At 48.3% G+C, this 72,089-nt stretch overlaps 1 protein-coding gene across 1 annotated transcript; it reads right to left on the bottom strand.

Moving 5' to 3' along the window:
* Positions 1-29,545: 29,545 nt before the first annotated feature.
* LOC138492837 (SRRM2 protein homolog rsr-2-like) lies at positions 29,546-69,222 on the bottom strand. The gene is made up of 3 exons (XM_069620179.1): positions 69,184-69,222; positions 68,160-68,297; positions 29,546-30,793 (listed from the first exon to the last, which is right to left on the bottom strand). Exons 1-3 carry the CDS (start codon positions 69,220-69,222, stop codon positions 29,546-29,548), a joined length of 1,425 nt encoding a protein of 474 aa, XP_069476280.1.
* Between the last annotated feature and the right edge of the window lie 2,867 nt (positions 69,223-72,089).

Raw genomic sequence — 72,089 nt, 5'->3', positions numbered from 1 at the left:
TACAGGGGTGCGTGGGAATTATCACACGCCATTTTGCTGGGTACGTGTATTACAGGGGTGCGTGGGAATTATCACACGCGATTAGGCTGGGTGGGTCCTCACAGGTGTTCCCTGTACACCCTCCACGGCCCCTGCAGGCAACCCACAAAACAGGGGACTACCCTGCACACCTGCTCATGTCCCCCTGCACCCCCAGCCCCCAGCCACCAGGGGCACCCACCACCAGGCCCCAACCCATGTCTCCTACCACCCCCACCCCCCAGCAGTGCAGGGGCAGCCTCCACCAGGCCCCCACTCATGTCTCCCACCACCCCCACCCCCCAGCAGTGCAGGGGCATCCTCCACCAGGCCCCCACCCATGTCTCCCACCACCCCCACCCCCCAGCAGTGCAGGGGCAGCCTCCACCAGGCCCACACTCATGTCTCCCACCACCCCCACCCCCCAGCCACCAGGGGCAGCCTCCACCAGGCCCCCACCCATGTCTCCCACCACCCCCACCCCCCAGCACTGTGGGGCACCTGCCAGCAGGCCCCCACCCATGTCACCCACCACCCCCACCCCTCAGCAGTGCAGGGGCAGCCTCCACCAGGCCCCCACTCATGTCTCCCACCACCCCCACCCCCCAGCACTGTGGGGCACCTGCCAGCAGGCCCCCACCCATGTCACCCACCACCCCCACCCCCCAGCAGTACAGGGGCAGCCTCCACCAGGCCCACACTCATGCCCGACTCAGGTCTCCCACCACCCCCACCACCCAGCCACCAGGGGCACCCACCACCAGGCCCCCACCCATGTCTCCCACCACCCCCATCCCCCAGCCACCAGGGGCATCCTCCACCAGGCCCCCACCCATGTCTCCCACCACCCCCACCCCCCAGGGGCACCCTCCACCAGGCCCCCACCCATGTCTCCCACCACCCCCACCCCGTAGCCACCAGGGGCAGCCTCCACCAGGCCCCCACCCATGTCTCCCACCACCCCCACCCCCCAGCAGTGCAGGGGCATCCTCCACCAGGCCCCCACCCATGTCTCCCACCACCCCCACCCCCCAGCAGTGCAGGGGCACCCTCCACCAGGCCCCCACCCATGTCTCCCACCACCCCCACCCCCCAGCACTGTGGGGCACCTGCCAGCAGGCCCCCACCCATGTCACCCACCACCCCCACCCCCCAGCAGTGCAGGGGCATCCTCCACCAGGGACCCACCCATGTCTCCCACCACCCCCACCCCCCAGCAGTGCAGGGGCAGCCTCCACCAGGCCCCCACTCATGTCTCCCACCACCCCCACCCCCCAGCCACCAGGGGCAGCCTCCACCAGGCCCCCACCCATGTCTCCCACCACCCCCACCCCCCAGCACTGTGGGGCACCTGCCAGCAGGCCCCCACCCATGTCACCCACCACCCCCACCCCCCAGCAGTGCAGGGGCAGCCTCCACCAGGCCCCCACTCATGTCTCCCACCACCCCCACCCCCCAGCCACCAGGGGCACCCTCCACCAGGCCCCCACTCATGCCCGACTCATGTCTCCCACCACCCCCACCCCCCAGCACTGTGGGGCACCTGCCAGCAGGGCCCCACCCATGTCACCCACCACCCCACCCCCACCCCCCAGCAGTGCAGGGGCATCCTCCACCAGGCCCCCACCCATGTCTCCCACCACCCCCACCCCCCAGCACTGTGGGGCACCTGCCAGCAGGCCCCCACCCATGTCACCCACCACCCCCACCCCCCAGCAGTGCAGGGGCAGCCTCCACCAGGCCCACACTCATGTCCCCTATCACCCCCACCCCCCGCCACCAGGGGCACCCTCCACCAGGCCCCCACTCATGCCCGACTCATGTCTCCCACCACCCCCACCCCCCAGCCACCAGGGGCACCCTCCACCAGGCCCCCACCCATGTCTCCCACCACCCCCATCCCCCAGCCACCAGGGGCATCCTCCACCAGGCCCCCACCCATGTCTCCCACCACCCCCACCCCCCAGCCACCAGGGGCACCCTCCACCAGGCCCCCACCCATGTCTCCCACCACCCCCACCCCCCAGCCACCAGGGGTAGCCTCCACCAGGCCCCCACCCATGTCTCCCACCACCCCCACCCCCCAGCAGTGCAGGGGCATCCTCCACCAGGCCCCCACCCATGTCTCCCACCACCCCCACCCCCCAGCAGTGCAGGGGCACCCTCCACCAGGCCCCCACCCATGTCTCCCACCACCCCCACCCCCCAGCACTGTGGGGCACCTGCCAGCAGGCCCCCACCCATGTCACCCACCACCCCCACTCCCCAGCAGTGCAGGGGCATCCTCCACCAGGCCCCCACCCATGTCTCCCACCACCCCCACCCCCCAGCAGTGCAGGGGCAGCCTCCACCAGGCCCCCACTCATGTCTCCCACCACCCCCACCCCCCAGCCACCAGGGGCAGCCTCCACCAGGCCCCCACCCATGTCTCCCACCACCCCCACCCCCCAGCACTGTGGGGCACCTGCCAGCAGGCCCCCACCCATGTCACCCACCACCCCCACCCCCCAGCAGTGCAGGGGCAGCCTCCACCAGGCCCCCACTCATGTCTCCCACCACCCCCACCCCCCAGCCACCAGGGGCACCCTCCACCAGGCCCCCACTCATGCCCGACTCATGTCTCCCACCACCCCCACCCCCCAGCACTGTGGGGCACCTGCCAGCAGGCCCCCACCCATGTCACCCTCCACCACCCCCCCCACCCCCCAGCAGTGCAGGGGCATCCTCCACCAGGCCCCCACCCATGTCTCCCACCACCCCCACCCCCCAGCCACCAGGGGCACCCTCCACCAGGCCCCCACCCATGTCTCCCACCACCCCCACCCCCCAGCCACCAGGGGCAGCCTCCACCAGGCCCCCACCCATGTCTCCCACCAGCCCCACCCCCCAGCAGTGCAGGGGCATCCTCCACCAGGCCCCCACTCATGTCTCCCAGCGTGCTACGTGTATTTCAGGGGTGCGTGGGAATTTCCACACGCGAATAGCCTGGGCGAGTGTATTTCAGGGGTGCGCGGGAAGTTCCACACGCGAATAGCCTGGGCGCATGCATTTCAGGGGTGCGCGGGAAGTTTTACAAGCGATTTCAGCAGGGTACGTGTATTTCAGGGGTGCGCGGGAATTCTCACACGCGATTTGGCTTGGTACGTGTATTACAGGGGTGCGTGGGAAGTTACACACGCGATTAGGCTGGGTGGGTCCTCACAGGTGTTCCCTGTACACCCTCCACGACCCCTGCAGGCAGCCCACAAAACAGGGGACTACCCTGCACACCTGCTCATGTCCCCCCGCACCCCCACCCCCCAGCAGTGCAGGGGCAGCCTCCACCAGGCCCCCACCCATGTCTCCCACCACCCCCACCCCCCAGCAGTGCAGGGGCAGCCTCCACCAGGCCCCCACCCATGTCTCCCACCACCCCCACCCCCCAGCAGTGCAGGGGCAGCCTCCACCAGGCCCCCACCCATGTCTCCCACCACCCCCAACCCCCAGCAGTGCAGGGGCATCCTCCACCAGGCCCCCACCCATGTCTCCCACCACCCCCACCCCCCAGAAGTGCAGGGGCAGCCTCCACCAGGCCCACACTCATGCCCGACTCATGTCTCCCACCACCCCCACCCCCCAGCACTGTGGGGCACCTGCCAGCAGGCCCCCACCCATGTCACCCACCACCCCCACCCCCCAGCAGTGCAGGGGCATCCTCCACCAGGCCCCCACCCATGTCTCCCACCACCCCCACCCCCCAGCACTGTGGGGCACCTGTCAGCAGGCCCCCACCCATGTCTCCCACCACCCCCACCCCCCAGCAGTGCAGGGGCAGCAGGCAGTCAGGCAGCAGCAGGTGGGAGTGTGCTCGGGGCTCTGGGGGGCAGTAGTTCGGCCTTCCGGGCAGGAGCGTGGTATTCCGTGTGCGTACGCGTGGCCAGCTTGGTACGGAGTGATTTGGCACGTGAAAATCCTGCACGTCAGCGTGAAAACCGAGGAAAGGCCCTCAGCGCGTAAGCGCATCTGTGACGTGACCCGCACAGGTGTTTCCCACACAGCACGTGATGACAGAGCACACGTGGAAAGACTGCACGTCAGAGTGTAATCGCGTGTGATTGGTGGAAATGGCCCTACACGCAGAAGTGACAAAGCGTGTGATTGGTGGAAATGGCCCTACACGCAGAAGTGACAAAGCGTGTAATTGGTGGAAATGGCCCTACACGCAGAAGTGACAAAGCATGTAATTGGTGGAAATGGCCCTAGCGCGTACACGCCGCGTAAGTGACGCTGGACGTGTGGGCCTGTATAAAAGGTACGTGTAGAACACGTTTTCCTTGTATGTGCTTTTCGTGGAGAGCGAGTGGGTGAATTCTGTACTTCTTGTCGTTTCACACGCGATTTACTTCACGGCGTTTCAAGTTCGTATTCCCTGTTACCTCTGACAGCTTTTTCTCTTTTTTCTCTTTTACTGGTTTACCTGGGCCTGTTCCCTCAAACAGTGTTCCCTTCTACTGTTGTCCTGTCTCCTCAGACAGCGTACAAATCTTCTTTTGGCGGGGGTGTTGCCAACCAAACGTGCTCCTTTTACACGCTCGTTTACCAGGCAGACGGTGAGTCACGCACGTATCTAACATATGTGCTTGCCCCGTGTGTAGCCTACCCCTTCAGAGGTCATTCTAGGCTGCGTGTGACACGCATACGTTCATTCTTGTGTTACTGGGTGCCACAGCGTAGTGCAGGTTTTTCTTTCTGCACACGTGGTCTAGGAGGGGTTGCGTGCACGTCATCTCCCTTTTTTGGGCCTCCTGAGCGTTGCGTGACCCGTCATCTTTCCCCAGGGGTTACATTCAGCCTTGCTAGAGCACTAGGGTACAATTACCATCTGGTACCCAACCCCTTTGACCCCCAATTGCCCAGGACAATAGTCTACATCCACTCCCATACGCACATTAACATCAGTGCCATGGCTGGGAGGCGAGGATTCCGTAAGGGTGGCAAAGGTGGAAGAGCCACAAGTGGTGGCCGTGGTGGATCCGGTAGGGGACGTGGTCGTAACTTGCAGGGTGAGCCTGTCCCCCCATGTGTGGAGGACCAGTCACGGGCACCCATAATCCCCCCCCTCCCCCCTCCCGTTGAGGCTGATGTGGCTGACACCATCCATGCTCAGCCCTTGTTGGACCAGCCCATTGTGGCACCAGACCTGGCTGACTCCATGGCTGACTTCCAGGTCAGCAGGGCTACGACACGTGCGCTGGTGCACGTTGATGCCATCATGCCACGTGGATCTGGGGCAGCAAGGTCATCTGCTGCACCAAGGAGGCAGGGCGGAGAGGCTGCAGGGGCAGCTGCGGCTCCATCCACCCCAGCCCTCAAACACCCAGCCAGGACAGTGTCGGTCCTAGTCCATGCTGCTGACATTCCCCCTGACACCATCACACTAGAGCCAATGCCTGCACCAACTCCCATGCTGAGTGTGCAATCCCACACTCCTGATACAGAGTCCACCAGGGCTCCTGCCCCTAGTGTCCAGAGCGGCGCAGGACACTCAGGATCACCACCACCTTCCAAGCGGAAGAGGAAGAGTGCTTGTCCGGCACAGGCTGATGCCCCAGACACGGCTACACAGTCCGGCCCGTCCAGGAAGCCCAGCTTCACGGATGACGAACTGAATGCACTTGTCGAGTATGTGTCCGGACATGACAACGAGATGGTCATTGTTGCAGGATCCAAGACCACACCTGCACAACGCCAGGCACACTGGCAGACCGTTGCGGACATCGTAAGTGCCCTTGGAATCGTGAGGCGCACAGACAATGATTGCTATAAGCGCTGGAATGACCTAAAGCGCAGGGCAAAGAGTAAGCTGGCCTCAAGTCATGCCGCAACTCTAGTGACTGGAGGTGGGTCTCCAGTAGTAGACATGGAACTCACTCCACATGAGTCAGTCGCTGGGACCTACGTCACGGAGGAACAGATCCAAGGCGTGGGAGATCTGGCTGATTACGAGGCATTGTCCGGTGAGTGCACATGCATGTGTGTGTCATCCATGTGCATGGTGTGTGTGGGAAGGCTTCTGTTTGTGTGCCAGGTGAGAGTGTGTGCGCCTGAGTCGTATGGGTCAGCCATGTGCTTCATGCAATACTTCCTGCGCAGCTGCATTTGGCCATAGCAGTATCCCTTCTGCCAACAGTAGACATCTAGCCCAACTGCACGCCAGTTGCCCTTGAAGTGTCACCTTGCCACAACATAGTTGCTTATTTTTCACTGTTCATTCAGTCAGATTGTTTGCATTCCCCCACTTTTACTAGCCATGTCGCTGTCCACTAGTCACATGTCTGACATGGCTATGGTAAAGTGGAGTGACTTTGTTACCTGGATATCATTTGTACACACATGTCCCTGTGCAATTGGACCATTTCAGACTGGCAGCTCCAGGTGAAAAATCTGACCTGTTAGAATTAGAAAAGCAATTACATGCGGGAACTGGACTGAATGAATAGGTGCTGCCCTCCTCTCCATCTTCACTCAATAGCAATGGTACATGCCATCTGTGTGATGGCATGTGTGTTTCACCTGGCAATCACAGGCCAATGTGTGATGCCACTGCCAGGCAGCATGCAGAAAATGTGTTCATTTTCCATCTTGGTGTCATCAGTGTGTGCCATTTGCCTGCACTTCATACGCAGTGAGGGTGCATGCATGGGAGGGTTTTAGTCATGTGGGACATGTGTCAATCAAGTACTGGTTCTCTTGCTTCTCAGCCCTCATTGTGTGCCATGGTGCTAATGCCTGTTTCCATTTCTTTGTTTTTATGTCTTTGCAGGGGAAGAGCACCTGATACTGCTGGGGTTGTGGAGATGGTGCAGACCCAGGAGGGGTCCGAGGGCCGACCAACCACCAGTGAGGGACGTGGTGTGGTGGTGGGGGAGAACCCACAAGTGCTGCAGGTCGTGCTCTCAAGGGGTGTCTCTGGCTGCACCTCCCCCGAGCTGTACTCAGGTGTTGATTCGGATGAGACCTACGTGCCGTCGCAGGTGAGTGTTCCAGGGAGGGATTCTGTTCTGTCTCACCCACCTGCACCAGGGTCAGAACCCTCCATGGGGATGTCAGTGTTGGCAGCTACGCCTTTGGTGGTTACGGATGCAGGGTCACACTCCGCGACATCTGATCCTGTTCCTGGGCCAGCAGATCAGAGGGGGAATGCAGTCCTGCAGCCTCAGGCAGTGCCGGCACAGCAAGGCGCAGTTCGCCTTGCCCCAGACAGGTGTGGTGCCCGCCGACATGGTGGCCGTACGCCACCTGGCAATACCGCATGGGAGCAATCCATTTACGGTATGGCAACCCAACAGGCTGCATCATCCGAGATGATGGCTCAGGCCATGGATAGGGTGGCCACTTCCATTGTCCCCCCAGAAAGGCTGATGGAGCGACTAGAGCAGGCAACCGACTCCATCTGCCAGTCACACAGGGAGGACATGTTGGGGTCCAACAGGGACAGGCGGGTGGCACTGGCGACTCTGCAGGAGGCCATCTCCATTGAATCCCAGGGCCACAGGGAAGCCCTGAGGCAGGAGCTCCTTCACCTCAGGACGACTCTTGTTGAGCTTGAGGCTTCAACACACCAAAGGACAGAACAGCAGCTGGAGCGTCTCACCCGTACGCTCTCAGCTGAGATGCAGACAACGAGGGCGGAGGTCCGGGCATCCCGTGAGTTGTTGCATGGGGACCTCCGCACACTCATCCTCCAGAACCAGACCTACCACACCCGCATGCTTGCAGCCATGGAGGAGCAGACTAGGGCCTTGCGTGGGCTGCCTCCCATAGTGCAACCACCTCCGGATGCAGCTGCACAGGGTGATAATAGCGACAGCAGTGATACTCCCACAACAGGGTAGCCGTGTGGGCCATGAGCCCATGGAGGTGTTTTATTTTCCCAGGATCCACGCAGGTGGGTTCTGGTGTGCATCCTGTCCTCGGACCTCCTAGGTGGCCTCCCCAACCCCCCGGGCCCATCAATGGCCATTTTTGATTGTTTCTTATTTTTATTTTTATTTATTTTATTCCCTATTTTTTTGGGACGATTTGTCGGCTTCCGTGGTTCCTGTGGGCATACGCTGCATTGTGGCTGGGCACATGCAGGCTTGTAATGTATTTGGTTCAGATGCTTGGGTTTGAGTCACACACACCCCTCCTGCTTCCCGTTTCCATGGGCTTGCAAAGGGTGTGCCCAAGTGACAGTGAATTACACAGTGACGTTGGACTCCCATGAGCTGTGTGGGCAGTCTGTAGTCAATACTGTGTATACATTCCTAGTGCATATTGCTGTTGTGTTGTACACTGCATGTTGCATTGATGTGTAACTCATCTTCTGTGTCTACCTCCCAATTTGCAGGTCCCTTCCTCATGTCTACACAAGGACCTCTAGTCTGGCGATGGGGTCCATGTTGGCAGCAGTGCACCTACAACTCTACATGGCGCCAACACTGCACAGTTGGTGGTGGTGGGAGTGCAGGCATTTCCAGGAGGTGAGACTACTAATATGTAAAATTTGTGATGTCATGTTAATGGTAGTACGTGCTCAAGTATGTTGTTGGTCCGGCATTGCTGTGAGCATTTCAGGTGTTGCAGGTTTCTAATAGGGACACTGTACATAGTGACACTAGTGTCATGTTGTGGGGATTACTTTGTTTACCTGCAAATAGCATGACATGGCACGGTGTGTCGTGTGGCGGTGCTGGGGTTGGGTTGGCTGACATGGCACTGTCCTCTTGTTGCATTTTGCAAGTGGGTATTCTTTTTAGCTGCTTGAATGTGTAACTCCACAAAACTGCATTGGTGGTGTCTGTGTGGGTAGGGATGCACACATTGTGACACTTCCAGGTGAACAATCTCAGGCTGATATGGTATTCACGGTTCATTCTCCAGACATTCAGGATCAGTGTCAGGTTGAGTCATCATTGATTGTCAGATGGAATGTGCCAGGGCAGTGTGCACTCCACAGGGGTGTGATTTCTATGTGAAGTAATAAGCCACTAGCTGTGTACGGGCTGCCTCCCCACATGCCCTTTCCCCTCCCATGCACAGCGGCTGTGCATGTGGTTGGGGATGTGGGGCCACCACCATGTCCACGGCCAGGCCCCGGCGTGTTGCAACGTTGTGCAGGACACATGCTGACACTATGATCCTGCACACTACTGGGGGAGCGTATAACAGCTGGCCGCCAGAACGGTCAAGGGAGCGAAAGCGTGACTTTAGCACTCCGAATGTGCGCTCCACTATGCCCCGGGTCGTAATGTGGGCTGTGTTATATCTTACCTCGGGTGGCGTGGTGGGGTTCCGAATTGGCGTCATCATGTGGGGGCTGAGAGGGTAGGCACTGTCCCCTGTGGAGGTGGTGATTGGTATCATTGGTGGGGTTGTGACCTTGCTCAGTATCCAACATGCATGCATGTGCAGTGGCATACATACTCACCAAGCAGCCATGTATCGCCATGCCGCCCAGCTTCTAGGTCCCGGCTTAGGGTGGACATTCGGTAAATGAAGCTGTCGTGGGTGGAGCCGGGATAGTTGGCATATACTGAGGTGATGATTCCCTTGGCATTACATGCTACCTGCACGTTGATGGAATGCCAGTGCTTGCGGTTCCTATAGATGTGCTCAGATGCCCTGGGGGGACGTAGAGCCACATGGGTGCAGTCGATGGCACCTAGCACTTTGGGGAATCGTGCCACACCGTAAAAATCCAGGGCGGCAGCATGCCTTTCTGCAGGGGTTCTGGGCAGGTATATGTGCCTGCGGACTGATGGGCGTGCAGTGATGATGTTCAAGACCTGGTGTAGGCAGCGTGACTGGGTGGCCTGTGACACCCCACCCACTATGGCACTTGTCCGCTGAAATGATCCAGTGGCTAAGAAGTGCAGTACATTGAGGACCTTCTCCAGGGGGCTGAGTGCTTGGGAGCACAGGGTGGGTGATGTGAGGTCATCCTCCCACTCACTCACCAGGTCCAGTATTATGTGTGGTGGAAACCTGTACCTCCCATACACCTGGTCATCAGGCATCCCGAAAAGGCTGGTTCTGGGTGTGAATATTCTGGCCCTGACTATCCTCCTCCTCCTCCTTTGGTAGCCCACTGCCACTGCTGCTAGGAACGGTATGTTCATCCTGGCGTCTGAGCTTGTTATTGTCAAAGTGCGCAAATTTATGCTTTGCGCGTGTTCTAGGCGAGCGTGTGACCCGCGCACCCCTGGAATCCAGTTCCCAGTCCAATAGCGTGTGGGAATTCCCACGCACCACGGGATACAGGTGCGCTGACGTACTTGCGTGTGTAAGTGCCCGCGCACCCATGAAATACACGTACATAGGCCAATCGCGTGTACGCGCACTTTTGTCCAATTACACGCTGACGTGCAGTATTTCCACGTGTGCTCCGTCATCACGTGCTGAGTGGGGAACACCCGTGCGAGTCACGTCACAGACGCGCTTACACGCTGAGGGACTCTGGTCCAATAGAATCGCGTATGCGTGCTGACGCGCTTACGCGCTAAGGGCCTTTCCTCGGATTTCACGCTGACGTGCAGGATTTTCACGTGCCAAATCACTCCGTATCAAGCTGGCCATGCGAAAACACACGGAAGACCACGCTCCTGCCCAGAAGGCCGAGTTACTGCCCCCCCAGTGCCCCAAGCAGCCTCCCACGTGCCATCTGCTGCTGCCTGCCTGCCTGCCTGCTGCCACTGTGCCCTGCCATTTGGTGCCTGCACATCAGCCATCTGCAGGGGTCCAGTTGCTGTGTCCACCCCTGCTGGAACTGAAGACTCCCGACTGGGATAACATCGCTCCACAGCCCAGCCCCAGGACCCAGTTGCCCACCCACACCTGCCTCTGGGGTTGCCATGTCGGGCACTTCCACATCTGGCACCAGTGGCAACCCCAGGCCAGAGGGGCAGAGGGACACCAGCTTCACTGCCACCGAAGTTGGTGTCCTGGTGGAGCATGTCCTGGGGCAGTATGATGCCCTCTTTGGATCGTCCCGCGCCAGCAAGGAAGGACGGGAGAGGATCTGGGCCGACTGTGTGGTTGCCATCAACGCGGAGGGGGTGGCAACCCGCAACGTCCTGAAGATCAAGAAGCGCTGGGAGGACTTGAGGTCCAGGACCCTTGTGAAGGCCCGGCGCCTCGTGGAGGGGGGCCGGGGCCGCATGAGTTCCATCCAGATGAGGGTCCTGGAACGCGTACGCCCAGCGCTCCACGCCCAGATCCTTGAGAGGGAGGCCCGTCTGGAGTTGAGCGGTAAGTGTCCAAGCATTACTGTGTGAGACAGGGCATGTTGCGGTGTGCTGGTTCTATGATACTTGCCTGTATGTGTGCCATAGGCCATGTATGCATGTATGTGTGCAGGGACATCATAGTAATGCATGTGCGACCAGTGATGTGTGACCCACATGGTTGTTGCATGTGTTCAAATGCCGCATGGGGAGCCCTATGCAGATTTTGAACATGAGAGCATGCTAGTCTCTGTACCTGGACATGGGTGGGGGTGAGGGATGGGTGCTGATGCCAGGTACATATATGGTAGCCATGTCTGTCGTGCGCCGCGCTATGTGCGAATTTCGCTGTGGCCTGTGCGATTTTCGCTGTGACCTGGCGCACGCTGTTAGATGGCCTGTGCGCCAACGTGCGCGGCGCACTTTTTATCGCACATCCGCTGGTTTTCTCGCGCACGGACTTCCATGAATCGTCGTGCGCTGCTTTTCGTGCGATTTTCGCACTTGCACTGCGATTTTCGCTATTCCACTGCGATTCGCACGTTTTTGCCCACTTGCGCCGCGCTAATTATTCCATGAATCGGCCAGTAAATATGGTGGGAAATAAAAAGGGAAAACACCCGTTTGGAAATAAGCAGTCCACTCATATCTCGCCAGCAATATTTATTTTTTGGAAAGGATAATCAGGATAAGATGCCGTGTACTTTCGATTCTACCCAGTTTGGGAACACTAAGCCTGCTGGTTGGGGAGAACATTTTAAAGGGACCCCTATTCGTTCCAAGCATAATCTTAATCAACCCATTGGGGAGAGTGATTTGGATGACTCTTTTTTTTCTTATGGCAGATGCTACGGGTGATTTGCTAAAAGAAATTATGGATTTAGAGATACCAGATTTAGATTATCATCTAAAGATAAAGGGGTGAGGAGCTTATCAGAGGGTGCGCCGAGTGGTACACTCTCACAATTTAGAAATACTTCTATGATGGGGAAACAACAATGGGTGTAGGGAGAATTCTCTCTTTAGGCTGAATTTCCTAACCTAGTGAGTCCCCCAGCAGCTTTGCTGGATTTCTGGAGTTTGTTTTTCCCTCCTGCCAAGAGTGAGACTCTTTTTCTCCCACTCTTGGACATGATTTATGGTATTCCTTTGACTGGTAATCTGTTTTATGGTCTATGGGGTCCTTTACTCCATAGGGTCTCATGTGCTTTTCCTATGTGTGTTACAGAGCACCCTCTGTGCAGTAACACAGGGGTGTCATAGTGACACCCCACTATAGACTCCATACCCTGGGACTGACTACTGTCTCCCAGGGCATGTAAAGTCACCATTGGCTTTACTAGTCCCAAATTATTAACAGAAACCAGTACAAACCATCATATTGTGAAACTTCAGAAGTCGCCACAGGACCTGAGAATCCGAAGAGGGAGAAGTTGAGCCGACCTACCACGACGACACCACCGGTGGAGCCCTGCAGAACCGACTCACCACTTCCCGACGACAGAGAAGATCTCCCGGCTGGAGAGGCTTCTTCCCCCGACTGGTGGGCACAACCAGTTTTCCTTTCTTTCTTCGCACCCCAGCCCGGTTTGTGGTTGAACTGCCCGTGCCAAGCACCCCGGCAGCCGGATAGCCACTCACTACTGAACCGCGAATCACCGGACCGCTCCTTGTACCCGAGAAACTCCGGGGCTGGTTTCTTCCCTGGCAGTGCAACGGACTCCTGTCTTCCTCCACGACGAGATCCACTCTTCCCCCGGACGAAGCACCGACTTGCACCCGCTGCCAGGAACAACTGCCCCAGCTGGAGCGTTCTCACCACTTTAAGGTACCATGTCCGCCAGGCCTCCCTTTATAAAGATTGCTACAAGGTAATAATAACTCCTTAACCTTCTGGAATGGGCTGGCCGCCTTGACCCTCTAACTGGTCCCTTTCTGTGGTCCAACTCCTTTTTGATCCTTTAGAAGACTTTTGTGCACTGCAACCGTGTGACCTTGGACGCATTTCGTTTGGATCCTCCGAAAGTGGATCCGGCCTCTTGAACTCTAACTTCGCGGTTTTACCTTGCCTTCCTCTCTTGTGTTCTTGAAAAAGTGTTGGGATCTGTTTCAATTTGTTCTCTGCTTTTTTCTCCCTTTTTTAAACAAACTATTAGAGTGCCATCTACGTTAAGCGCTCACCGATGTCTGAAAATAAGTGGGGCTTTACTTAGGACTTGTCTAAAAATTTTTTAAGGGAGTGTATATCTTTTAGTAACTGTGTTTTTGAATTGCTTATTATTAGTGCCTGTGTGTTTTTCTAGATGTGGTTTTAAATAAATAAGTATATCTCTTTTACACCAAGCCCTGGTCAGTGTTTACTTGTTCTACTGTGTTCTCTTGACCTATTGTGAATACTCTGTATACTGCCTAACTCTTCTTAAGGGAAGTCTAACTGCTCAGCCACAGCTACCAAGTGAATCTGTGTGGTACAGACTGCTACCAGGTGGGTTTACTGCCAAACACCTGTAGTCCTATATCTTTTGCAGTGGTCCCAGAGGGAACTGCACATGTTTCTGCCTAACAGAGGGTAGGCTCAACCGCCTATCAGACCAGTTTTAGAGATACCCAAAACACTCACACATAGGAAGATAGCTTATACTCTGTAATATCCCTATGACTGGAAAGGATAGCACGAGAAGAACGAGAAGCACGAGAAGAACGAGAAGCACGAGAAGCCAGCATGAGAGGCCGGGAGCGTGCCAGTGATATTACGTAGGGTAATGGAATGTGAAGGACTGGTTGAAGATCAACTGCTGCCAGCCTGGACTGAAGGATGTACGTTCTCCCTCCTCCCTAATGTTCACATATACTTGTTATTATAATTAAACAACACGTTAACTTACTCCGTAGTCTTTTACTGTTTATCCACCGGACACTCCAAATGGCGACGAGGATGCTGTTTTACATGATCCAGCTGACATCATAGGCCGCTCCGCTCAGGCCCGAGCGTTGCAGCGGCCCGAATTGTCTAACGGTAACGTTGTTAATAGTGTACATATACGGAGTTCTTGGTGTGTGTTGGGTTGCCGTGACTCCATATTAGCTCCGTGAATTACAGTTCCATTAAGTTCATTTACTTCCTTGATTCCCACACGCATGCGTGTGAATGACTTACTCTTAAAGGGACATACACATCATTTTTGTCTACATAAACCAAACAACGTTGAGAAGGAAATTGCTGCTTGTTGGTAGTGTGCCTCCTCCAGCATTGTTTATGCCTGATACAGATGAACCCATCATTCCGTGGAAAAGATGGATATGATCCTTTGAACACTATGCAGGTGTAGTGTGTGGACCAAATTGCAGTGCTGACAAGAGAAAATCATTATTATTGCACTGTTTAGGATCTGCTGGTCAGGAAAAATATGAATCTTTACCAGAACTTACTGCTGACGAAGATGTAAATATTAATGAGTATGAACACACAGTAAAGAAAATAAACAAACACTATGAAAACAAAGTGAGTATTATTCTGGAGAGGTACCAGTTTGGCAAAAGAACACAGGAGGAGGGAGAAAGTGTTGAAAAATATGTGACTGCTTTGCGTAAACTTGCCAAAACCTGTAACTTCAATGAACAATTAGATGAAAGGATAAGAGACCAATTCATGTTGGAATGCAGAAGTACTAAAGTAAGAGAGAAGCTATGGTCAGAAAATGATCCTTCATTAGATATTGTGATTAGGGTAGCAAAAGAAGTGGAGCACACTGAGGAATGTGTGAAAGAACTAGAGAACAAGATGAAATCTGTCAAATTAGAAGCAAACAGTCTGAAAAGTGCTAAATTAACATGTGAGAATGTTGATGAAAAGGAATCCATAGCTATGGTGACCAACTCCAGAATAAAGAAGAAAGACTACAATAAGTCACATCAATCATCACTGGACAAAGGGAAGCACAAACTTAATCAGAAAAACATTCCAAGCAACTATGGCAGGAAAGAAAATTCCTATATCAACTCAAGAAAGAAACGTCACGGCAGATGTTACAGATGCGATAGTGCAAATCATTGGGCAGATGATCCCGAATGCCCAGCATTGAAGATCATATGTAGTAGTTGCAAAGGAAAGGGACATTATTCCAAGTGTTGCAGATTTCGTAGCAGTCTACCAACTGGATTGGTGGGAATTCTAGTAGTGACCGCAGTGATCAAGATGAAGGAGAAGAATGTGTCTTTGTGGTCATGGATGATGAAGATGAAAAAGTATTAGATAGTCCCAAGGCTAAAGTTCATATTGATGGTGTTGAAATTGACATGATGATTGATACAGGAGCGAAGTATACATTAGTACCACAACAACTATGGGATAAAAAAAAGACATGAATATCTACATGAGACAGATATTAAACCCAAGGCATATGGTGGAGTAAAAATAAATACCATAGGATGGTTGTAGGGAAATTTGAAATTTAAAGGAAGAAGAGCTAATGGGAAGATTTACATCACTGACTCAAGTCAAACTCCCCTATTAAGCTGGACACATCAAAGTAAATTAAAAGTGAAAATTGATTCCATTGCTGAAGAATCTGTGTTTGTTGTACAGGATGACATGAACAAACGGACAAATAGTAATGAAGTGAAGAATTACACTTCTCAAGATGTCATGACAAAAGTGTTTCGTGAAGGGATCGGATTCTTCAGGGATATGTGCATGAGATAAAACTTAAATCCAATCATACGCCTGTTGTACAGAAATTAAGGAACATTCCGATATCCATGAGAGATGAAGTCAGGAGAGAGATTAAACTCATGGAAAGTCAAGGCATAATTGAAAGCATAAACGCTAGTGAATGGGTGTCACCATTGGTAGTTCTCAGGAAGAAATCAGGAAAATTACAAATTTGCATTGATTTGAGAGAACTCAATAAATGTATTATACCAGATAGGCATCCCCTGCCTAATATTCAAGAGCCTATATCTACCATTGGACCTTCAAGTCATTTCTCCACTCTTGATCTTACGTCAGCATATCATCAAGTCAAGTTACATGAGAAGTCAAAACATCTTACAGCATTTATTACACCAGATGGTTTATACCAATTTAGGAGGATGCCGTTCGGTCTTGTGTCAGCAGCATCTGTTTTTCAGAAGATTATGCATAAGCTATTTGAAAGAGTGCCAGGAGTGATATGTTTCCAAGATGATATTTTGATTTATGCTAATAATAAAAAACTTCATGATGAAAGATTGAAATATGGGTATGGTAAACTGTGTGCAGCAGTAATGACATTAAGTAAAGAAAAATGCGAAATTGACCGTGCTGAAATTGAATATTTAGGGCATAAGATATCAGCCGAAGGAATATCTCCAAAAGAACAATTGGTCAATGCAATAAAGAATATGCCCAGACCAAGTAATAAAGAAGTACGTACATTTTTGGGTATGGCAGAATGCTACTCTAAGTTTGTTCGTGATTTTGCTGTACATACTGTTCCTTTACGTGAAGCCAATAAGAAGAAGAATTTTGATTGGAACAACGAATGCGAGGAAGAATTTGAATTTATCAAAAATGCAATTGATAAGGCTCCAGCGTTAAAAAAGTTCATTAGTGATAAGAAAGTCATAATTACCACAGATGCCAGCAACGTTGGATTAGGAGCTGTCGTCACTCAGGAACATGAAGGACGAGAGATGGTAATCGCATTCGCTTCAAGAATTCTTAAGGGTGCTGAAAAATCGTATGCAGCAATAGAAAAAGAAGCTTTAGCAATTAAGTGGTCAGCAGAAAAGTTCAGAAGCTTTATTTGGGGTTGTGAAGTGGAATTCCGGACTGACCACAAACCGTTGGTTCATGTTATTATGTCCAAGGGATTGGACAAGGTATCCAACAGGATTAGAAGATGGGTGATACTTCTTCAGGAATATAATTGTAATGTAAGATATGTACCAGGTACAAAAAACATTACAGCTGATTGTTTGTCACGGTTGACTAATATATCAGAAACTACAGATGAGGATGACGATACTGAAAATGTTCTGAATATTGAGTCCACTTCTATTTCAAGGATGGAATGGAGTGATGCCATAAAAGGTGACAGTGATATGGACAATCTTAAAGGATTGATATGCAGTCAAACTCCATGGAACAAAGCGTTGTTTGAGAAAGCCAATCTTTCAGAATATTGGCCTATTGCTGAAGAATTACATATGCATAGATACATAGTTATGAGAGGAGACAAGATAATTCCGCCTACCAGCCTGAGAAGGAGAGTCATGGAATTAGGTCATGAGGGCCACCAAGGAATGGTGAAAACCAAACAACGCATATGAAATGACTACTGGTGGCCAGGATGTGACCTGCAAATTGAGAGACATATTAGGGATTGTATCCTTTGCAACAATAATGATAAAAGTTGTGTGGGAGTAAAATAAACGATGGTTGTAACTGAAATACCGGATAAGACATGGAAGGATGTGGGAATGGATGTGTTAGGTCCAGTGTGCAGTGCTGGTGTACAAAAATATTGTCTAGTACTAATCGACCTTCTCACTAGGTGGGTTGAAGTACTTATTGCACCAAAGATCACAAGTAATACAGTGATCAAATTTTTATGTGAAATATGTGAAAGGGAAGGTTACCCGAGTAGCATTTTGACAGATAATGGTACTCAATTTAGGTCTAAAGATATGAAAGAATTTTGCAAAAAATATTCCATAGTACATAAAAGGAGTGCCATTTACCATCCTCAAACAAATGGTACTGTGGAGCGCTTTAACAAAGTGCTGAAACAAACCATTAGATTGGCATGGTCTAACGGCATGGATTGGGAAAGAGCAGTTAAGGAGAGAATTGTTGCACATAGATTCACACCCCATTCGACTACAGGTCTTTCCCCGTTTGAGTTAAGTAGGGGTAGAAAGGCGCACACAAAATTAGCGCCTATGTGGTTAAGCAGTGAGAACAATAGAGTCAACAAGGACTTTGGGTTGGTGTGTGAAAATATAAGAAATACGCAAATGAGAAACAAAAATGTTTACGATGAGAAAAGACCCATGGGCAAGTATGATGAAAGTACTGTGGTAGGAAAAATGGTAAGAATTAATTTACCCCCGGTGCTCAGAGAGGGTCCCTGTAAATGGTCTAAGCCCATTAGAGTGTTGGAAGCAGGCAAACACTCTGTCAGAACTGAGGATGGCAGAATCTGGAATGTGGAAAGAGTATGGATATGTGGTGACAACAAACGTTCTGATGGGGGCAGAAGTAGTACAATGATGAAGCAAAAGGAGAGAAGGATGGTGGATCAAAGAGAAGTAGGGAGTAAGAAAGATCAGAATGTTGTATGTGAGATGAAGAATGTGCGAGTGATGAGATCCAACAAATCTGAAGTAATTTCCTTGCCCAGTCGCATCAGCGAGATGTCCTGCAAATCCAGAAGTGGGAGAACAATTCGCAAGCCCAGAAGGATGGAGGATTTTGTGTGAAGTTTTATATAAGTTAGTGTCAACACTTTAGGTGTTTCATATTATTGTATATAAAGGAAGGGAGATGTGTAATATCCCTATGACTGGAAAGGATAGCACGAGAAGAACGAGAAGCACGAGAAGAACGAGAAGCACGAGAAGCCAGCATGAGAGGCCGGGAGCGTGCCAGTGATATTATGTAGGGTAATGGAATGTTGAGGACTGGTTGAAGATCAACTGCTGCCAGCCTGGACTGAAGGATGTACGTTCTCCCTCCTCCCTAATGTTCACATATACTTGTTATTATAATTAAACAACACGTTAACTTACTCCGTAGTCTTTTACTGTTTATCCACCGGACACTTCATACTCAAACAGATAAGGAAAGGCACGTTCGACCTAAAAAAGTGGATAGAGCAACTGATCCTCATCAAATTATATCAGAAAGTCGCACTGCAGCTAAGGATAAACAGTAAATGCCTGATTTAGGTAGGGCGGATAGAGGAGACTATCTCCTACCACTCCTATCTAACTTACATATTAGCTTGAATTTGGCTTTGAAAACCATGAGTGAGTCACAAGAGATTCTCTGTGGCTCCATCGTAGGGCAACAAGCTGCTTTTAACCAACTGGTGACTCGTTTGGCGTTTTTGGAGGGCATAGTGTAGGGTAAAACCATTAATGAACAGAATATTAAAGAACAGAGTCTATTGGATAAATATAGAAAGGAACAAGATACTAGGTTAACAACCACGGATGCTAAGATCACCACTTTGTTGGAAGTTATGCTTACAGGGGATCGCCCTACCTCTTCAAATAAAGGGATAGGGGACCTAGATTTCCCTGGCCAAGGAGGTAATAAATCTAGTAATTTATTTATTTATTTGTGGGGTTTTTGTGTTTAATTGTATTAACAATTTTTACAAATTCTGTCCAGATTTTCTTGCGTTTTTCACTGTTTCCCATTGTGGATATCGTGCAGTTTTCTGTTTGCTTGGACTACCAATGAAATTTTCTTTTATAGATTAATTTCCTCCAGCTTCAGTTTTTCCAAAAGATTCGCTGTAGCCACTGTCAAAGATGTGGAATTGCCACACATTAGCATATTCCATCAAGTTTCTTCATTTGTGGTTAGTTGCCGAGCTCTGTGTGGATTGAGATAGGTGGTTCGCAGGTTTTCCGTTCCTGAGCAATGAAGGAGGAGATGGCTTTCCATCTTCTTACAATAGCGACAGTTTTTGGTAGTTGACTGTTTTCTACGAAAGAGAATCTCATTGGTTTTCAATAAGCTTAACCTTGCTCTTAAAAACGTTGTTCTCAGTCGTTTATCTGGAAACATTTTTAGATAGTTTTTGACTTTGTCTATTTTTTGCGTGTTCGTTGTATGGTGTGTGGAGACTGTGAGATCTTCTGCTTTGTCTAGAGTCTCAATCCAATCTTGTATTTTAAGTTTTTTCTTTATTTTTCCCGGGATCCGTTCTATGTCCCATTCTGAACATCCGATTTTGTCCGCTTGTTCCAGTAGTCTACTGTACCAGCTTGTTATCGTTGGGTTTTTTCACTCTTCAACTCTTGAAGTATGATGTCCAGGATTTTTGGTCGTGGGTTCCTTATGATTTTACCCAGGAATAATAGGCTGTTTCTCGTGACCACAGATTCCAATGATTGTAGACTCAGTTTGCGTCGAATGATTGCAATGGGAGTGGAGTTGGGAGTGGAGTTTGGAAGTCGTAGTACTCTGCACCAAAATATACCTTCAAGTTTAGCCCACAGTGTCTTCGGCAGATGTGGCATGGCTTCGGCTCCGTAGGTCAGAGTTGGACAGACCTTTGCTCTATAAAAGTTTATGAGTGGAAGAATTGAGAATTTCCCGAATTTCCTATCCAAAGACACTGCCTATGCTTTGTTTTGGAAAACAGATGTACTTGCATCGTTTTATCAATTTTACTGGACGAGAGTTTCACCCCTAGATAAGTACAGCTTTTGACTATTTCTAGTTTCTTTGAATTTGCGAACCATTGCGATCTTGTGTTCAGTCTCGTCGGTTTTTCTAAGACCAAAATGTTCGTTTTTGATGTATTAAGCTCCAGGTCATTTTTCTTCAGATAGGCTGTGAGACTGTCTATTTGTCTCTGGAGTCCAATTGCTGTTTGATCTATTAGTAGAATGTCATTTGCTTACAGCAATCTTGTCACTTTTGAATCGCCTATTTGCGGAGCAAATGATCGAGTGTCGTTTTCGGAATCTGCTATGTCGGCCAGCGCCGGCGTCAGAGGGCAGCCTTGTTTCACACCTCTGGCCGTTTTTATGCTTTCAGACATCAAGCCTGCTTCGTTGATCCGGATTTTGATGGACATTTCACTATATAGGGCTTTCACTGGATCAAGAATGGATGGTGGACATTTTTGTTTCTCCAGTTTTCTCCACAGTTTTTCCCTATTCACGCGGTCAAAAGCTTGCACCAGATCAATTGAGACAATGAATATTGATGGTTGCCCCTCCAACACTTTTGATTTTAGGATGCTAATCAGCATAATGTTGACTTGATGTTCTTCTCGAACCCTGATTGGAAGGGGGTCCATTGTTTTTGCCTCTTTCTGCCATATCTGGAGTTCGTCCAACAGCAGTGATCCAAAAGGTTTGCCGAGAACATCTAATAGTGCGATCGGCCTATAATTTCTCGGGTCGTCCCTCGGGCCCTTCTTATAAATTGGGACGATGGAACAAGTTACTTACTTGTAACTGTTGTTCTCCAGCATGGGTCTGGCATGGATTCACATGCTCATGAATATTCCCCGTCGTCAGGCTGGGAATCCTCGGTAAAGAAAAAACCAGTATCAGTTTCGTTTCTGATCTGTCTTTCGTAGTAATAACCAATCACTGGTCTCTGCGTCATACTGACCACAGCCAATGACTGCCCTCTACCTAAGCACCGCCTCTGGCAGCCATCTTCAGATTTGGAAGCACGTGAAGTGGCAGTATGACCAAGTGAAGAGCCGCAGAGGGGTAGGCGGGAGGGTTCGCATGTGAATCCATGCCAGACCCATGCTGGAGAACAACAGTTACAGGTAAGTAACTTGTTCCTTCTCCAGCATGGGGTCTGGCATGGATTCACATGCTCATGAATAAAGAATACATAGCAGTACACACATGCACAACCACGGGAGGTGGCAAAGGCTCAACATTAAGCATCACATCAACTCAACATTAAGCATCTTACCTCCTCACCAGGCTCACCTCAGGCGAACAGGTTGCGCAGCACTGCTTGGCCGACCCTGGACTCCTCCCTGGAATCCCGGTCGACGCAGTAGAATTTCGTGAAGGTGTGCGTCGACCTCCACGTAGCAGCCCTGCATATGTCCAGCAGGGGCACACCAGATAGGAACGCCGTGGTAGCTGCGATCGCTCTGGTGGAATGGGCTCTCGGACGGCCAGGCAGCGGTCGGTTTGCCAACCGGTGACAGTACATGATACAGCCGGAGAGCCATCTGGAGATGGAAGCCTTCGAGAGAGCCTTCCCCTGATTGACAGGTCCAAAGTTCACAAAGAGTTGTGACGTCTTCCGAAAACCTTTCGTGCGGTCCACGTAGAACTTCAGCGCTCTAGCTACATCCAGCGAGTGCAAAGTCCTCTCAGCCGGCGACGAAGGCGACGGGAAGAACACAGGTAACACCAAGGGTTCGTTGAGATGAAAGTCCGACGGTACCTTGGGCATGAAGGAGGGGTGCGTCCTGAGCACTACCCTCGTGTCGTGGAAAGTCAAGTACGGGGCCTTGCAGGAAAGGGCCTGGATCTCTCCCACTCGTCGTGCGGAGGTGATGGCCACGAGAAAAGCTGTTTTCCACGATAGAAACTTCAACGGGGCCGAGTGCAGAGGCTCGAACGGAGGTCCCATGAGCTTGGTCAGCACCACGTTGAGCTCCCACGCCGGGGCCGGAGCCTTCACCGGCAGGAACGATCTGAACAGTCCCTTCATGAACTCTTTCACCAGACGATGAGACCACAAGGACGTCCGGCCCGTGGTTCTGGTGTATCGGGAGATCGCAGCAAGATGAATCTTGATGGACGCGTGTGCCAGACCAGCTTTGGCCAGCGTCAGCAGGTACGGCAGCACTTGGGGAGCCGTAATCCGTAGAGGGTTAATCTTCTGTGCGTGGCACCAGACAGAGAACCTCTTCCATTTGTGTCCGTAGCATTTAAGAGTCGAGGACGCCCTGGCCTTTGCAAGAACCTCTCTGCAATCGGCCGGTATGTCGTATCCTCCAAACTCTAGCGCTGCAGGAGCCAGGCCTGCAAGTTCAGCGACTTCGGGTCGTGGTGGAGGATGGCGCCTCCTTCCCTGGAGAGTAGATCCGCGTCCGCCGGCAGCTTGATTGGCGGGGACGCCGACAAGTCCAGAAGGTCCGGGAACCATATCTGCCTCGGCCACGCAGGTGCGACGAGGATCATCCTGCACCGTGACCTCTTGAGCTGGTTGACGAGCCGGATTAGCAGAGGCAAGGGAGGGAACGCGTAGAGGAACAGGCCCTCCCAGGGGAACGAGAAAGCATCGCCCATGCTCCTCGTCTGGGGAAACCTGCTGGCGAACCTCCGGCACTTGGTGTTCGTCGCCGTCGCGAACAGGTCGATCTGGGGTGTGCCCCACCGTCGGAAGAGGCGATCCACCAGATCCTGCCGTAGTTCCCACTCGTGGCACGAGCGCAGCTCCCTGCTGAGTGAGTCGGCGATGGTGTTTTTTATCCCTGCCAGATGAAACGGCACCAGAAGAATCCCTTGGGCGACGGCCCAATGCCACAGGTCCTGCGCCTCCTTGGACAGCGCTGGGGACCTGGTTCCGCCCTGTTTCCTGATGTAAAACATGGTGGTGGTGTTGTCGGTGAAGATCCTCACCACCTTGCCCTTGAGGGACGGAAGGAAGGACCTGAGGGCCCAAAACACTGCACGGAGCTCCAGGACGTTGATATGCAGGGACTTCTCCGTCGGGAGCCAGAGTCCCCTTGCGTGCAGATTTTCGGTGTGCGCTCCCCACCCTTCTAGGGAGGCATCCGTGGTCACAGTCACCTGGTGGGCTGGGGTCTGGAAGTCCATGCCCGCCGTCAGATGCGCGCGGGTGCCCCACCACCGTATCGCTCGTCGGAAACTCTCGTCGAGCTTGATCCTTTCCTCGAAGCTGCCCGTCGTCTGGATCCAGCGCGCATCCAGGAACTCTTGCAACGGGCGCATCCGGAGCCTGCACATGGGAATGAGGTAGATGCAGGAAGACATCATCCCGAGGAGGGACTTGATGGACCTCACCTTGGCCGCGTCGGCCACCAACATCCGTTGCACCTTGCCCAAGATGGTCCTGGTCCTCTCCTCCGACGGGGAGGCCAGAAGGGACACTGTGTCGAGCCTCGCTCCCAGAAACAGTGCGACTTGCGCGGGCACCAGGTGGGATTTGGCGTAGTTCACGGAGAATCCCAGGTCCGTGAGGAGTTGGACGGTCCTTGCCGTGTGGACCACGGCGAGCTCCCTCGTCTTGGCGCGGATGAGCCAGTCGTCCAGGTAGGGGTAGACGTGAATCCCCTCGCGGCGCAGCTGCGCCGCCACCGGTGCGAGGCACTTGGTGAAAACCCTGGGTGCCGACCGTAGTCCGAAGGGAAGGGCTTTGAACTGGTAATGACGCCCTTGGACCACGAATCTGAGGAATTTTCGGTGCCCCTTTAAGATGGGAATGTGGAAGTAGGCATCCTCCAAATCCAACGACGATAGGAAGTCTCCTTCCTCCAGCTGACCCAGGACGTGCTGGAGGGTGACCATCCGGAACTTCTGCGCCTTGATGAACTTGTTCAGGCGTCGCAGGTCCAGGATGGGGCGCCATCCTCCCGTCTTCTTCTTCACGAGGAAGTAACGCGAGTAGACTCCGGAGCCCCGAAGCCTCTTTGGGACGAGTTCGATGGCGCCCTTTCTGAGCATCGCCTTTACCTCCAGGAGAAGTTGAGGGACGTGAAGTTCTTTCCTGGCCACGGGGGGGATGCGCGGGCACCTTCTTTGAAACTCGAGCGCGTGGCCCCGGGCCAGGGCGTCCAGCACCCAACGGTCGGTGGAGATGGACTCCCACACGCTGACGAAGCCCGCCAGCCGGCCTCCCACCGGGGTGCTTCGGTGGGGGCCCGACCCCACGGCCGGTTCAATCCTGCTTGGACGCGGCCTTGCCGCCTTGGCCTCCTTGGCGACGACGGCGGGGTCCGCCAGACTTGCCTCGTCCTCTGTAGGCCTCTTGCGACGACGAGCGGGCCGCTTGACGGTAGGAAGCGAAACCGCCGCCGGAACCCTTGGAGGCGCCCTTGCCTCCGCCGCTCCGAAAGGGCGTCCGCCGTTGCTGCAGTACTCCAAGGGCCCGGGCCGTCTCAGTATCCGCCTTGATGGCCTGAAGGGAATCGTCCACTGTCTTCCCAAACAGGTTGTTCCCGTCGAAGGGCATGTCCAGGACCCTGGTCTGGACGTCCTGCCGAAAGTCCGTAGCCTTGAGCCATCCACGACGTCGAAGGCAAACGCCGTTGCCCATCTGGCGGAACCCAGTGTCGGCGATGTCCGTCGCCACGGTGATGGCGTGGTCCGAGGCCACCTCACCTTCCTGCAGGATCTCAAGGGCCTCCGCCCTCTTGTCGTCCGGCAGAAAATCCAGCAGGGGAGCTATCTTGTACCAGAGTTCCCTGTCGTAGCGGGCCACGATAGCCAAGGCGTTGGCCGCCTTAATCGTCGTCGCCGCCGACGAGATGACTCTACGTCCCATGGCATCCAATTTCTTTCCCTCGCCGTCCGGCGGGGAAGTCGACGTGGAGGCCGCACCCCCCCCCGCTTTCTTCCTGGCTGCCGCGGAGACGACGGAGTCCGGGGTAGGCTGCGCCCGGAGGCATAGGGGGGCCGAGTCCGGGACCCGGTACTTTTTCTCGTACCGGTCTCTTTTCGCTGGCGTCGTGGAAGGGTTCTTGAGGAGGGAAAGGCCCTCATCCCAAATGTCGTCCAACAGAGGCACTGCGAGGACCGTCTTCCCCTTGGCCTCGCGCCGTTGGTAAAGGAAGCCTTCCTTTTTCTTCTCCTCAGGGCAGAGTTGGAAAAGCTCGGATGCCCTGGCGATCATTGAGTGGAACGATCCAATCTCGTCGGGCGGAGAAGCCCTGGTGGGAGGCGACGACGGAAAATCCTCGTCGTATGCCTCGTCGTCCGTACCCGTCGCTGCCGTGTCAGTCCCCGTATCATCCCCTCGGGTGGACGGGGAGGAGGGCTGGACGGGGCGCGACGGTTGAAAAGGAGGCGGTGGATGGATCCTTCTTTTCTTGGTAGGGGGAACACCAGAAGGTCCCGGTTCTGGATCCCCCGACGGGAGAGGTTCCTCCGTCGGTAACGGTAGTCTCGTCCTTATCTCGGAGCATAAGGACTGTATAGCCAACAAAATGGCCGCTGAGTTGTCTTGCGGCGCTGGCAGAGGGGAATCCGACGGGCGAGCAGGGGCCCCGTCGGTATCCTCGACGATGTTGTCGTCGTCACCTGCGTCGGGGCCCATTCCGACGGGCTGGTCTTGTTCCACGCCTAGGCCGTGGCTTAAGACCTCGATCAGCTCCTCTTCTGAGGTTGAGGCCGAATCTACGACGACGCCCTGCCCCCCCTTCTTCTTCCCCACGGAGGGTTTCACGGGGGTCCTATCGATGGGCACGAAAGAAGACTCCCTCCGAGGAGGCAGGGAGATTCTGGGCCCCGAAGCCGCCACCACTGGTGCAGCCTCCACAGGCTGGGCCAGGGCCGCCGCGACCGTTTCGATAGAGGGCTTGGTCGAATGGATCAAGGCCTTCACCACCTTAGGTGCGCTCACCGCCTTATCCTTGAGGGAGGGGGCACTGCCACGCTCCTCCTCTGCCTTAGAGCTCGACCGGGGCCTCTCCAGGAGCTTCGCCGGGTGCTCGGCCTTCCTCTTACCCGACCCAGAGCGTTGGCTCGTGGTTGATGGTGCCGGGGAGGGTGCGCCCTGCCTGGCGCCCGTAGAGCCCGACCGTTCGGCGCTCCCGGTGCCAGCGGACTCGCGGTGCTTGGCCTTATGTTGGGCCCCCGTCGCCGGGGCGCCCTCAAAGGTCTTAGAAGACCGCTCAGATTTCTTCTTCTTCTCGCCAGACGGGCTCTTACCCTCCAGCCAGCTGGCGAGACGTTGATGGCGGTCCTTCATGGTCCGTTCCGACATGTTGCCGCAAAACGCACAGTCCTTCTCCACGTGCGTCTTGTCCCCATGAAGGCAGTAAAGGCAGAAAGAGTGTTCGTCCTCCTTGAAGACGTTCTGCAGCTGGCATCCAGGGCAGGCCCTGAACAGCTTTCCGGGCGTCGAGCTTCCCTTCTCCTGGGCCATCTCCGAGACCGGGCCTGAGAAGCTTCTGGAGTCCTCCGAAGTGTAGCTCGACGAAATCTTCACCCTTGAGGGGCACAGATGAATCCGACACGGGTCCCCGTTGATCGGATGTAGGATCGGTGGAGCTTGAGGCTCTTTTGACCGAAAGAATCGAAGTTTTTGTGAAAAAGCGCGAAAAAATAGCACTAACGCTCGAGAGCAATAGCACGAGGATCCCAACACATGAACGTGCGGTAAAAATCTGAAGATGGCTGCCAGAGGCGGTGCTTAGGTAGAGGGCAGTCATTGGCTGTGGTCAGTATGACGCAGAGACCAGTGATTGGTTATTACTACGAAAGACAGATCAGAAACGAAACTGATACTGGTTTTTTCTTTACCGAGGATTCCCAGCCTGACGACGGGGAATATTCATGAGCATGTGAATCCATGCCAGACCCCATGCTGGAGAAGTTTGCTGTCTTCCACGTATCAGGGATGGATCTCGAAATCCTCGATCTTCTGAAGATTTCTGATATTAGTGGAGCCCAAATTTCTGCATCCTGTTTCAAGTGGGCGTTGGAGATGCCATCTGGACCTGGGGCACGGGAGTTGTTCAGATTCTTGATCTTTATCAGAATATTCTCCTCTGAGCATACTATCCATTTGGAGTGGTCTTGAGTGGATGATGTTGTTTTCCCTGGGGTAGGATCTTTATATAAGTCAGTGTAGTGCTCACTCCATTTTTCTTCTGGGACACTGTTTATGGTTCTTATGTCCGTGGGTGCGATTTTGTGCTTTATGATTGTCCAGAACTCTTGTGAGGTTTTTTTGCACACTGCTCTTAGCATGTTCTCTGCATCCACTTGATATAGTTTCCATCGTATCGATTGTATCCACGATTTATACAGTCTTTTGTTTTTGGTTGCCGAATCTATATTTGTTTGTGTTGGATTTGTTCGTGCAAGCCAAGTAGCCTTTCTTAGGTTTGATTTCTTCATCCTCAGTTCTTCGTTATGAGTATGTAAATGAGTTTTGTCATGAGTTCTATTGCGTCGTGGATGTAGGTAAGGGATCAAAAGAGGACGGTAATCCAGTTTTTCTTTCGAAGTGTTTCGTTTTTTTTTGTTCGTTGTAAGCTGCCGTGATACAGACTATGCCTTCTGTCGTAATTTTCAATCAGTTTCCTGGTTGGTTTATTTCCAGATTTTTCAGCATTATCACTGGCGTCTTTTTTTTTGCTGGCCACTTTGCAGTTAGTAAATTGTGATCGCTGGCTGTGGTCTTCACTACCATGAAACTTTTGGTTTGGAGATATAGCTCTTTTGAGGCAAAGATGTAATCAATTGTGCTTTTTCTGCCAGCACTTTCCCATGTTGGAATTCTGGATTTGGCTGATTCGAGGGAATTTAAGTTGTACAGATCCCGGGATTCCATCAGTTTTGCATTACTGTACCTCTCGCTATTGATTGTGCACTACCCATGTAATGAGGAGTCGTTTCCATCTCGAGTGCAGGACAGGTGGCATTTAAGTCACTGCATATCAAGAGGTGATCCATGTCATACATTTCTGTTGCGTCTGTTAGAATTTTTTCCACATTATTTAGGAATCCCTTGGTCTTTGTTATCAGTGGATTCCAGTAGATGTTTAATAATAGGATAAGATCCTGCCCGGATTATTTTTTTTGCCTAGATTCCTCTTTCTTCCATTCTAGCAATGTTGCCTGAATTGCCAGAGATGATATCAGATTGTGGACTATAATGAGAGCTCCGCCAGTTCCTACGGCTGTCAGCAGGCCTGAAGTAGGACGTCCTCTATCTCCTTTTTGGGCCGGTGCGAGTACTACTTCAAAGCCGTCCAGGCTCGGCGGAAATAGCAACCAGGTCTCTTGCAAACTTATTAGGTCGAATAGGCCAAGATTCACCTCTCCTGGTTCCATCAGGTGAATGTGGCCTCTTGTGTTCCAAGAGCCAAGGATGATGTTTCGCTCTGGTTCTTGGGCTGCGTGTTGCTCCTTTAACGTCTCTCCTTCTAGGTTGTCAGAGGGACGATTTGGTTGCTATTTCCTAACATATCTTGTCAACGCCGAAGGAATCCATGCCCATTTGTTAGGGTTCTTTTCTGTCTCTTTCGTCTGATTCTGCGTCGAGGTGTTTTCACGAATGGTACGTTTTTCTTTTTCTCTGGTGATCTGGGAAAGAAAAGGACCTTTAGGCTTTCTCGGAGATGTTCTTTGTGATTTCTTGTTGTTGTGTGTTCAGCTATCTTGGGAAAAGAGCTTTTCTCTGGTCTTTACTCTTTCCTTGTCACTTTTCATCTTTGAATCACTTTGATCCAATAATTCTCGTGATTTTCAACGTTTATCTTCTTCTTCGGTCATCTATCTCCGATATTGAATTGAATTTCCTCTTTGTTCTAGTTAGTCTTTCAGTTACAGGTGTTATCTGTGTGGTTTTCCTTATTTCTTTTTCGTTTGTTTCATAATTACGTTTCCTCTGCTGTAGTTTCTCTTAAGGTATATCCTCTTTTGGCTATGTCTCCTGCCACTGATAACAGGAGTTTTTTCACTGTTTGAGATGTAATATGCAGGAAGATACTATCCGTCCAAGCTTTGTGTGCGAACTCTACTATGTTTAAGTCCATACTTCTAATTTGGTCTTCTTTATGAACTTTTTGTAGAAGTCTCATGGTTGCTATTCTGTTTAGTAAGATCTTTTCTCCCTTTTTGTCACTTTTTTCTAATTTCAAGGTGCGTGATGAGTTACTCTTGTGAGTAAAAATTGCTGATGTCCGAGTGGGGTTTGGCTGTATGGAATAGTCCGAGTGTCTTCTGTTTGATCTAGTTCTTCTTTCTGAGTGTCTGTCACTTGGACTAGTTTTTTCTCTTCTTTGGTTATTATTTCGCTTATCAGCTATGTCTGACTTTTTTCTATATGGAGATGTTTCTGGTTTGTTGTGTTGCACTCTTTGGTCATGTTGATGATATTGTGTGTGACGGGTTCCACTATTCGGTGTGTTATCAAGCCTTTCACCCTCATGTTTTTCCTTTGAACTCTGTGCGGGGCGGTCTTTGGGGCTTTCATGTTTGGTTTTATTTATCTTTATGTTAGCCAATCGAAATAACGTTTTCCTTTCTGGAGTTTTCAGACTTTTTCTGTAGTTTAAATCGTCTATTTTATTTTTCTCTTTTTCTGGCGCCTTTGTTTGTTTCTGCTTGTATTTGTCCCCGTGCTCTGTTCTTGAGGAGTTATCTTCCGCAAAGGACACCTTTATTTTCTTTCCACTCGGTCGAGGTATTTCTGACTCTGAGTTTTCAATCGAATATGTACTTAGGTCCGATAAGTCAAGCAAGCTCTCCTCCACAATTTTATGTGTTGCTTTCGTCTTTGCCTCTTGTAATTCACTTTCTACTACTTTTATTTTTTGGTCCATCCCAGATATCCACAAGTTTGCATTTTTTTCCATACGTTGTTTATCCTGTGCAGTGGATCCCTTTGTGCTCAATTGTTCTTTCTGAGTTGAGCTATTTTTTGCAATCTTTTTTCTCTGAAGTTGGTGATTATTCTCGGGTTGGACCCTCGTCAACTGGTTTTCTTTTTGATCCTCTTTCAAGCCTTTTTTAGTTTCACCTAGGTTCGTATCTATTTTATCTTTAATTGATGACGGTCTCCAGTTAATATTTGCTGTGGTTGCTATTTGTTCATCTTCATGTCTGGTTTCCTTGTACTCAATCTGTTTGGTTTGAGAACTGTTGGATACTGATTTTTTTTAAAACTGGAACACCTCCATTTTATCCGTCATAGTACCTTGTTCCTTTGTGGATGCCTTACATGCCTCTAAAGCTGTTATATACCCTTCCAAGTGGGTTAGTTTCATGTTGCAAGCTGCTAATAGTGAAGTATGGTCTTTTAATGTTTCGTTTATTGTTTCATATAATTTCCCGAAAGGTGCCAGTGCGATGGTCACAGCTGACATGGCGGGTAGTATGTCCACGTTTTTCACAGGTGAGTTTTTTTCTTTTTTCTTTGGGGATTCACTTTCTATTTTTGCTTTGTGTGGCGTGGAGAACAATAGTCGTAAGGCATCCATCGAGACATCTGGCTTTTTATGTTGCGGCGACTGTTTCCAACCCGGGGTGTTCTCTCTGTGTTTTAGCATTTTTTTATAGTTCAATATTGCCTCTGCCAGTTTTATTTCTTCTTGGTTCCACTGGTAGCTTGCTTTAGGTTGTGCCAAGCTGTCTCTTTTTTTTCCCTCCTTCTCGGCTTTACTTTCGTTGAGTGAAGTCTCGCTATTATTTTTCCCTAATATATCTGGTTGTATAAGCAATGGTTTTTGATTTGCGTTGTCTATTGCCTTTGTTGTTTCTTTGTTTTTGTTTTTTCCCCCCATCTGGTCAGAGTTTAGTTTACTTTTCTTGTTGTTTTCCTTTGTTCTCTCCTGATATTACTGTTTTCAATATTGAATTATTCTTACCATCCTCATAGCACTGAGATCTGTTTTCTGTGATTTCGTTGTCTGTACCAGTTTTGGTTATTTCTGACTTTTGGCGTGAGGAAGGTTGGCTTGGGTGCCAGCGTATTTGCGGTTGTAGGCCTCCCCCTCAAAAGTCTTTTCTGGCTTTGGTGAAATTTTTAGGTTTCTTTGAGGGGATGGTGGGATTCCTGCCAGAATTTCTAAGTCGGAAAGTTCAAAACGATTCACTGTGGGAGTCTTCCCTAGTTTTTCAAAAAACCTTCCAATCGGGTTGTTAGATGGGAGTGTCGATTTATCCGTTTTTTCGTTTGTAGTTCTGGTGGTGCTCTGTTATTGGGGGTCGATGAATCAGTTGGGTTGTGTTTTTTAATTCCTTGTCTTTTTGGTTGTTGATCCAGTATAGATTCATTTACTTTATATCCAGGCATTGTTTGTCCTCCTCCTTCATTTTTCTGGTCCTCAAATAGGTGTTTTAATACTGTTTGGTGAGCCTCCTCTTCTTGGTTTTCTGATTGATATATGATATGATAAGGCATTTGTAATGTGCCTATACACAAGTGTTTCAAGGCGCGACGAGGCAGGGAGGGGTGAACAAGGGGAAGACAGACAACGATCCTACTAGGCCAGGTGTCATTCAAATCGTGCAAGTGCAGGGGTAGGGGGAAGGGAGAGGTGCATGGGGAAGGGGAGGGGGGAAGTGCAGTACAAGGTAAGTAGAATAAATAAATAAAAGCGCCAGCTGGTGGCAAGTGCAAGGTAAGTGCAGAACAAGTGCTGGGAAGGGGGGGCTGTAGGGATACAGAGACAGTCCCGCAGTGCAGGGGTTGACAGGGAGGCAGTGCAAGTGGAGAGTGGCTGGGCCCAGGACCGAGGTTGGTGAGAGTGGCCCAGTTGCAGATTCAGTGCAGTTTCAGCGAAGAATTAGCAGGGGAGAGGGAGAGAAAAAGCAGAAGCAAAGAGGAAGGTTTTGAGGTGCTTCCGGAACCGGAGATGGTTCTCCTCAAGTTTCAGGGGGGCAGGAAGGCTGTTCCAGAGGGAGGCCCCTGCTGCGGAGAGAGATCTACCCCCAGCTTGTTGCTTCGAGAAGCGGCTGACCCTGAGGGAGTTGGAGACGGATGAGCGAAGGGCTCGGGAAGGAAGATATTTAGGAAGAGAGAGTTGAAGGTATTTAGGCCCCAGGCCCAAGAAGGCCTTGTGGACAATGCAGAGGGTTTTGAACTTTATCCTCGCAGCCACTGGGAGCCAGTGTAGAGATTTCAGTCCTGGAGATATACGGTCCCTGGGCTTGAGGCCAAGGACAAGTCTCGCAGTTCTGTTCTGGATGAGTTGCAGAGGGCGGAGTGTGGAGGGAGGCAGATTAAGATAGAGGCTGTTACAGTAGTCCAGCTTTGAGAGAACCAGGGCTCGGGAGACAGCAAGCTTCTGGGGGAAGGAGAGGAAGGGAAGAATACCTCTGAGGAGGTGCAGCTGGTAGTGTGGATGGTTCGGGTCTTGAATAGGCTCGCCCGAGCCTGAGCCTCGTCAGGTTGCAGGACGCGTTCAGAGTTCCGGGAAGTTCGTGGTTCCAGGGTATCCAGGATTAGCAAAGAACGAGTAAGTAGGGGGGAAATCCGGGAACAGGATAAAGGCAAGGAAGGAAGCAAGAGGATCAAGGTAATCAATGTAAAGAGTAAGCACACGTCGGGTCACTACCGAAGATAGCGTTGAGACGCGCGGACCCGCAGGGGCGTGACCAATTTATAGTACGTGCCACGACGTGAAAGCTAATGCATAGCACGGAGCTTGGTACGGCCATGTTGGGAGGAAGAAGGAGTACAAGCCCTTTGTGACAATGACCATGAGTTCCAGAAGGGGCAATTTCGCCGGGTCATGACAGCATGCCCCCTCCAAAGACTGGTTCCTCCAGCCTTGCCTGGGTGAATAAGATGGAATCTTCTGAGCAAACGAGGGGTCTTTAAATTAGAAACTGGTTCCTATGTTCTCTCGCTAGGGGGGTAGCCTTTCCACTCGACCAGATATTGTAGTCGACCCCTCCTATACCTGGAATCACATATCCTGGACACCTCATATTCCAACTGGTCGTCCACAACCACAGGTGTGGGTTTGAAGGGTTTTCGAGTAGAACTAACGTAGGGTTTCAACAGGGAAGTATGGAAGACTGGATGTATCTTTTTCCAGGAATCCGGGAGCTTAAGTCGGAAGGAGACAGGATTGATGACCTCCTTTATAGAAAATGGACCATAATAACGAAGAGCTAATTTGTTTGGTCGTAGATGTCGAGGTAACATTTTCGAGGCTAACCAGACTTGATCGCCAACTGAATAGGAAGGTGATGGTCTTCTCTTAGAGTCTGCATATCTTTTGGTTTGAGCCTGGGCCTGTTCTAACTGATCCTTTGCCGCTCTTTGTAGTTCGATCAGCGTCTAAATCCAAGAGTCAAGGGTAGGTACCGGAGTAGATTCGGGAAGAACTTATGGTAAAACAGACAGTTGATAACCTTGACTGCAATTGAAAGGGCTGATCTTGAGAGCTGAATGATCTGAGTTATTGTAGGAGAATTCGGCTAAGGGTATAAGGAGAGACCAATCGTCTTGAACCTTGGTGGCAAAACAACAAAGATATTGTTCCAGGGTTTGATTTAGTCGTTCCGTTGCCCCATTGGTTTGTGGATGATAGCCTGAAGAAAGGGCACGTTGGATTCCTAGAACACGACAAAGATGTTTCCAGAATTGTGAAATATACTGAGGTCCCGATCCGAAATAATCTTGGAAGGAAGGCCATGAAGACGAAAAATATGTTCCAGGAAAATTCCAGCAAGTTCCGAGGAAGATGGTAGTTTATACAATGGTGTAAAATGAGCTAGATGAGTGAACAAGTCAATGGTTACCATAATGGTTGTATATCCTCGGGAAGGTGGTAATTCAACAATAAAGTCAGTGGCAATAACTTCCCAGGGTCGGGTTGGCAACCTAGGTTGTAGAAGCAGACCCGCCGGCCTCTGATTAGCATACTTGTTCTGACTACAAATAGCACATGTCTTGATATATTGAACTACACTGGTCTTCATCCCTGGCCACCAGAACTGTCTTTGTATAAGACGGAAGGTGTTGGTTACTCCTTGATGGCCGGAGTGAAGAGTATCATGGCATAGATTCATTACCTTCTTTTGAAGTTCTTTTGTCGGAATGACCACTGAATTGTTCTTGAATAAATATCCTTCCTTGATTGTTAGACGCCAGGGATTTTTTTTTTATATGTCCTTCCAGAGTTCAGATAATTGAGTCTGTGCTCTGATTTGTTCCAGGAGATTGATCGCTTGAGCAACAAAAATTGTGGGTGGAAACATTTTTGGATAGATCTTATCCTCCAAGGGAACATAGTCGGGACGCCGAGAAAGGGCATCGGCAATCAAGTTTTGCGATCCAGGAACATGTGAAATTTGAAATTGATATTGAGCAAAAAAGTAGGCCCATCGAGCTTGTCTACTGTTCCTGCACTCCATGGATTGTAGGACCTGAAGATTTCGGTGATCAGTACGGACTTGAACTGGATATTTAGCACCCAGGAGTAAATGTCTCCATTCAGTGAAGGCATGACGAATAGCCAATAACTTCTTCTCCAGAACTGAGTAGTGAGTCTCGCTGGTGGTCAGGGTCCGTGAGAGATAAGCAATGGGATGTTCCAATTTATCAACGGATTCTTGTTTTAAAACTGCTCCTATGGCGTAATTGGAGGCATCAGTTTCCACTAGAAAAGGACGATTTATGTCAGGTTGGGCCAGGATGGGGGCCTGGGTGAATTCTTCTTTCAAGCGTTGGAATACCTTGTCTTGTGGTATAGACCAGTTAAATGGAACGTCTTTCTTCAGGAGATTAACAATGGGTTGAAAAATCTCGGAAAAGGTGGGAATACATTTCCGATAGAAATTGGCAAGCCCCAGGAAGGATTGTATTTGCTTAACAGATGTTGGGGCGGGCCAAGCCAGTATGGCCTTCACCTTTGAATGGTCCATACTAATTCCTTCTGAACCGAGGACAAATCCCAGATAGTGAACTGATGTGACATGAAACAAACATTTTTCTGGTTTGGCTAAGAGTTGATTTTCACAGAGACGTTGAAGTACTGCTTTTACATGTTCTTCATGTTTCAAGGAGTCCTTGGAGAAGATCAATATGTCATCCAAGTAGACGATAACATTGAGAAATAACATGTCAGAGAACACCCTATCCATAAAACGCTGGAAGACTGCGGGAGCATTGGTCAGACCAAAGGGCATGACTAGGTATTCAAAGTGACCAAAAGGGTGTTCTAAAGGCTGTTTTCCATTCGTCTCCTTCCCGGATACGGATCAAATGGTAAGCACCTCGGAGATCCAGTTTCGTGAATATCACTGCACCTCTCACAGCTTCAAGGATATCCGAGATCAGGGGTAGAGGGTATGTCTTTCAGGGTGTATTGATTTAAGCCCTGATAGTCCAGGCAAGGTCTGAGCTCTTTAGTATCCTTTTTCGGAACAAAGAACAATGAAGCACCAGCTGGTGATTTTGAAGGTCTTATGGTGCCGTTCTCAAGATTAGTGTCTAGGTATTCCCGGAGGGCTCTCTTTTCGGGTTCTGAAAGGATAAACATCCTGCCAAAGGGAATCACTGCTGAGGGTTCAGTATCTATGGCACAGTCTTCGGGTCTATGTGGAGGTAAGGCTTGAACAATGGCAGTAGAGAATACATCAGAATACCCTTGATAGATCTCTGGAACTTGTACAATATTGGAAACCATGAGTGGTGTCTCTGGACACCTTGGTAGACTTATAGGAGCTGTGACTGAGGTATCCAGGTTTAAACAATGGTTCATACAGAACTCCGAGCCCAGGAATAAGGATCCGGCCGTCCAGTTAATATATGGATTGTGCCTTTGTAACCAGGGCATGCCCAGAACCAAGGGGTAATGGGCTGATTTTATAATGTCAAACACAATCCTTTCTTGATGATGATTTATGGAAAGATGGATCTCCCTTGTTTGCAGACTTATGGGTCCTGAGGAAAGAGGTCTTCCGTCAATTGCTTGCACTGGCTGTGAAAAACTTCTTGCTTCATATGGAATGTTATGACTTCTTACCCAATCTTGATCAATGAAGACTCCCATTGCTCCGCAATCCACCAAGGCCAGTATGGGGTAGACCTTGTCCTTGGATGGCCATAAAAAGGCCTGTAATATCACCAATTTGTTTGTCCAGGAGAGTTCAAGGATGGGATTGATGTGGAGCAAACATCGCTCTCCCGAAACCTTGCTCCATTTAGGATCGGGAGCTGGCGTTTCCCGAGCGTCGGGGAGGAGCCGGAGGACACTCTTTAACTAGATGTTTATCTGAGGCACAATACATACATAAGCCTGTGTGTATCCTTCTTAACCTTTCCTGCGGGGAAATTGGTCCACGAAAGGCACCGAGTTGCATGGGTTCAGAATCAGTGCTCGGATTCTTGGCAGATTCGGTCCTTGTAGTATTCTCTGGGGAGTTTCTTTGAATTGAGACTTTATTCTTTTTCTTTTCGGCCTTTCTTTCTTGGATTCTGAAGTCTATTTGCATAGACAAGTCCAGAAGGGCCTGGAATGAACTAGGACGTGCCACTCTGGCTAATTCGTCCTTAATCTCTTCATTTAGGCCTCTGCGAAATAAGGTAAAACTGGCTTCCAGGGGCCAGCCCGCCTCTTTGGCTAGCTGTTTGAATCTGGTAACATAGGTCAACATATCTTGAGATCCTTGTTGGAAGTCGAGTAACTTCTCTTGAGCACCGTGGACCAGCTCTGGACGTTCGAACATGGTCTTGAGTTTCGCGATGAAGCCTTCATAATCATCCAGGAGAGCATCCCCTGAATTGAGTAAAGGAGTGGGCCAAGTAAGGGCATTACCGGAAAGATGCGATATTATGAAGCCCACCTTAGCCCTAGGAGTTGAGAAATAGTAGGGCTTGAAGGCCAAATGTACCAAACAAGAATCCAGGAATCCACGTAAGGTCTTTGTTGAACCGTCATATTTATCAAGCACTCCTCCCAATAGTACGCAGTCCTTGTTCGCGGAGTCACGTGACAAGGCAAGCTGTCTTAGCGCTGCATTCTCGGCTTTTAAATTCTGCATCTCTGTAGAAAGTTCTTGCATTCCGCGCATCAGGTCCTGAATAGCATTCTCCATGGTAGAATCCGTATTGATCGTTTGGCGTCTCAAACTGTCGTAAATCTCCCCCCGTCTCACCTGTGATCAGAATCTCCCTTGTTCGGCCACAGGACTCTTCCTGTGGATGGTTCGGGTCTTGAATAGGCTCGCCCGAGCCTCGTCAGGTTGCAGGACGCGTTCAGAGTTCCGGGAAGTTTGTGGTTCCAGGGTATCCAGGATTAGCGAAGAACGAGTAAGTAGGGGGGGAAATCCGGGAACAGGATAAAGGCAAGGAAGGAAGCAAGAGGATCAAGGAAATCAATGTAAAGAGTAAGCACAGGTCGGGTCACTACCGAAGATAGCGTTGAGACGTGCGGACCCGCAGGGGCATGACCAATTTATAGTACGTGCCACGACGTTAAAGCTAGTGCGTAGCACGGAGCTTGGTACGGCCATGTTGGGAGGAAGAAGGAGTACAAGCACTTCGTGACAATGACCATGAGGTCCAGAAGGGGCAATTTCGCCGGGTCATGACATATTTGAGGAGAGAAGGAGAGTGTGGAGTCGAAGATAACCCTGAGGTTTTTTGCCTTGCAGGTAGGAGCAGGAAGAGGGCTAAGAGAGGCCGGCCAGAGAGCTGCAGGGAAGGAGGGAGTGGGTGTGCCGATGAGCAGAATCTCAGTCTTACTGGCATTAAGGCAGAGGTCATTGGCGGCACACCATTCCTGGATAGCAGACAGACAGTCAGAGATGAGGGAGGGAGAGGAGGAGGCCGAGGGCAGCCTGAAAATGAGCTGGGCATCGTCCGCATAGCACTGAAAGTTGGGGCAGAGAGCAGCGATGCGGTGGGCAAGGAGTGCCAGATACTGGTTGAACAGCCATGGGGAGAGATTAGATCCCTGGGGGACACCACAGGTGGAGAAAAAGATGTCAGAGAGGAAGGACCCGATTGTGAGTAGGTGTGTATTTTAGCCCAATTGTGTTCATTCAGAATGTTTAATTCCTCTATTTCTCCCATTTCCTGGTCATCCGAGTATGATAGGGTAATGTTCTGACATCTAGTGTCTTTAAACTCTGTTTGGTTCCATTCCGGGCTGGGTAAGTCAGATCGCACTGTCACTGGATGAGAATCACTTTCGCATTTTTGTGTGTCGTTTAGAGCAAGCCTCTTGTTTATTTTTGTCAAATTTTTGTCTGGGAGCTCTATTGAGCCCTTTATAGAACTTTGTATGTAGTCTTTTTCATTGGTTTTCTCCGTGACTTTGTACTTTTTCGTTGGACCACCAGGGGGCGTCTCCTCTGCCTGCACGGTGTCAGGCCCGTGGGCTCTGTTCCCCAAGAGCTCGCGTTCAGCCCAGAAACCACTCGTGCAGGGTCCGCCCCTCTTCCTCTCGCCTCCTCCATCTCCCTACAGAGATCGCTTGTTCGGTCGCCGCCAGCCCTTCCGACCGAGCCCGGCCCCTCAGGAGCAGGAGACAGCAGAGCCGGCCTCGATCTCTCCGGGAGATCCTCGCCTCCCTCGTCGCCGGCCCCACTCCACGGAGACCGAGGCGGGGCATACCCATCTAGGAATACACACCCTCCCATGCTCTGCGGTCGCACACAGCCGAAATCTAGTAATAGAAATTATGGAAAGGATCTGTGCTGTCCATATAGTCCTTCGTTCCTTTTGGACGTTATTACTAAGGCAACAGAAGGGCTTACTCAAGAACAGGATTTGGGAAATCTTAGTGCTCAGGAGCATGGGAGAGAAATAGCAACGGAGGGGGAATGTCTGAATATTAGTAGTGAGGACACAATCATTATTCCAAATACTCCTCCTAAAAAGGGGCAAAAATGCAAACAAAAGACAAAACATAGAGAGGAAAAATTAGTAGGACAAGCCTTGGAAACAGGTGCCATGACCAATACCGATGAAATAAGCCCCGTCAATAGTTCTGACTATGATATAAATGAGGTGCCCCACCCAATCCCCAGTGTGTAGACGTAAGAAGGCAAAAAAGAAGGTTAGGATGCTTAAAAAAACTAAAAATATGCCCAATACTAAAATTAAAGGTAGAAATTCGAATCTCAAAGCAATCAGAAGCATCCCGGTTCAGGAAGAGCGGGTGGATAGTGGGGTACCTAAGGGCCCTAACAGGGAAGAGAGTCAGGTCCAGGGCGAGCCCATAAAAAAAGACTCTTTAGTCAGGGGAGAAAAAAATATCGACCCTAACATGGATGAGAGTAATTTATTGAAATTTGGGCAAGAGCGCCCACCAAACCAAACAAACAAAGATGACAGCGTTTGGTAAAATAACCAGTACCAAACATGCTAGAACATCTATAGGCACACAACAAACTAAGCTCCCTACTATTGCTCAAGTAATAACACCGGTAGTATGTTCTAGCATCTCCTCCCTTAATGGGCCGATTGCTATGGTTGAGAGTGGGAGTGGTTTAACCCTTAATAATATGGGGGAAAACCCCATAGATACACAATCTTTTATAATCCAGGATTCTCAAGGAAACGCATCAAGTACATTTTCTGTTGATAACATTAAGAAGCAATCTACTCTGTCCCAACCCCTTTCTAAGATCTATACAGGGAAAATTTTGGGTTGGATTAACAATAATAAAACAGATTCTCAGGCTAGTTTAAACAGAACAAATTCCCTTATTACGAGCAATAACAACAGATGATATAGAAGCTATTTCTCTACCCAATCACAATAAACATAGAATACTAAGCTGTTTTCATTCAGTGATGGTAGCAGATATGGTGCGTGCTCAAAAAATAAACCTTAACTCTTTGGGCTATGATCTATCTACATTAGCAGATGACAAAGAAGCCGACATTTTCCTTCAATATAAGGAACCGAATAATACTCAAACACAACAAACCACACAATTGGGTAAGAATAAAGTAGAAAATTCCGGTCCAGGGTTGGCTCTAATTTCCAGCCTCCTTAACAGTGGCCAGGATTGGTAATGGTTGCAACCAGCACTTAAAACTTTAGAGACACTTAGGCAGGGTAATGGGTGCTCCTAACAGCTCTAATATTGATGTGATTTCCTGGAATTCTTGTGGGGGAGTACACTTGAATACGTTTTTGAACAAAAGGGAAAACTACACCTGCCCCCGTATTTACATTTTCCAGGAAACTATGATGTTGTCTGAAATGTATATAGAAGGTTTTTACACTTTTTCTTCATTAGCATCTAGGGGGCTGGCGGGTAGGCCTAGTGGCGGCTTGATTACTGCCATTGATCGTAACTTAGGGTTCCACGTTGATGTGATTTTTAGGAGTGATTGGCTTTTGGGCATTGTTCTTTCATCAGAGAATAATGTAGAGCCGATCCTCCTGTTGAATTTATACTGGAACCCACTAAAGGTGACCATTGAAGTAGTGGAAGACTCTCTGGATGTAATTTTGGGAGTTTGGTTCGAGAAGGGGTTAGGAAATCGTATTATTTTAGGAGGTGACTTTAATTCGGCCTGTGCTGAGGGCTCCATGTTAAACGAAAGAGGGGTGATTCCTAGATCTCTTCACCCCAATCTTAAAAGAGGTATATGGTGGGATAACTACCTTGACCATTGGGATTTGGGTCTTTTAGATCATTCCTTGGATTGGAATTTACCTAAATATACCTGGAAAAGAGGAAGTAATAGCTCCAGAATTTACTTTTTCTATGTATCGAATAGCTGGAAGCAAGCCTGTGGAAAACTGACACTTAAGGAGGTAGAGTTGGGTGACCACATTCCCTTATGTTTTTCTCTTTCAACTCCCAATGCTGGTAACCACAATAATCCTATGCTTTCGGGCCTAAAGGCTGAAAATAATGGGAGAAGGATTGCATGGAATAAGAAAATGATTGTGAAATTTAATACTTTCGTTTTGGAGAACCTGTCCCTAGTTTTGCAACAAATTAATAGGGAGGAGGACATCAATTTGGGGGGATCCTACTATAATATTATAATGTCATGTGTTTATAAAATTAGTAGGACTAGTGATATGGAGGCGTTGAAACTAAGGGAGAGGGCAGGTGACTCTAGAATCCAAAGCTATAAGCGTACTAAATATAGGGAAATTAAAGCCTTGAAGAAATTACCCATTTCCTTTTCTGAACTACAGCTTAGAAAGAAAAAAATTATCCTGAAACACAAAAATTTGATTAAGTCCTTGAGAATGGATCAATATCTTGAAGCGCACCAATTGATGATGCATAACCTCTGCAAGGGCATAGATGTAAAATTTTGGGCAACTGTCAATACTACACTGATGCCTGTAAAAGACAGACTTGATTGCATCCAAGCGGAGGTGTGGTGCTCCTTCTATAAGGAAACGTTTGCCTTGCCTTCTGCCTTCTCTAGGGAACAGGATTTGGACTTAGGTCCACCAGTGGTGGGTGATTGCCTGTGGGATATTGAGGATATTATGTGGGCTATTAATAAGCTCAAACCATCCAGAGCGCCGGGCCCGGATGGTTTTCCCCCTTTCGTCATAAAGGCGGCCCCTGAAATGTGGGCAGAGTTGCTCAAACCCATATTTGATGAGATTTTCAAATATCATATTATCCCCAAATCTTGGTCCCAAAGCATTATTGTCCCTATATTCAAAAAAAGGGGACGTTCTAAACCCCCAGAATTATAGACCAATAGTGATTTTAGATGCAGCTAGTAAGGTCTTTGGAATTTTACTTCCAAGGGACCTTAATAAAGTGATTAGAAGGAATGCTTGCTTTAGCAAATTTCAGGTTGGCTTTAGAGAAGGCTTAGGAACAGACCTGAATGGGAATATTCTGGCCCATTTAAGAGATTCAGTCCATCAATCCAACATGGGTGACGTTTTTATGGCATCCTTGGACCTTTCTAATGCTTTCGACGGGGTTACCAGAGCAAGACTGTGGACTAAAATGCTAGCAATGAATTTTCCACGTAAGATTGTCCAACTCTTGGCTCTGCTACATAGGAATACCTCGGTCAGGGTGCGCTTAACCCAAGAATGTTCTCTTTCCGATGCCATTGATATTAAGGTTGGGGTCAAGCAGGGCTGCTCACTTGCACCCACGCTCTTCAACCTGTACGTTAGCGATGTGGAGGACATATGGCAGGGTCCTTCCATTGCTCCGGTAAGGTTGGAGAGTTTGGTTATCGAGTGGATGGCCTTTGCGGATGATTTTATTCTTTTTGACCGAACCCCACGTGGCCTTCGTAGAAAGATGAATATTTTCTAACAATATGCAATGATGAACAATCTTTCCCCTAATGCATCGAAATCACGAACGATTATAGTTTCTAAGAAGAGAATTGTCAAATCGTACATCTGGAAGATGGGAGATGATCCGGTGGAAAAGGTCCAGGCTATAACATAACTAGGGTATACGTTTTCTAATAAATCTAGCCTAAAGATGTGGAAATTGAGTCTTGTAGAAAAAGCGTCTAACTTAAAGACTCAAATGAAATTTCTGAGTGTTAGGGTATGTAAATTTTCGCTCTTACCAATAAGACGTTTTTATCTTGCGAAATGTGAGCCAGTTCTTTTGTATGGTCTGGACATCTGTACCTATGACATGGGCTTATATTTGAATGTGGTCCAGGGGAAAATGTGGAAAGAAGTATTGGGCCTATCTATGGCAATCCCTAACGCCATTATTCGTATTGAGCTATGACTTATCTCACTCAAAGCTAGATATTTGTGGAGACAATTATCCTTATTTAGAAAAATGAATGATCCACCCGTTAACACCCTATATGAGTTGTTAAATAAGGTCGTTGAGTCCGGGGCAGTGAAATCTATCAGGGGATTCAGTGATAGAATGAATTCTCTGCTAGATACTCTAGGTTCTTGCTTAGATTACCTGGTTCAATGTCCTGGACTAGTCAAGAGACTTTTATTAAGGGCATATTGGGTGGATACAGTAAATGGCGTAGAGTCCTATGCAACTTATAAGGAATATGCTAATTTCGGGCATGCAAGGGAATGTATTCACCTTTATTTACAAAGATTCCCTTGCCATAGGGCGAGAGTAATATTTATGCGGTTTAGACTCAATCAGATGCCCACTTTAGAAAGAATACATCACTGGATTCATAAAGAAAAGGTGCTTAATTCAAACCAAATTAGCCTTACATGTCGTTTCTGTGGAGAGACTGACATGTTAGAAACCCTTAAGCACCTTGTCTTAACATGTACCCATTTTGGGTCTAAACAAGCTCTCTATCTCAAAGACCGATTCAATGGGGATTTTGACATATCTACCAACTTGTTTTGGAGTCGCTGTATGTGGGGTGTAAATATTTCCTTAATTCTTGCATTGAACTTATTGCTCCAAAATATAACAGAGGATTTGAGGTAAAAAAGAAAGAATTTAATGTGTAATGTCTTTACAGTGGAATAACGGCAATGAACACAACAAGGAAAAAAAATGTTTAGGCTGGGAGAGATATTTTTAAGATTTTATGATAATGTTTGTGATTTTGATGAAATCTTTTCTTTTTCCATTGTATGGCATTTTAGCGTTGTCTCCATTTTATATCTTTGTATGCTTGTTTTATAAAATGAAATGTATACTTTTTTTTGTGTGAAATGTTGTATAAGGTTTTATGTAAACTAACAAAATACAACAATAAAAAAATAATGTTTTTTTACAGGACCAGGCTCTGGCCTGCTCATTCACAGGGCAGTGATGCAAGAAGGAATTCGAGAGATACAGTGTTTAGTTTGTAGCCTTTCGCGCCCAGTCTTCCATGAGAACAGGGCAGCTGAATGGACACCAGAGGGGAGGAGGTGCGGAGAGTAGTTGGCTGACTGTGCGCAGCTCCAGGGGAGAGCTGCAGGCCTGCAGGTTGGCTTTGCTATTAGGCCTGCTTGGGCAGATACAAAATGGAATTGGTGTTCATTACAAAGTGGAGTCAATACTCAGATCTCTTACAGATGCTACGCTTGTATGTGTCGACCCGAGGCTGCTCGGCACCCTTGGCCAGAGGTGTGTGATCAGTCGTGGGGTGAGCATAGAGCGCATGTGGGAAAGGGAATGAAGGGGCGGGGGGACAAAATTACCTTCCCTTCCACACACCCTTCAGCCATGGTCAGTGTGCATGGCCAAATATATTTTAACACATGAATGAGTACTCATCATGGCGTTCAGTTACTCATATAAAACACTAACAGGCCACCTACCATAGATTTTGGCCTTCACCAGTGACTATAGCTTTCAACCGTGCCCACTGCATATTATAAACATAATCAGCCACTAGCCATGGGCTTTAGCACAATACACCCAGTGGCCACAATCCTTGGCTGTGCATAGTATATATTCTTAAAAAAAAAAAACATTTTTATTAGTTTCCATAATTCATATATTATATAGTAAATCAAAACTTCAACTATCCCTCCCACCGTCGCCGGAGACTTTCCATACATTTTCCTATATTCCGTTGGGTTTAAAACCGGTCTAATATCCTGATCTTGTGCGGACACCATTGTAGCATATAGTCACTCTGTAGATAAGTCACTATTGGCCCCCAGGCTCGTTTGAAAATATCCTGATCTCCCTGGATCTTTACCCATTCCAGGGAGACAAAACTCCACACTTTCTGCAACCAGTCCTGGATCGTGGATGCCGATTGCTGTTTCCACTGTTGCGCTTTCACCGAGCAGGTTGCTATCAGCAGAGTCATGAATCCCCCTGTATATTTCTGACCCTGGATCCCACATCCCACACATCCATACTTGTTCCCTTATTAGCTATGTTCCCTGAAACATCTCCTGCATCTACCTCCTCACCCCAGCCCCATATGATTGTAACACACGGCGCTCCACCAGATGTGCCTCCAGTGCCCCAGCACGTTACACCCCCTCCAACAACAATCTGAAGCCAAAGGAAACATTATGTGAATTCTTTTGGGCCCTACTATATATTCTAACATATAAATGGGCCACTAGCCATGGCCATTGACCTTGAGCCATTTGTTCATCTTCTGGCCATGTCCACTGTATATTTTAAAATACTAAAGGTCGTGCCAACTGTATATACTAACCAGCCACTAGCCATGGCCTTCAACACAATACTAGCCAGTGGTCATGGCCTTTGGCTGTGCTCACTGTATATTCCAAAATATTAATGGGCACTTGCTATGACCTTTAGTCATAGCCACGGACTACAGCTTTCAACGTTGCCCACTGTATATGTTTAAACAGTGATGGGCTAATAGGCATGGCTTTTAACCATGCATATTGGTATTTTGGAACACTGACCACTAGCTATGGACTTTAGAGATGTCCAGTAACCAAAGCCTTTGTCATGGCCAAGTCCACTGCCTAAATTATTATTGAGCTAATCAAAGTTTTCATGAGCTAACTTATAAATGATATGTCCAATGCCATTATTGATGTAATCAGTTATATACAATGTAATTAATGATGTCATCAATCACAAACTGATTTGGACCTGTTTTGACAGTGATATTGTTATGCATAAAAGATTGCAGGCTTTGAGAACTCACAATGTTTTTAGGCAATGCGCAGTGGGATTAAATGATTTGCCATGGATCAAACACTTTGGTTAAGCAGCGTGCTACAAGCTCCTTGTTTTATGGCGGGTCTCTTGGTGACTGTTGTGATGCATCGCATGTTCCCAACTAACCGAATTTAAGCAGCAGGGAAAAGGGAAAAAACGGACCGGCTGCAAGAATATCATATGCCCAGGTACTTTTGCCCCCCAATAGCAAAAATCAAAAGCTGGCCCCCGTGAATATACACAAAGTAAGTGAACATAGATCTTAAAGTGAAATATACAAATGTAGTTCATTTGACCTTCCCCTTAGAACGTGAGCAAGGCAAAATATCATTAGACATTTAAAAAACATAATGAACACAACAAAAATAACATGCAAGAGGAAATGTTCCAATAAATATGCTGGTGAAGTGTAAAAGGTGCTCACCTTTTAAACCCAGCAATCTGTAGTGAAATATTCCCTGGTAAACAAAATCCCAATATGAAACAAGTGCTTGTGGTCTTGTGGGTAAGTGTCTTTGACAACCTGAGTAAAATCCTGGTAGCCAAATACTTGAGCAAGCTTTCCAACCTAAAAAAACCAAGGGGTTGCATCCGCCCTCTGGAAAAAGTTACGCTCTTCACCCACATGTCCTTTAGTTGTGCCCTGAAAAGCAGCCGCAATCAGGGGAGAATAACTGTGCAAGTGTTCAGGATTACAAACTCTCTTGCCATATTGTGGGCAAATACTCAGGACTTACTAGCCCTTTCATCATTTCCCCTCCTCACCCCCATGTCTGTCTTTCAACAATACTCTTCTTTATAAAGTTAACTTGAAAAGTGCACATTTCATTGTGTCACTCAAATATATAAATCATTATCGAACTAGATTAGGCAAAAAGTGTACAATTACAGCATTATTCCCCCCATCTTGCCTGGGAAACTACAAGTACCAGAATGCAATTCAGCAAACGGCAATATAGTGTAATACGTTCAAGGACTGACATTAGCAGGTTTTTAAAAGAAAATAATGAATATGCCGTGTGTTTTCTTAGTGTGCTATGAGATATTTAAATCCAAGAAAACACGCAGCATCCGGAACTGTGGACTGGTTCCCATCCATGCAGCAACTGGGACAAACCCTGCTTAGCTTCAGAGCAAGAAAGATGCCTGCACCCTCAGGCCTTGTTGCTCTTAGTGGTCGTTTAACATATGCTCATTTATTAGGCAACAATGCCTGAGGGTGCCAGCCACTACCTTGCTTTGAAGCTAAGCAGGGTTAGACTTGGTTACTGCCTAGATGGGAGTCCTAGATGCCTATTGCTTCACTGCCAGTGATGTTTTACCCCCCAACATAACTTTACCTGTCAAAATATCTTTTTTATATAACAGTGGGTACGGAACTACAGATAAACTCAGCTATCTGTAGTCTTTGCATGGATGAACTACAGACAGCCGCGGTTATCTGTAGTTTTCAATAGCTGCGAACATCAGAAACATGTCTGAAAAAATGCTTTCTTGCCCCCCAGGCCCTCATCAAGTGCCCAATCACCTGTGCCAGTTCCCCCCAAATCCCAGATGGCCTCTTCACCTCCCCTGCCCTCTCCTGTCACAACACACGCTGTTTCTGTGACAGCTTGCTTTGAGATTTGAGATGTCGGCTATTCGTGGATATAGCAGAGGTTATAGAAAATCTTTGTGTTGCAAACTTAGTCCTGAGACCCCCTCCAATTCCCAAATTTCAGTTGTGCGCTCTAGTCACCCCCCCACCACACCCCACCTCTAGACTAAAGGCATTTGCATGTATTTTGACCGGCAAATGGCTTTTTTTCCTGCATTTAATTTTCCTACAACCTCGGCTACAACCTCCGTTAGCTCTCGCATTGAGTAAAAACAAAGAAGTTTCATTTCTAAAAATTCCTTTTTGGCAATTTACCAGAGAAATAGCAATCTATTTTTGAGAAGGGAGCACCCGCTTCACTGTCAAATATTTTAAAAAACGACTGCACAGAATAACCCCAAACCATGAAAAGGCCTCTTTTAAATGTTTCGTGCCCACGTTAATTAGGACCTGGTCCAAATCCATCCAGCGATCTGGGCTGTGCGATCTGGAAACAATGTACCTTGTTTGTCTATGGGAAAATGAATGGGAAGTAGGCCGCAACTTTGGAACTTCCTTTTATTTGCCATCTTAATAACCTTTGTATGTGTTAACAAATATTTACAAAACTCTGCAGTCTGGGTGGAGGCGCATATCCCCAAACAACTTCAAGATTTCAGCCAAATCCGTTACTCAAATCAAAAGTTATTAACAATGGAATTTTCCGAGGTTCACATGAATATTCAGCTAGCTTAAGGTAGGGCAGAGGACGTTCCTGATAGTCTTAGCATGCCGTGCACATGTGTGAACTTCATCTGACATGGCCGCTAGCACCGAAGAGCGAGCTCAAAGAGTTCCCATGAGGAGGAGTTTTGGGCGGGGGAAGGCAGGAATGGGTGTGAATAACCATAGGGATTAGCAAGGCCATGGGCAGGGAGTGGGTGAGCTCATAGCCAAACAACTTTGTGCCCCTCCTTAAATGTCATTTGTCTGTGCCCCTCGTCATATGCCCTTCCTCCCTATGTATACACAAATCAATATTTGAATGCAATAGTTTGGGCTTTATAGGCATCACAAGCGACACCTAATAGCCCAAACTTAAAAGAAGAGCTGCAGGGATAGGTGCTGCCAGCTGTGAGACACTAACAGGAGTGCTCCCCCCGCTCAGGCTCAGGCTTATGCTTCTTTACTCAGGTCTACTTTTTTTGCTGCTGATGCTGTCTGGTACTTGCCACTAGGCCCGTCATTGCTGGTCCTTGGTCTGCTTATCCCTCGTCGACGGTGAGTAACCTGCTCTCTTCTTGGGGGCTTGGTAGTCCCGGCGACGTTTAGCCACTTGCGAAGCTCGTCTGTATCCCTGGGATGGGTATGCTGGCCTACTGAAGGATCTGTCCCTCGATGCCGAGAATCTGGAATTTCCCGATGCTCCCCTGAAGGGACGAAAAGACCAGAAACTCCGACCACTCTGGAGGACCCCCAAGGAACACGCCGTGTCCGAGTCCTCTTTCATACCCTTCAGGGCTTTGTCCACCTTCTCGCCGAAGAGGAGGTCTCCTTCAAAAGGCATATCGAGTACCTTGTACTGCACCTCCGGTCGAAAGTTGGTGCATTTTAGCCATGCCTGCCGTCGGAGAACCACACCGTTATTCACCAGCTTAAACCCCGACTCCGTGAGGTCCACTGCGATGTTTACGGCATGATTGGAAGCCTCTTCACCTTCCCTGACCAGCAACATAGCCCCTTTGCGATGTTCATCCGGAAGGTGTTCCAGTATAGGAGCCAGCCGGTGCCACATCTCCCTGTCGTACCTGGCAACTATGGCTAGAGAATTGGCCGCTTTCACTGTGGTAGCACCTACCGACAGCACTTTTTTGCCAAAAGCATCCTGTCGTCTGGCCTCACTTTCCGGGGGGTCGTGCACTTGTGCTGGGTCCTCACCTTCCTCGCCGCCGCCGATACCACTGAGTCAGGAGTTGGTTGGGAGGAAAGGCATTTGGGAGTAGAGTCTGGGGCCTTATATTTTTTCTCTAGACGACCCTTTATCGCTGGTTCCGAGAAAGGGTGGCGCATGGTTTGCAATCCTTCCTTCCACACATGATCCAGGATAGGTACTGAAAACACTGACCTTCTCCTTTTCCCCATGTGGTCGAAAAGAAAATAGTCCTTTTTCTCTTCTTCCTGGGCCAGCCCGAATTCTGTACAAGCCCTGGCCATCATGGTGTGAAATGACCCAATATCGTCTGGGGGAGACGGCTGAGCCGGGCTCCTCGGGGTTTCCAATTCTGCTTGGGACTCCCAGGTTGGATCCCCGGAGAGGGAAAGGGAGACAACTGACGAGGCTCTGCTGTCCGAGTCGGAATCCATGAGTTCCCCTTCCTCGCGGCTTGGGACCGAGAGGCTTGCATCCGGCAGCACTGCTGCGGGGGTTGAAGGCGGTGGTCGACAAGACAGGCCCGGGTCTTCGATGACCGACCTGGCCGGTGTTGTTCTAGGTAGTCTGTCATCTAGTGTCTAGAGCAACGTTTGCATTCTGGATAAGACTTCCAATGACAAAAGTGACTGTGGATTGAGCAGAGAGGTAGAACCCGGAATGCTCTAGGAGAGAGGCCTGGTAACTTGGAATCCTAGGTCTGCAGGGCCAGCTATTCTCACATCCTCGTCTCCCGAGGACACCGACAAGGCCTCTTGCTGCAGGAGTGTCTCCGGCAAAATTGGGTCGTATACCTCTGGACGCCAGGCTTCTTGCGGGATCTCCGTCGACGAAGCGATAGTCGGCTCTGTCATCGACGTCGTCTGCGGTCCAGGAACAGTTGAGGCCAACTGCGTCAGCGGCAGAGAAGTAGTCGACGACTGCCCTACTGTCAACGACGGTGGTGGTCGTGCAGGCCTATGCGGCGTTCTCGCCTTTTCCGAACTCGACCTGCGTTTCTCTGCATCTCGACTCGAAGCAGATCTATGACGATCGCCCGAGGAGGATTTAGATTTTTCATTTTTGTCTTTCCTTGCTGAAGTGAGGATGAAGAGGCCTTCTTCGAAGAAGAGTCCTTGGAATGGCCTTCCGATGAATCTTTCTCCGCCGTTCGCGATTTCTTCACCGGGGGTTCCGACGATGTTGAGCGGCGCGGGGTCCCTGAAGATTTTGACACTGAGGCCACGCTGCGCGTGGAGCCCACCTCCGAAGGCGGGTATGCCCCCGCTCCGTCGTTCAACCATGCCACAAGTCTTCGCCTCTGATCTTTAAGAGTCTTCTGGGAGAAGCCCTTACATATGTGGCACTTGTCTGCCGAATTATGAGGGTGTAGACAGTATATGCAGTCCATATGTGCGTCCCCCTCGTACACCTTCTTCAACCCGCACGTAGCGCATGGGCGGAACATCACTTTTCCCGACATCAGGAGAAAAACTGCAACAGCACAACCTAAACCAAATAGTAGACTACACGAGGTGCTCCCACTACTTTGGAGACGGTTGAAATCTGAAGGGAGCCGCGGGGGCGGGGCATTTATACTGCTACGTCCTAGAGGGGCGTGAGTGCGCGGCCCAAAACGACGTAGATAGGACACGAAAGTGTCAAACGTTTTCCTATGGAAAACGGCTTTATAAGCTCACCGAGGGTTCCCAGTCTGTCGACGGGGAATATTCTAAGCATGTGAATACATGAAAGATCCAATGCTGGAAAATATTCAGCTAGCTTAAGGTAGGGCAGAGGACGTTCCTGATAGTCTTAGCATGCCGTGCACATGTGTGAACTTCATCTGACATGCCCGCTAGCACCGAAGAGCGAGCTCAAAGAGTTCCCATGAGGAAGAGTTTTGGGCGGGGGAAGGCAGGAATGGGTGGGAATAACAATAGGGATTAGCAAGGCCATGGGCAGGGAGTGGGTGAGCTCATAGCCAAACAACTTTGTGTCCCTCCTTAAATGTCATTTGTCTGTGCCCCTCGTCATATGCCCTTCCTCCCTATGTATACACAAATCAGTATTTGAATGCAATAGTTTGGCTTTATAGGCATCACAAGCGACACCTAATTGCCCAAACTAAAAAGAAGAGCTGCAGGGATAGGTGCTGCCAGCTGTGAGACACTAACAGGAGTGCTCCCTCCGCTTAGGCTCAGGCTTATGCTTCTTTACTGAGGTCTACTTTTTTTTGCTGCTGATGCTGTCTGGTACTTGCCACTAATTCCTACATCATGGAGAAGAGGCCGTGGGCATTGGGGTTCTGTGCATATGTCTCCACTGGATGGGCTAATGGGTGGCAGATTATGCACATTTTCGATTGTTTTCACTTTCTTGTTTAGGACGTTCTCTATGAAAATTCTCGATACAACCTGCATTTAATTAAACTGAGTTTTAGTCCTTCGGACATTAAGAAATTTGTATTGGAGAGAATTGGAGTGGGTTCTGGAGCTGCTCAATCTGGACCTTAACTCCCTACTGCGAAACGAATGGCACTGAAATCTCACCTTCATTACTTAACAGAATACTTCGGATTGCATGCTTACTAGAAAAACGGGTAGAGCAGAGTCCTTAGAGCATAAGGCAGGCAGGGAGGTAACCTCCAGTTGTGTGGACATTGTTTCACCTCCTACCACAGCTTTATAAAACCTAGTCAATGATGCAAAGTACCGGAGGAAGCGTGGCTGACCACCTCATGGACGTATCTGTGAGGGGCTTGTGTTGGGCCCCGGCAATCAGGCAGTAATCCTGATATTGCCAGGCCATCTAGCATAATCCCAGGGGTTGGGGGGACTTTCACCCGGATGTCACTGTGAGTTTTGAGGGATTGCCCTCCACACCTCCCCCCCTGTGAGAACCAGCTTGAAAGGGGTAAAGATCCCCGGAGGCACTGACAATCCGTAACAGCGGCCGCATTGAGGCAATGCCAGAGCGGTAAATGGGACCTCCGCAAGGAGAGCTCTGGGTGTGGGGCGTGCATTGGTTGCCGGAATAGAGGTCAATTATGTTCGGCTGAGTTGGTGGGTCGATTGGCTGCAGCTGACGGTGGTGCGACCCCCCCCCTGATGGGTTAACCGGCAGCGAGGCGTCCCATGGGGGTCCTCTTCGTGACCACAGTGAAGTGGTGCGGAGTGCTCCTAAGGCAGTGGATTCCGTGAGTGAAGGGGGCGGTGGGCCCCCCACCCCCACTAACCATTGAGAGCCAGAGGAAGAACGTGGAGGCCAGGTGCAGGAGGAGCCCTGCATAGGTCGGTAACGGACCAAAGAATGAAAGAGGGGAGCCCTCCCGGGCAGAGGAGGAGACTGAGCGGCTCCCTGAGAAGGGATGGCGGGGGGACTGCTCAACACCCAGCGAGGATTGTGGAGTGGTGCCAGCCTCTACGGTTCCCTCGGTGCCAGTGAAGCGAGAAGTCAGGAGGATGCCCAATGGGTGGACCACTGTGGGGGGTTGTTGATGCAGCTGACAAGAGGCTGCAGTGGTTGGTCCAGGGGAAAAGTATTTTGAGGCAATACTCTGTTGAAATTCTAACACTGCCTTGATGTGTAAATATAGTTTACTAACATGAGTCAGAGTGGTGGAGAAAGGCGGCTGGCATCAGCGGTTGCTGTCTGTCAACCCACTCACCCCAACTATCATCCACCAAACGTTCGATGCATACGCAGATCTTGCAAACCCAAGTACACTCCTCCCTCTTTTCCATTAAATACAACTTTGAAGAAAACTATTCTTTAATGTAGTACATAATCTTTATACCTCATTGGCAGACCTCTCAATACAGACCTTGTTCTTCCTCTGGTTTGAGATCCCCATTCTGTTTCATCATTGTTTAGTACATCCCCAGTTGACATGTTTATTTCACGTCTAACCATATTTGACCCATGGCCCAACCCTCAACACAAATGCAGATTCATACTTAGCAAACCCAAGAAATGCATATTACATTCAGGCGAGGCACAAGGCTAAGAAAAAGTGTTCACCATTATACATTGAACAGAGAATAGTGTTTTCATCCATGAGTCCGACGGGCGGCAGGTGAGCTTGGTATTAGAACACTGCACTAATCTTAGTGTAAATATACCTAGGACTGCTCTTCAGGCTTTCTGGGCTGAGCACCAAGAGTTCTGATAAAGAGTAAACCGTAAACAAAGAGTGAGATAGCAATATGAAAGAACAACAAAATTACGAAAAGACTACAGACTTCCTGTGCAGCCGTTTGCTATCAGGCAGCTTTTTAAAGTGGGTGAAAGGTGCATTGGCCTTGTTCATGGCATAATCTTTTGGCAGGAAAGATGTTAGGCACTGATATTGAACTTGTTTACTCAACTTCAAGATGCTGCCCAACTTCAAACTGCTGCCCAACTTTGAACTCTAGTAGGCGTTAACGGTAAGAGCTCACAGAATATAAATAGGGCTGCATTTGAGTCCTGCAAAAGGAGATTTTGCTGTGGGCAGACTGGGAGCTGGCAAGAATACAGAGGCAGACAGCTGGAGGTGGAGCAGCACTGGAGCTCCCTCTCCAAAGTAAGGAATCAAACAAGATATTTCAAATTAAAAATACAAGTTACAAATTGAAAGATTGTGTTGGGACTTCATTCATGCCTAACCCCAAAAAAAGGCAGATTCATAGATCACAAGCATACGATTTCAGGTCTTGCATTCAAGTCCCTCTTTTTCCCCGGATGGATTTTAAAGATACTAAATAGAATGTGTGGCTTTACTGAGACATTTTGAGTCCACAGAGGACTCTGTCTACAGACTTTTGAGCTGAACATTTGATTTTGATTGAGCTGTATAGGGAATATTACTTTTTCCCCCAAGGCAAGAGCTCACAGCCTGTGCATGCTGACACCATAGTCAATCCCAATTGATATTAACTGTATTTGGAGCATTTTTCCAAATACAGCGACCGCAAACATAAATATGTTTTTAAAGCTGCGGTTTTATTTCTAAGTTTTCCGGGCTTCTCCAGCCCGGAAAACATAGAAAAAAAACCCAGCTAGTGCTTATTTTTTTAAAAAAATAAATAGCACTTACCGAGATTCAGCTGCAGCTTTCCTGCTCTGGTCTCCGGTCCCCATCCTCCGCGTACAGCACTAATGAAGGGAAAGCCACCCAGCTGTAGCTTTTGTTTACTACAGCTGGCTGGCTTTTCCTTCATTAGTGCCGCAAAAGCAAAAGCCAGCACAGGAGGGCATCCATTTCACAAAATGGATGTGCCCATGTGCTTGCTTTTGCGAATTTTGAGCTTGAATAGCTCAAAATTTTACATAGGAAGTTTTAAAAAAGAGAATGCTAGTATTTTTTTTATGTTGCCTATCTATTTTTTAAATAACATTTTTTACTAGACCATGCCTTTAATTCATGAGAGCGTAAGAAGCATTCATTGAGTATTCATTACTGAGAGTCTTGTCAGAAGCATTTGAACATGAACTTTAAGAATGGGTCATCTAAGAAAATATATTGTGTATTGATGTGTTATATATGGTTAATGCCTTAATGCACTTATGGAGGGTTACTGGACGGTATGAAGAGTGAACTTGAATTAAAAAAATTGACCTTAACAAACCTCTCCTGAGCAGATGAAAGATTAGCCACCTACTGCAGGGATTGTTGTCTTCCCTCTTTACTGATGCACCACAATGTATGCTTTTCCCCATCTCCATTCCTACAACAACCCCTGCTTGGAGGGTGGGGGCCTCTTAGACACTCCCCTAAAAGTGGAGGGCCTCTGGAGCTAAGGGTAATAAGAATCACGTCACTTTTGGCGACCACGGCAGGACATATCTCATCCTCTCCGAGACCTTAAAAATATTCTCCCTATGGAGCTACTGAAAAAGGGTTCCGGGGGTTGCTACAGGCCTGGCGTTACAAATAACAATATACACTTTAGTGAAGAGCAGGATGAAGAATAAATAGCTTAAAGCACTCTAGTGAAGAGCAGAGTGTCCTTTCAAGGAAATACTGTTAACAGATATCTAGATAACATGTATTAGAATGGCTAACTCACAGCAGCCAGGCCAATAATAGCAGGGGAGAAGGAACACTTCCATATCAGACCCTCAAAGCTTCAATTACAGAACTTGCCTCCATTCTGGAAGAGATATTGAACTACCAGGGAGCAGAGGCAGCAATTAGTTTAGGGCTGGCAATAGCTGGGGGAAATTATACCATGATAGGAGTACTCATTGCCCTCATAAAAGGAGAGTCAATGAAACTAGAAGTCTTCAGACATCTAGCAGCATTGCCCAGTGACCAGGAAAGGAAACTCCAGTTTGGTCCCATTGTAACAGTTACTTACAGATCCCTATGCAGGGATCACCTGGATATATCAGGGAAGGGCAAAGGAAAGAATCAGGTGAGAGTAAGCATTCTAAAAGAGCACCACCTATTAGTACCAATGGTATGAGACAGGAACCAGGCAGTAAGGGAAGGATAAGGGTTCAAGTATGCCCCCGCTAAAGAGAGACCTTTTGTAGCAAAACTATATTTGTAGAAAGAGATAGTACCAGTCCCAGCCAAGATGTTGGTTGGGATAGGAGACCCTATGTGAAAAGAGGACCCATCAGTTAATGGATAGGGCACAGCTTAGGCAGGACAAAGAAACCAAGATGAAGACTATCCTTCTCCTTTGCAGGAAGAGGAGAAATGGGGCCTGGCTGTCATGACCACTGCGAGGGGGCACAAGTTGTGCCACAAGAAGGCTCCCACGAGAACCCTGAGGGCTTTAAAACCACTGCAAAAGGGCTCCTGGAGCCAGTCTTAGCACCTTTGGCACCAGGCTCATATGTAGGAAGGAAGGGCTGTTCAAACTAGGTCCCATTTATGTACATGGGCCTTTAAATCCAACATGGAAGCAGCCACACAGCCTAGTTCTAAGAACCAAGCCATGCGGTCTAGTGTTTTGGGTGTGGCAGGCCTGGAACTACTTTCCCTGGTACTACTTTAACTGGGATATATAAACCACACCCTGACTGCAGAACACGCTTTGTGTTATTTGAAAAGAAGGAGATAAAGACATTAACGAATTCCCACCATAAACAGAACAAAGACGTACAATTAACAAACCTACCTGCCTACCAGCAGATTCAGGGTCACGGCAGGCCTGGGCCCAAGGAAGGCGTACTGCACCAGTGAAGCAACTCGGGCAGCTCGCCAACAAACGTCAAGCGCCCCTGGACAAGAAACGCAGGACGGATAGCTCACCCTATAAATAACTAAGATTCATTATTCAGCACTGGGCAACTACGCATCCAGGGTTCCAGATCTCAGAGCCTTCCAGACACCCCCGGGGATATCAGGTGAGTGTAACACTGGCACCCAATGGAGAGCAGAAACCCGGCAGGAGAAGAAAGGAGAAAGGAAGCAAAATACAGCTCTGACAGTGGACAATGGCAAAAGCTCTAAACCAGACTCAAAGTATAATACCAGTGACTAAAGATCCAAGGGATTGGCTAGTGGTACAACTGGACTCTGACATGCAATTCTCCATAGTTAAAAAAGGAAGCAAGAATCTGTTACATCACATTTCCACTACTCAAAAAGTAGAGGTTATTACTCCCACAGGAGAAGCGGATGAGGACAATAATGGGTATATAGTTACAATCCAACTTGAGGAGGAACAGCCATAGGATATAGATAGGGTTTCCTGTTTTAGGGGATTATTTGTTTTTTTTTTTACTTCCGGGGGTGTTTTTCCAGTGTTTTCAAAAAAATTCAGAATCTGTGTTTTTCAGTGTTTTCTCGCGTGCCCACATCGAAAAATCGCAGATAACATTTTTTCAGTGTAAACACACAACTATTCTTTCATTGTGTGCATAATGGTTAGATCCACGTGTAAACTTCCAGGAAGATAACACCTTGCCACTAGGGTTGTCACCTATCCCAGTGTGATTTGGATAGTTCAGGATTATGCACTTCTGTCTGGGCTAGCGGGATTTGGATAAAGCAATAGATGAGGTCCATAGAGACACCTACCATCAGCTCTACCACCGAGAATTGGCATGCAATACACCACTGGGAAGGAGATCATCAATGGCTCGGGTAGGGTAGCTCAGGGTCAACATTTTGTTTTTGGAAGCAAGACAACTCAGAGCAACACAGGTTCAAATCCCAGTCCCGTGCTTAGAGACTGGTCTCCGGTATTAATTGCATTTTAAAAGATGAATTAATTTAATTAACTGCTGCTGTACCAAATTCAGAAGCTGAACCAGTCACTACACACTGCCAGTTGCCAGAGACAACAGTCTGAACTAGGATGCATCCGCATCTCATGGCAAGTACCTTCCTGAATGACAATACTATTGAGATTCATTACTGTTTTATGCTGCGTACCTAATGACAAATATGTTGAATAACATTATTTGATGACTATCATGATCGACAAATATGGCTCTGGCTATCTGCTTCAGGGCTGACCTCACCAAAGAAGGTGTTGAAGGTGTAATTGCCACTCACAGCTGTTCACTGAAAATGTCAATCTTGGCTAAAACACATACACCAGCTTTCTGCATGAAATGCAAAGTGAATGCAAAGGACCAACAGCATTACGATGTGTGTGCTCTGCGATACCCTGCATGCAATTTTACACATTCACAAACTGGAGTGGAGAAGGAAGGATAAAAATGAGGGAATCTCACTTTTGCTCTTTCATTTTCCCAGGCTGTCTCGGGAAAAAAGTAAATGCTGCGGCCACAAATATCCTGTGCAGGGGTCATTTGCTAATGTATTACTATGGCATGCACCTGGTTTTGACCAGCTGCAAAACCGAGGTGGGTTCAATAGGAAGCCATGTGTTGTATGCCTGCATTAAAACCTCATATAGGTGTACAACAAAGCGCTTCCCCATTTAAAATGTGTCTAGTAAGGCTTTTGGTCCATGGCAAGTATTACTGTGCATAGTAAAGCAGCTGAGCCTCCTCCCACGGTTCAATTGATCTTTCTTTTGTTACAGTATATCAGAGCGAGCTATAAAGGTAATGTATTGATCACAGTGTTTGGTGTCCGCATGTCAGCGAGGTTATATTTTCCACTGTGTGCTTCATTTCCATTGTGCACTGGAGGACCCTTGTATCATCCATTAAAAGCACACATTGCACCACTCTCTGAATGGAAGGGTCCCAGCACCATACTGTTCTCAGTGATTTGAGTAAGGTGTTAGTGATACGGACTGACCGTCCCCCCTATTCCACCTCAGCACTAACAATCTGGAAACCCCGTTTTTATATGCAATGCGCCCACAAACTGGATTAGCTGAAACCTTGAAGTAATTAGTTTCTGCCGCATTCCCGCGTAGACAGCTTTATTTGCAAAGCAATAAAACAAGGAGGGCTATATTTTACTACTGCCAGTACCATCTGCTTCATGTAAAAATGCTGTGATTTTCTTTACTAAGACAAGCTTACTATCCGTCTGATTCCGGGGAAAAAGACAATATTTTTCAATAATTTAGAACTGTTACACTTTAGGGATTTAGGTCAAATGCTTCTGATGATTCTGGAAAATAATCACACAATGTAAAATAGCAATTGTTTTCATTGTTGCATGAAAACAGTGGTAAAGAGACACTACAAAAGACAACATGCAATGTACATTATATCTTTGGAAATTAGATATGTTATACAATTACACAAAGGGGCAGGTTGCTGCTTAATAAGGTCAATTACACGTATGGCCTTCCTTGGTGGTGATGTATATTTAAGGATTCCGACGTTGTCGACTCCCAGCGTAAACTGCTCAGCACGGTATAGTCTGGACATCACGCATGTTTATACATATATTTAGCTTTCTTTTAACTTGCCAGCAAAGAAAGCTAAATATTGCCATCTAGTGGCCGATAAAAAATATCACTGGGTCCTGAATTCACATAGGCAGCAACAGAGCCCATTAACAAGGGCTTGGAGGATAGCTCACCTGGTCTTTCAAGCAAACCAATGCAGAGCAGCATGGACATTATATTCTGGACATCACGCATGTTTATATATATTTAGCTTTCTTTTAACTTGCTAGCAAAGAAAGCTAAATATTGCCATCTAGTGACCGATAAAAAATATCACTGGGTCCTGAATTCACATAGGCAGCAACAGAGCCCATTAACAAGGGCTTGGAGGATAGCTCACCTGCAATGCATTGGTCTTTCAAGCAAACCAATGCAGAGCAGCATGGTATCGAATCCCGCTCGCTCGCACAGGGATGAAATTAATTATCAGGGGTTTATCAGAGTCAAAAGCACAACAGCAGCTAGAAACCGTAAAATTCAGTAATCATGAAAAATCGGAATCCCTAGATATAGAGGTACTATTTTGGTCTAATTTGCAGATACCACAAGATGGCCTTTAAGCAGAACATGATTGCCCCAGGGTATATGTTAGGGAAAGCCCAAGGGGTAGGGGAGGACGTGATTAAACCAGCTGTTTTAGATGAAGGTGAGGAACATGCAGTGAACCCCTATACAGACGCATGGGCTGCTTTAGGTGCAGCACAGTTATACAAAAAACACTTCTGACAGGACATAGACTGTCTGTAAAGACTGGATGGCATATCTGTACTTCTGCCCACTATATAGTTGGGGTTAGCGGCACAGACCACCCCAGCCAAGGTTCTCTAATGGTAGCTATGGACGAGCAACCAAGGCTAAGACTCAGTAGGTGCTGCACACTGGTCCTTAGGTACAGTGAATTCCCAAGCTCCCGGCAATGGAATGTCCACACACTATGTTAGGAGATAACGCAGTCCTTTTAATTAAAGGATAAAAGTCAGGTAGATATATACAAATAAATAAGACTTACTTTGTACTAGAAATCTAAACAGGTAACTTAATTTAAGATGAACAAGTTACTTCTTACCTTGTAATGTTCTTTCGATGGGATGTTCCTCCGACGTATTCCTTATCTTTGATAGATCATCTCCCAGCTTGCTGGCCTCGGAATTTTTTTTTCAGTAGAGGGCGCTGCGCGTCGACGTCCCTCGAGCCGATGTCCCTCGACGGCCTGCTTATCGCCGCCGACGTCACCACGCATATAAATAGACTTGCGCAGCGTCCATTGCCCAGTTCCGTTTTGACGTTAAGAGTTGTTTTACATGAATTGGTTATTGACCTTGAAGGAGCGTAAGCTGCAACCACAAGGGAAGTATTACTGCGATGATGGATGGGAGGGGCGATAATGAATACGTTGGAGGAACATCCCATCGTAAGAACGTTACAAGGTAAGAAGTAACTTGTTCTTCAAAGGGATTGTGTCCTCCGAAGTATTCCTTATCTTTCATAGACTCCCAAAGCAGTGGCGTGCAATTGGAGGTGGGAGTAAAACGCCATGTTTCCTTTTAGGAATGAACCGAATGTAATACGGCTTTGCCAAACCTAGTCTCTTGACCAGAGGAGGAATCCAGGTTGTACAATCTTGCGAAGGTATGTACGGACGACCATGTGGCAGCCACACATATGTCTCGAACCGGAACCCCTCTTTGGAGGGCCGAGGAGGCTGCGATACCCCTGGTTGAATGAGCCCTAAGATTTTGAGGAGGCTCTTTACCTGCCAGTTTGTAACATTCCAGGATGACCAAAATAATCCATCTGGAAATGGTTTGTTTTGTTATCGGTAGTCCCAACTTGTGCCCTGAGTAACCCACGAACAGTTGGTCTGCTTGCCTAATCCTAACAAGTCTGCTGATGTAAAAGCTTAAAGCCCACCTTGGGTCCAGCCTATGTAGCCTTTCTTCCTCTTTCCCCGGATGGGGAGGCGGATAGAATGAAGGTAAAGTAATTTTCTGAGTGATGTGGAATTCAGAAACCACCTTTGGGAGGAAATTAGGCTTCACCTGTAGGACAACCTTGTCTTTATAAAAAATTGTATGAGGGGGTTTACAAGATATAGCTTGTAGCTCGCTCACCCTTCTAGCAGATGTTAAAGCCACTAATAAGACCGTTTTAAGGGTGAGAAATCTTAGCGAACAAGAGTGGAGTGGTTCGAAAGGAGTACCCATCAGGAAATTTAAGACTAAATTTAAGTCCCCTAAAGGAACCTGGAAAGGTTTTGGAGGGTAGACATTAGTTAAACCCTTTAGAAATTGTATTACTAAGGGTAATTTGAAATATGAAGGCTCCTCCGCAGTGCGCTTGAAGATCGATAGCGCTGCGAGATAGCCCTTGATAGTGCCAACTTGAAGGCCTGAATTTGTCAAGTAGAGTAGAAAGGATAACACTGTTGGTGTACCACATGAAAAGGGGTCGATATTCTCTTCTCCACACCAGCTGCAAAATTTGTTCCAACGGCTGCCGTATAAAGACTTTGTTGCTGGCCTTCTGGCCGAAAGCAACACTTCCATGACGTCATCATGAGGCCTAGCAACCTCAAAAAGTCGAAGGCTGGGAGACGTTGGGCATTTTGAAACATGGTGACCATCTGCAGAATATCTTGAGCCCTCACCTCTGGTGGCGAGGCTTTTCCCAGGGAAGTGTCCAGGACCACTCCAATGAACTGGTGTCTCTGTGATGGTATCATCTGTGACTTCTTTAAATTGAGGGAGAAGCCCAGTTTGTGAAGGAAGTGGCAGACATAATCTAGCTGGGTCTGAGCTTGTTCCAAAGATACAGCTCTGATCAGCCAATCGTCCAGGTAGGGGTAGACGTGGATCCCTTCCCACCTTAGACTTGCAGCCACTACCGACATTAGTTTGGAGAAGACCCTCGGGCGGAGGTCAGCCCAAATGGCAGAACTCGAAATTGATAATGAGAGCCGCCAATTGCGAACCTCAGGTATTGCCTGTGTTTGAGATGGACTGGCACATGGAAATAAGTATCCTGGAGGTCCAGAGATACCAGCCAGTCCTGGAGCTGGAGGGCCTGAAGGATCTTAGAGAGAGTTACCATCTTGAACTTGTCCTTCCTGAGGAACTTGTTCAATTCTCGTAAGTCCAAGATAGGTCTCAGTCCTCCGTCTTTCTTCGGTATGAGAAAGTAGGGGGGAGTACCAGCCCTCGTTTCTCTCTGCTACAGGTACCGGTTCTATGGCACCTTCCTCTAGCAGGTCTACAATTTCCTGCAAGAGGAGTGGATCTGGAACTTTCAGAGAGCTGTTCCCCGGTGGATGACTCTGAGGGATGCGTAGAAAGGGCAGGTAGTAACCTTGGGCAACTGTCTCCGAATCCCAAGCATCTGACGTAATAGCCTGCCATTCCGTCAGATGTTGAGTTAACCTGCCCCCTACTGGGGTCTTGTGAGGAGAGTCCTCAGAGTGGTTTGGAGGCGGCTGATGCAGATGTCGAGGGTAAAGAGGCACCTGCTGCGGCTTTTGTATTTTTACCCCGTCCACCTCGGGTGAATTTTTTCTGACCCCTTTGAACCAGCTGTCCTCTGCCTTTTCAGAATGCGGAATAAAAGCGAAAGGACTTACCTCTCCAAGAGGTTCCTGAGGGACAATATGGTGTCTGACAGATTGCAGCTCCTAGGGATTTTGCTGCTGCCTTTAATGTTTGTAGTTTTTCTAAACTGTCATCCGCCTTCTTACCAAACAAAGAAGAGCCGTCAAAGGGCATATTCAAGAGTCTGCTTTGCACATCTGGAGCAAAACCAGACTTTCGCAACCAAGCAAATCTCCTGGTTGTTGTACTTGCCGCCATGGCCCTGCTAATGCTGTCAGCAGAATCGATGCCAGACTGAAGGGATTCGCACATTGCGTCCTTACCATCCTTAATGATGTTGAGAAACGCTTCCCTTTGTTCTCCCTCCGGGAGGCAGTCAGTCGCTGATGAAGCACACTCCCAACGTGTGTGGCTGAATCTTGTGAGCGTATAGCATTGATATAGCATCAAGTAGCATTGATGGATTTCAACGCCATGCTATATGCGGAAAATACTTTTTGGCCATAGAGTCATATCTCTTATCATCTCTGTCCTGAGGAACACTAGGGTAAGCCGATTTACTACCTGCTGAAGTAGCTGCCTGGAGAACCAGACTCTCCGGTGTTGGGTGTTTAGATAAATATTCAGGGTCAGCAGAAGACACCCGATATTTAGCTGATAAGTTTTTATTAACCGCCGGGATTACCTCAGGTGTTTCCCAGTTTGCCAATATTCTCCTTTGTAATGCCGCATGAAATGGCACCACAGGATCCTCCTGTGGACCTTTGACCAAGATGTCTGTGAGATCGTCTTGCTGAAAAGCAGGTGAGGGTGTGGACCATCCCATAAACTCTATTATTTTTGCCATCAAGGTTCTATAAGGGGTTTCAGCATGTTCCCCTGGGTCTGGTGTGGCATATTCCACTTCTGGGGAAGTGTCCAACCCACTTGCTTCCTGTAGGGATTCATGGAGGTCTTTCAACCTACCTTCCTCAGAGGTAAATTCCTCTGGTGCAGGAGTTGCAGATCCCTGCAACTCAAAAGGTCTTTCCTGATCCGAATCCTCCCCTTCTTCATAAATAGAAGATAAGACAAATTCGTCATGATTGGCTGAGAAAACGTCGACGTCGTCGACACGGACGTTAAAGGCTTCGAAGCCATCGAAAAAGGCGTCGAGAAAGGTGGTAGAGGCCTCAATGAACTCAAGAGTAACGGGATTCTAATCAAGGTTGTCGACGACATTCTCGTGCTCGAGGCTCTGGGTATGGCCACTGGCTGTGAGGTGGCCGTGGGTTTATCCTTTCTCGGCGTCGAAGACGGCGTCAACTCGACTCACCTGCGCGTCGAAGAACCCTTCGATAACAGCGTTGACGATGCCGATCTATGTGTCGAAGGGATCTTCGACGACGGCGTCGAAGACGCAACTTTGCCTTTACTCAAGGGTTTGTGATGCTCTCGAGTGGCTTCTTTCGCCGGGTACTGCGACTTGCGGCTTTTTGATTTTTCGGGTCTTTCACCCAGAGTATCACCCTCAGCAGTCTTCGAGGGGGTAGAGGCCGCTTTCTCGAAGACGCTTAGCATCTTTTTCCTGAATTCCTCCCACTCAGCCTGAGAGCTATGTTTTGTGGGGCAGCAGACCGTTTTTGGGGAAACGGAAGAAGACGAAGACGAGGAAGGGGATCTTCGACGTCTCTTCTTTGAGTGCTTAGATCTCTAAGAGTGATGGGAACTGCTTCGAGACCTAGAACGAGAATGTCTTTTGTGATGGCGAGGAGACGAATGTCTCGACTCCGCCGAGGAAACTTTTGAAGAAGTTTTAACTGGCTTACCTCTCTCGAGCTTCCCCTTACGCTCCTTCAAGGCTTTCGCCGTCATGGACATGCAGTCCTCGCACTCCGAACAATGGTGCTCGATTCCCAGGCACCACAAACAGATCCTGTGAGGATCCGTCAATGACAGTTTCTTTCCACAGTCTCGACATTTTTTGAAGCCGGACCGTGGAGTCGTCGGTTCGGGTTAGGAACCCATCGAGTACGAGTCATTATTCAACGATATTCCGAGGCCCCACGCAGAGCGGAAACACGGAACTGAGCAACGGACGCTGCGCAAGTCTATTTATGCGCGTGGTGTCGTTGGCGCCGATACGGAGGCTGTCGAGGGACATCGGCTCGAGGGACGTCGACGCGCAGCGCCCTCTACTGAAAAAAAAATTCCGAGGCCAGCAAGCTGGGAGATGATCTATCAAAGATAAGGAATACGTCGGAGGACACAATCCCTTCGATATATATATATATATATATGTATATATACACACACACACACACACACACACACACACACACACACACACACACACACACACACACAACTATGTGTTACCACTGTTACCTTTAAATTAAATTGTAATGCACCAACTGCTGGCAGTTATTAAAAAGCATTTACATTATTTGAAAAGGGTTACATTTATAAAAAATTACTGTAAAAAGGCAGGTAATCATAAGAACATAGGAAGAATGCTTTCTTTAGTATAAAAATGCAATAATGGGTGAGGATCCCCCCACCTGGGCAACCTGTAAAGAAAGGTTAAGGTGCACTTTAAGTTGTATATTGCAGCCCTGTCCAAATATGTTCAGAAGAACAGTATCCAAGATGAATCTGGTACCCCAGAATGAATTCTGAGGATGGAAGATGCTCTTCCTCGTCACAGTACCGTAGGTGCATTGGAAGGCGAAGTGGTGGAGTTTTTTGGCTTTGCACAACGGGACCCCTCGAGGATAGGTTCCCCCCACCCCCTGGAAGAAGGAGTCACTGGGATGCCAGTGTCAAGATGAAGGGAACCAAGCAGTGTCTGAAAGGCAGCAACGCAGTGGTCTCTGATGTTGGGTTGTTACGCCGGAGGTGGATGTCCCACGAAAGTGCAACTAGCTGTGGACCACGAAAAGGCCTGGCTGAAGAAGATAAATCTCTTATTGGCTGTGTAGGACTTTCCGTGGCGACGGGTGCAGTGGCAGAATTAGGGGTCGGGTTTTGGGATTCACTGCCTTTTGGTTCATCGGTGCTGCAGCTGCAGCACAGACCTCAGGATGGCTTCAGTGATTGTGTCCAGGTCACTAGGACTGCAGACCCTCACGAAGCCTGGAGCCGCGGGACGTCCTCTTCGGATTTTGGTGACAGGAAACCCACCGGCGGACAGTTCTCTACAGACAGCAACCGTGGATCTTGTTTGGCATGGAAAAGTATATAGATGTCGTGGCAGAGATGCCCCTTGAAGCTGTGTTTGAATGGTTGGAACTTAGGCAGCTCTCTTGGTGTCGTGCAGCAGAATGCCAGGGTACCACCTTTTCCGGGCGATACTCAGCAGCTTGGCTTTGTGAGGGGTCACCAATGAGAGGCAGATGAAAGGTTGTTGTATTCTCAACATTAGTAATAATTATTAAAAGAAATGGGATTGGAAAAAGGCCTATCTTGCCCTAACCAAAAGAGGATGTGCCTGCCTATGAAACCAAAACAAATTGATCTTGTGTCTAACATTAACCTGACATTTACACTAACATACACAACAAAAAAAGGATACAGTAGAATTTCTGTTTCACTCCATTCAATTTAGGTAGCATCATAAATATATGCAATTTCTACAAAGTTTAGTTCCTCTTCCCTTGAACTATTTCAGGAAAAGGTATTTTCAAAGATTCTGTTTTACCAAAGTTCCAACAAAGGCCATGGGAATGTTTCTTTCATGGTTGTCCGTTTCGAAATATCAAAGCAAATATTCCTTCTGTCCCACAGGTTGAAAAATATTGATAGAAAGTATTTTATAGTTTTCAAGATGGCAAATCAAAACGTTCACTCTTGGCAACAAAACAAAGATGTTCATTCTGGGCTTGAAGATGGTAAAACAAAATATTCACGTTCAACAGTAAAGTAAAATTATTCAATTTGGTTTTGAGGATGACAAAGAAGAAAATGTTCAATTTCAATAGCGACTTAATATAACAAAGTTCCTTCTCAACACAACAGTAGAATTTCTGGTTTACTCCCCTGCCAGGAACTCCCTTAGTGAATTGGATAACCTGGTTTACTCTCTAGCTAGGAATAACTCCCCTCTTGGTCTTTGTTTTCCAAAAAGGTGCAAATGGAAATTCTAGATATCCTGGTTTACTCTCCTGCCAGGAATATCTTCCTATCAACTCACGTAGCTTGTACCGAATTTCCCAAACAGATATCCCTTATATGAGGGTTTGTTCCAGCTCCTGCTGTTATCATTTCTGACAAAGTCTCTTGGCTCTTTACAATGCTTGTTTCCCCCAAATGACATCCCATGTCAGGAGGATTGCACAACGTTTTCTTCTTTACTTCTCTTAACAATGTCTTTTTGCTTTTTCAGAAGGCTTGTTTCAATTTTCCCTCAGACATCTCATGTCAGGAGCTTAACAAAAATGTTTGCCCCTCCGTTTCTCTTTACAATACATTTTGGCTTATGGTAATGCTCGTTCCAAATTCTCCCTCTTAGCATCTCCTGTCAAGAAAACTGTACCACAATAAAGTCTATAAAGTCTTTATGGCAGGGCTGTTTCCAGGTTTTGCCTCAACTGACATCTCATGTCAGGAGAACTGCACCATGTTTGCCTTTTTGTTTTTTCCGTAATTCTATTTGGTCGGTATTTAAAACTTGCCCTTAGAAGCATTTGTTCCTTTTGGTGCACCCCAGGGTTACCTCTCTCTCATCAGGCCAACTCACCAGTTTCTTCTGCCGTCTGTGTCGTCTCACGTTACTGTGGTGCAGTGTTGTTGCAGAAAGGGCTTCAGCAAACTGTCAGACCCTCTTTCAGCTCATTGGTCGGCCTTACACCTCTTCGCCGATAGGGTTGCTGCTCTTCGGGTTGACAACACTTGACAGCTTTCTTGCGGCTGCCTTTGCAACACTTCCCTGGGGCTCAACGGGCTCCATCGGGTCTCCTGACACTCCGGCATGTTTGAGAGATACTATGCCACTCCGAGCACCTCTCCCCTTCAGCTGGGTTTATTCCCATGCTTCGGCTTTCCTCCGCAATTCTGCTTAACGCTACGCATACTCTGCAGCGCCACATGACTTCTTCAGTTTCTCACCTGCGGGTCATTTTCAGATTTAAATGTCCCGCTCAGTTGATTGAAAGAGTAACAACTAGAATGCACGTTCTTCTTGGCAGCACTATTGATCTTCATTAACTCTTTGCTCCTCTTCCTCGTCCCAGAATCAAAAGCTTTCTGAGAATTGGAGTCCAAAGTTTTACAATAGGTTTTTTAATGCTTGTGTTGAACATTTTTACCTGCATACCAACAATCATCAACCTCAGATGTCCAAAGAGTTTTAGAGGGACTATGCATATATGAACGAGGGGTAAAGTTCTTATTAAGATGTTCAACCAAAGTAGATTTCAAGCTCTTACAATTAAAGTGTTCTGATGCATGACATGTCATGCGCTTTCTGCGCACTCCGTCGTGGCAGGTATGGAGTAGATGGAAGCTCTGCCGCTATTGAAATGTCCCACTAGGATTGTCACACTTCCTCATTTCCCGGTCTAGTCTTTTTCCTCCTTTTTCCTGTTTTCTTTCCGGTATTTAGCCACGCCCACAGTTCTTTTCGGTGCTTTGCAACCCTTCGCTTTCCGCTCCGGGTGCTGTCGCTCTCTCATCCTCATTAGCATTTTGGCTAATATTATTCCTCTGTTGTATCCCTAGTTTCCTCCTTCAATCTTGCCATTCCGTTTGCTGTTATTTTCCCTCTGGATTTCTTTCGCTGTTCGCCTGCCGCTTGGCTTCCAGTATTGCGGTGAGGGAGGCACTGCCTTTACTTCGTCTCTCTCTCGCTGTGGTGTTTCGGGTTTGCTAGTTTTAAGCTGGCCTTTCACTTCCTAACTTTATTTCAGGAGACTTTCTTTCTTTTCTTTACAGACCGCTTACCTTAGTTTCCTCTCCCGTTCTGTGGTTCTCTCTTACCTGTTGTTTTCTGCCCCATACTTCCGCGGAGGCTTTCGGTTCTTCCGCTCAGCTACCAGGATTCATCTGTCTACGGTGGATAATCCTCCAGCTCCACGTCTCCGAGTATCATTTATCCAATTATCAGGAGTCTTCACTTTCCTGTTCTGCTTACCTGATGAACATTGCAAACTTCAGACAACAAGCTAAACATCTTCCATTCCAACCTGCCAGACTATACTCCGAGAAGTTTTTTTTAGCACTGCTTTTTTCCTCTCTACTGGCGTTCTCCGGAAGGGGGTCCCCAGTTCCCCTGTGTTCTTAGGGTGCCAGGATGGCTTCTTTCCGGGGACGACCATTTCTCTTCTCAAAGAAGAAGACCCCCAAGAAGAAGGAAAGAAGAAAGAAATCTTCCACAGAAGACTCAGGTGAGGAGGAATGGGGTTCTGAAGAGCGAGAGGGTCCTGGATTTGACAGATTTCAACGCCCAATTCCTACAAACATGGCCTCCGCAGAACAAATCCAAGAGTTACTGACTGCAGTACAAGGGCTATCTCAAGAACTCCAAGCAGTGAAAGCTGAGAATGCCACTCTCAGGCAGAGGATAGACAACCATGAGAGAATGCAGACCGAACAACCTTCTGTCAAGGAGTTACCCCCTTCTCACCTGGGCTCGATCTTTGCTGGATTTCTTGATCGATGTCTTCTTGCGGACTGATCGAGTCTTGAATAAGGCGACACAAGTCTCTTCCGACTCCAGCGTGCGTTCAAAGTTCCGGGATGCAAGGATCCAGGAATCCGGGAAATTAACAGAATGCGCAACTAGCACACGAGTCTAGGAATCAAGAAAGGAAGGAACGGGACTAGGAATGGGGTAGGCTGGGAGAAGCAAGGGAAACAATACCGCGAGCTACGGAGCACACCTCTGGTCGCTACTTCGCAATAGCATTGAGACGCGCCGAGCTGCGGGAGGCGTGGTCTATAAATAGAACACGCTACGTCTAAGGTGTAGAGCGAGGAAGGTGTTTCACAGTGGACGGCCATGTTGGAAGTATAAGGGAGTGAATCCCCATTGAAACAAGGACCAGGAAGTCCAAAAGGGGCGAGTTCTGTAGTTCATGACAGCATGCCTCCTCCGAAGGCCCGTTCCTCCGGGTTTGCCCGGGTGTATAAGGTGAAATCTTCTGAGTAGTCGAGGAGCCTTGAGATTAGAAAGTGGTTCCGAGGTTCATTTACTAGGAGGATATCCTTTCCATTCAACCAGGTATTGAAGCTGACCCCATTTATACCTGGAGTCACATATTCGGGATACTTCATATTCCAATTGGTTGTCGACCAGTAGAGGAGGAAGTCGGCAGGATTTCCGGGAGGATTGGGTGTAGGGTTTTAATAAGGATGTGTGAAATACTGGGTGAATTTTCTTCCAGGAGTCTGGTAGTCTGATCCGATATGAAATTGGATTGATAATTTCCTTGATGGGAAATGGACCATAGTACCGAGGGGCCAACTTGTTTGGCCGTAGATGTCGGGGTAGTAATTTCGAGGACAGCCAGACTTGATCACTGATTGCATAAGAAGGACCTGGTCTTCTTTTGAAATCTGCATACCTCTTAGTCTGTGTTGTAGCCCTCTCTAAGTTTTCTTTGGCCTCCTGGTGTACGTTGATCAGGATTTCTATCCAGGAGTCGACAGTAGGTACTGGTGTAGGATGAGGGAGAACACAGGGTAGAACCGATGGATGGAAACCTTCGCTACAATAAAAGGGACTGGTCTTAAGTGCTGAATGATCAGAATTGTTGTAAGCGAATTCAGCCACGGGTATCAGGAGCGACCAGTCATCCTGAACCTTGGTGGCAAAACATTGAAGATACTGCTCCAGGGTCTGATTAGCACATTCTGTAGCCCCGTTGGTTTGGGGATGATAACCAGAAGAGAGGGTGCGTTGGATTCCCAAAATGCTACAGATGTTTCCAGAATTGAGAGACGTATTGAGGTCCTCGATCAGATATGATCTTGGAAGGAAGTGCATGTAAATGGAATATGTGTTCCAGGAAGATTCCAGCAAGCTCGGACGAGGATGGCAGCTTACACAGGGGTGTAAAATGAGCCATATGAGTGAACAAGACAATGGTAACCATGATGGTCGTCTGCCCTCGGGAAGGTGGTAATTCTACAATGAAGTCTGTAGCAATGAATTCCCATGGCCTTGTTGGCAGTGTCGGTTACAGTAGAAGACCCGCCGGTCTCTTGTTATCATGTTTATTTTGACTGCAGACAGTACAAGCTTTGATGTACTGCTGTACACTGGTCTTCATTCCAGGCCACCAAAACTGTCTTTGTATAAGACGAAGGGTGTTGGTTATGCCACGATGTCCGGAGTGAAGGGTATCATGACAGAGGTATATTACTCTTTCTTGTAATTTCTGTGTAGGAATGACCAGTGCATTGTCCTTGAATAAATATCCTTCCTTAAGTCTTAGGTTCCATGGATTCTTCCTTGAAATATCTTTCCAGAGGTCAGAGGATTGGGTTTGCACTCAAATTTCTTCCAGGAGGTTGACTGCTTGAGCTACAAAGATCGCGTGGGGAAACTTCTTAGGATAGGCCTTGTCTTCAGTGGTTACATAGTCAGGACGTCGAGATAAGGCGTCAGCAATCATGTTTTGTGATCCGGGAACATGAGTGATTTGGAATTGGTACTGGGCAAAGAAGTAGGCCCAACGCGCCTGACGACTGTTCCTGCACTCCAATGACTGTAGAATTTGAAGATTCCGATGGTCCGTGCGGACCTGAACTGGATATCTAGCACCAGAAGTAGATATCGCCATTCAGTGAAGGCTTGGTGGATGGCTAACAGTTCCTTTTCCAGGACAGAATAGTGTGTCTCACTGGGAGTCAGGGTTCATGAGAGGTAAGCAATGGGGTGTTCCAGTTTATCCTCAAGTTCCTGCTTCAAGACCGCTCCTATGGCGTAGTTAGAGGAATCCGTTTCCACTAGGAATGGCCGATTTATGTTGGGTTGGGCCAAGATGGGGGCTTGCGTGAACTCTGTCTTTAAACGTTGGAATGCCTTATCTTGCG

Source organism: Ambystoma mexicanum, chromosome 10, assembly GCF_040938575.1.
Source record: "Ambystoma mexicanum isolate Mex_15411 chromosome 10, UKY_AmexF1_1, whole genome shotgun sequence".
Lineage (NCBI taxonomy): Eukaryota > Metazoa > Chordata > Amphibia > Caudata > Ambystomatidae > Ambystoma > Ambystoma mexicanum.
Note: the sequence above shows the minus strand (reverse complement) of the source record. Positions and strands in the feature narration are given on the sequence as shown.

What these genes read in the sequence shown, in the direction of transcription:
- LOC138492837 (XM_069620179.1), bottom strand. Translation starts at nt 69,222, where the DNA reads ATGTTTAGCTTGTTGTCTGAAGTTTGCAATGTTCATCAG. An exon ending in AAGTTTGCAATGTTCATCAG is followed by an intron (nt 68,298 to 69,183) that starts GTAAGCAGAACA and finishes TCCAATTCTCAG; the next exon opens with AAAGCTTTTGATTCTGGGAC. An exon ending in AATCTGAAAATGACCCGCAG is followed by an intron (nt 30,794 to 68,159) that starts GTGAGAAACTGA and finishes CAAACCAAACAG; the next exon opens with ATTGAGTACAAGGAAACCAG.